Source organism: Ylistrum balloti, unplaced genomic scaffold, assembly GCF_031769215.1.
Source record: "Ylistrum balloti isolate Yb309-2 unplaced genomic scaffold, AGI_CSIRO_Ybal_v1 Utg369846, whole genome shotgun sequence".
Lineage (NCBI taxonomy): Eukaryota > Metazoa > Mollusca > Bivalvia > Pectinida > Pectinidae > Ylistrum > Ylistrum balloti.
This window is the reverse complement of record NW_026782001.1, coordinates 532,163-604,251: the sequence shown is the minus strand read 5'-3', so window position 1 is coordinate 604,251 and position 72,089 is coordinate 532,163. Positions and strand designations below refer to the sequence as shown.

The window sequence follows — 72,089 nt, the reverse complement described above, 5'->3', positions numbered from 1 at the left end:
TTGTTCCCCTAACAACGATAAGATGGCTGTGTTATTTCGTGGCGGCGAGCAATTTATAAACGCAATTTAGTTTTTGGTGGTTAAATTTATTTCCGTAGAACACATTTTAAAATAACACCAGGAATATTTTTTTCAATAAAAACCAGGCGTTAAAAAATAAGCTGACCTTGAGTGATTCGACTTTGGTTTTGAAGAATACCGTCAGCTTTGCCATAGATAGGGCAAGTATTTATCTAGTTGAAATCTTCCTGTCTTCAGTTGTAATTTCCTGTCTTACATCGTGAATCATATTTGCACTATTTGGAAATTGTTTTCTTTGTAGACAACACTATAACAATCCTGAGATATAATTACCATCTTGAATTAAATAAGTGTTACATGGCTTCTACTGAGTTTACTTTTGAGAGACCTCCCTATCAATATTTTTTGTGTATATTAAACCCTCGATTTAACGATTTTGAATTTGAATTAAAAGTTTGCTGGTATTTATTCATTTATTTATTTTCTTTCCTGTAATGATGTCTTCAACTCGTTCCGCCGTAACGCAATATTTCACTGTTAAAAATATTTATCAACAAGAAAATTATATCCATTTTATCATATACCTATTTCCATACGGAACTTTATACAGCATATGGTTTTATAGGAAATGACAAAGCTAAAAATTCATTCACCAATGAAACGAGAGCAAAATATTAACAAAAATTACAAGGATCATAAGACCTGTGTATTGTAATTATTCTTCTATTGAATAATTTTAAAATATATGATGAGCACGAGCTCTATTAATATATATAACACATAGTCCACCCATACAACAAACTTCCTTGGTAATTGTGATCTTCTCCTGTCTCTCCAAAATGGACAATTTCACATACCATTTGGTAAAATTCGTCCGTGAGAACAGTGTTATCTTGTGAAGTATATTCCAGACTAATACAAGAATAGTTCTGTTCCAAAGATAATTTAAAACCGTTTTGTCATTTCAAGCATTCATCTGTCTGTACGAATTCCGAAATATATAAAAGCAGACGACAATCTAGGGAAATTAAAGTGGAAAGCGCGCTTCTTCACGGATATCCGGTAAGAACAGTTGAACGTTATTATCGAACACGATAGGTCAATTATTCCCGCTAAATCTGTCAATACAGCGCGGAAAATTAATTAGAAAATGTAATATCATGCAGACTGTAATTTGGTAACCACACATAATGACAAATAATTATGATCGAGATTACATCTCGCATTAATATCTTGAGGATAATATGTAACTTGCGTCAAATTCAGTTCCGTTATTAAGCCGACGTCGACTAAAGCAAGCATTCTCACTGCAGACCAGCAGTTACCTTAACAACGTGAACCGTACTGTCATGAATTTTTATATAGCTAACCATATACAAATACTGTTTTGTTTGGTTTTTTTTTCAATCAACTGTAAATAACTCACTGAAGAGAGCGAGTTTTAATCAGTCTTTCAGTTTTTGAAATGATAATAGCTAGTGTTTTTGTGTAGTCGACTGACGATGTGGGAGGGACAAAGATCGTATCGGCACATCAAAGACCGACTAACTTGATATATCACCTCATTGTCGGCAACAAAAGAAGATATTCACACCAACAGATACACGCTGATTAGTTCGAGGATAACCACAGCAATTTATTGCATGTTGTATATCCAATCAAAACCTTCCGATACGATAAGAAAAAAGTGTAACGACTTACAAACTTCATGTCAACAACCGAGACCTACACACAATCCTCATCACTACTGTACAGACCTACACACAATCCTCATCACTACTGTACAGACCTACACACAATCCTCATCACTACTGTACAGACCTACACACAATCCTCATCTGTACAGACCTACACACAATCCTCACAGACCTACACACAATCCTCATCACTACTGTACATACACACAATCCTCATCACTACTGGACCTACACACAATCCTATCACTTTTTTATCAGTAACACACAATGACACTCACACAATCTGTACAGACCTACACACACCTCACAGCTGTAGCCAGGCTTTCATCACTACTGACTACACACAATCCTCATCACTACTGTACAGACCTACACACAATCCTCATCACTACTGTACAGACCTACACACAATCCTCATTCCAACTGTACAGACCTACACACAATCCTCATTCCAACTGTACAGACCTACACACAATCCTCATTCCAACTGTACAGACCTACACACAATCCTCATCACTACTGTACAGACCTACACACAATCCTCATCACTACTGTACAGACCTACACACAATCCTCATCACTACTGTACAGACCTACACACAATCCTCATTCCAACTGTACAGACCTACACACCAATGTACAGACCTACACACAATCCTCATTCGAACTGTACAGACCTACACACAATCCTCATCACTACTGTACAGACCTACACACAATCCTCATTCCAACTGTACAGACCTACACACAATCCTCCTCATATATATAACACACAATCCTCATTCCAACTGTACAGACCTACACACAATCCTCATCACTACTGTACAGACCTACACACAATCCTCATTCCAACTGTACAGACCTACACACAATCCTCATTCCAACTGTACAGACCTACACACAATCCTCATCACTACTATGCAGACCTACACACAATCACTACTCTACAGACCTACACACAATCCTCATTCCAACTGTACAGACCTACACACAATCCTCATCACTACTGTACAGACCTACACACAATCCTCATTCCAACTGTACAGACCTACACACAATCCTCATCACTACTGTACAGGCCTACACACAATCCCCATCACTACTGTACAGACCTACACACAATCCTCATCACTTCTGTACAGACCTACACACAATCACTACTCTACAGACCTACACACAATCCTCATCACTTGTGTACAAACCTACACACAATCCTCATCACTACTGTACAGTCCTACACACAATTCTCATCACTTCTGTACAGACCTACACACAATCGTCATCACTACTGTGCAGACCTACACACAATCCTCATCACTACTGTACAGACCTACACACAATCCTCATTCCAACTGTACAGACCTACACATAATCCTCATTCCAACTGTACAGACCTACACACAATCCTCATTCCAACTGTACAGACCTACACACAATCCTCATTCCAACTGTACAGACCTACACACAATCCTCATTCCAACTGTACAGACCTACACGCAATCCTCATCACTACTGTACAGTCCTACACACAATCCTCATCACTACTGTACAGACCTACACACAATCCTCATCACTACTGTACAGACCTACACACAATCACTACTCTACAGACCTACACACAATCCTCATCACTACTGTACATTGGAATTAACTTTTTTATCAGTAAATGACACTCTCTGTTAAAACACAGCTGAGCCAGGCTTTAATTGACTCTGACAAGTAAACTATAACACCTTTCCTAATGAATATACCATGGCTGAGAAGATACCTGTTGAGATGTATATATAAAGAGGATTATGTGAGGTGGGTGTGTACAATTTTATCCAATGACAAGCAAAACTAATCTGGTTAAATAAGATAACAGTTCACATTTGGATCTAATGTGAAATTAAAACAACAGCTTGTTACACGTGATCTTCTTGTCCACGTGTTAGAGTTTTGTTAGGAGAACAACTCCATCATTTCTATTGATACATTCATGTAGTTAAACATTATCTTGAATAAGTATTGTTAAATCAAGACCTATAGTGTGTACTAGTACATGTCGGAGACGGATATCACATCACCCAATGTATATTAGCCATGCTTGCCATCAATATATATGACGTCATATTCTGCACTCACCCATGTATATTAGCCATGCTTGCCATCAATATATGTGACGTCATATCCTGCACTTACCCATGTATATCAGGAATGCTTGCCATCAATACATATATAACGTCATATCCTCTACTCACCCATGTATATCAGCCATGCTTGCTGTCAACATATGTGACGCCTTATCCCGCATTCTCTCATGTATATTAGCCATGCTTGCCATCAATATATGTGACGTCATATTCTGCACTTACCCATGTATTTTAGCCATGCTTGCCATCAATATGTGTGACGTCATATCCTGTACTCACCCATGTATATTAGCCATGCTTACCATCACTATATATGATGTCATATCCTGCACTCACCCATGTATATCAGCCATGCTTGCCATCAATATATATTACGTCATATCCTGTACTCACCCATGTATATTAACCATGCTTGCCGTCAATATGTGTGACGTCATTTCCTAAACTCACTCATATATATCAGCCGTGCTTGCCATCGATATATGTGACGTCATAGTTGTTCTTTGTCTCTGTCGGGTAATCTGATAGAGTCACATTCCTACTGAAGCTCCAATTTTGTTGTCATGTCGGTATGTGCATTTTGTTCTGCTACCACATGTGTGTAAATGTTCTGACGTGAGCAAATCAGAAGAAAATGTAAACGACAAAAGTGTAAAAAAAATTAATATGTTCAATTAACGGTGTAATACAGCTAGTATTCAATTAGTACACACCATGTCTATCACTACAATTATTACAATTTTAAACCAGTGAACTTTTGATGATACGTTTTATTGTTAACTGATGTAATCCTCCTGAGCAGTGTAAAGTCACCAGAAACACCTTACGTACAATTTTCATTATCAACACTATATTCACACAGAAGTTTTCATTCTCAAACGCAATCATTTTTAGAATATACAGGCTTTGATCCCAAATTCGTCAGAAGGGCAAAGACCAAAACCCAATCACGTGATAGGATTGCAAATTCAATCCTGACGATCTGATTACTATTATTTGATTCGGTTATCATACTGAGAATGCATAGTGACCGCAGCAATATTAGTGTATAAACTAACTGGTTCACACCTTTTCTACTGAAATTCCCAGGCAGGGGGGAGGCGTTACATGTTGTGATGCTTATTAAACGTGAAGATATGAGATGGGTGTGTACATTTTAATTCAATGACAAGCAAAATTAATCAGGCGTACTGAGATGACATTTCACATTTGTATCTAATGTGTAATTAAAACAATGGCTTGTTATACGTGATCTTCCTGACCGCGTGTTAGAGTTTTGTTAGGAGAACAACTCCATCATTTCTATTGATACATTCATGTAGTTAAACATTATCTTGAATAAGTATTGTTAAATCAAGACCTATAGTGTGTACTAGTACATGTCGGAGACAGATATCACATCACACCATGTATATTAGCTATGCTTGTCATCAATATACATGACGTCATATTCTGCACTCACCCATATATATTAGCCACGCTTGCCATCAATATATGTGACGTCATATCCTGCACTTACCCATGTATATCAGGAATGCTTGCCATCAATATATATAACGTCATATCCACTACTCATCCATGTATATCAGCCATGCTTACTGTCAACATAGGTGACGCCTAATCCCGCATTCTCTCATGTATATTAGCCATGCTTGCCATCAATATATGTGACGTCATATCCTGTTCTCACCCATAGATATGAGCCATGCTTGCCATTAGTATATGTGACGTCATATCCTGTACTCACCCATGTATATTAACCATGCTTGCCATCAATATATGTGACGTCATATCCTGTTCTCACCCATATATATTAACCATGCTTGCCATTAATATATGTGACGTCATATCCTGTTCTCACCCATAGATATGAGCCATGCTTGCCATTAGTATATGTGACGTCATATCCTGTACTCACCCATGTATATTAACCATGCTTGCCATCAGTATATGTGACGTCATATCCTGTTCCCACCCATATATATTAACCATGCTTGCTATCAATATATGAACTATGAAACAAGTATGTAGGTAACATTATTACAGTTCTGTTTTTATTGATAACTTGCAATGATAATTCAACATTTAATATTCTAAGTCAGATTTGCTCTGCTCTGTAATTGGCAAATTCTCATTTGTCGAAAGGTGTTGTCTGTGCACCTTTTTACAGGTTAAAAGAAGTAGATATCACTTATTGGCAATCAAATTTTTCAAATACCGTTATAACACCTTATATAGAATCATCATTTTCATTTATTACTGGAATATTTTACCGATTTTTCACGGGTTAGGTCATTGTATTTATATTCCAAATGAAACAATGGACATTTGAAATGGACAATCTTAGTTAAAACACACATAAGTTGTGCTTTGTCTCTGTTGAGTAAACTGATAGAGTCACATCTGTACTGCTGAAGTTGCCATCTTGTTGTCATGTCGCTGTGTGCCTTTTGTTGTGCTACCACATGTGTGTAAAGTTCTGATGTATGGTCATGTAAATGTTCTGACGTGAACACATCTGAAAAATGTAAACGACAAAAGTGTAAAAAAATGTAGTATGTTCAATTAACGGTAATACAGCTAGTATTTAATCAGTACACACCATGTCTATCACTACAATTATTACAATTTTAAACCAGTGAACTTTTGATGATACGTTTTATTGTTAACTGATGTAATCCTCCTTAGCAGTGTAAAGTCACCAGAAACACCTTTCGTACAATTTTCATTATCAACACTATCTTCACACAGAAGTTTTTATTCTCAAACGCAATCATTTTTAGAATATACAGGCTTTGACCCAAATTCGTCAGAAGGGCAAATATCAAACCCAAATCACGCTATAGGATTGTAAATTCAATCCTGACGATCTGATTACTATTATTCGATTCGGTTATCATACTGAGAATGCATAGTGACCGCAGCAATATTAGTGTATAAACTAACTGGTTCATACCTTTTCTACTGAAATTCCCAGGCAGGGGGGAGGCGTTACCTGTTGTGACGTTTATAAAACGTGAAGATGTGAGATGGGTGTGTACATTTTAATCCAATGACAAGCAAAATTAATCTGGTTAAGTAGGATGTGAAATTAAAACAGCATGTTACACGTGACCTTACTGACCACGTGTTAGAGTTTTGTTTGTAGAACAACTCGATCATTTCAATTGTTACATGTAGTTTGATATACTAAATACTAAATATCTATATTTAGAGATATTGTTTTAAACCCCGAGGTTCGGTGGTAAGAACTTCCTACAGACTAAAGTGTATCCATACTTGGATTGAATTTAGAGATTGGCATGACAGGTCACAAAGTCCCTCAGTTTCACGTTTAGATATATCGCCCTACCAATTGTGATTACATGTCGCAAACGATTCGATGTTCAAGGGTCTGTTCCAAATCCCATGATTTATTTTGCAAGATGTCGTCAATTGACAGGGTTTCGAAAGATACGTGTTGATCAAAAATGGGCAAATGTTATGGTCGTCATGGTGATATCAGTAAGAAATATTACTTTTTGTGATATGAAGCCGAACGTGATTGTTGCTCGTTAGTTTGCTTGTTGGTTCCGTTGCTGTACATCCTGGTCTCCTTTGAGAATGTATAATTACTTACTTGAATTGACAAAGATTTAACTCTGTGTCGTCGATGAAGCTTACTTTTCCGGAACACCTTGATCTTATTAACGGTTGTACTTTTCAGAAGTTTTCATGTCAATCTTTTAATCTTATTTTGCCCTAGTTTTTGTTTAATTAGAGTTCGGATTATGCTCATTTCTTAGTATTTTCTTGTTTTGTTTTTTAAACAACCAGAATTGAGTATATCTACCAGGTTCGGAACGTCGGTCACTTTACATCAGTCGTCACCCCTAAAGAAGAGCTCTCTACCAAACTTAATGGTGTTAAGTGATAATCCCGTGCGATGCCTGACATGTACTATCACCATATAAGGTATAAGGAGATGTAGGCTGATAAAGATTAAACTGCCATTTAATGTTCATTATAACTAGTTCATTTTAAAACACTATTTTCCTTGTACGGTATCAATTTAGAAGTGTTTGAAGCTCGTATACCTGGTAGGTCTGTTCTTGTTAGCCATGATCTCACTGAAGAATGTGACACTACATATTCGATTAACTACTATTTACATGGCGAGTGTCTAATATCTGGATTGAATTAATTCTATCTAAGGTTTTATGCTCAGAAGACATTTTTAAAATTTTCAACCTCTTGACATTGTCTCGTTAACAGACCAGACATCGCTTGCAAATGGTTAATGCTATGAATCAAACAATTCAAAGAATGAAAATTTACGATATTGTCAAATGTCTGAAGTGTTTATGATTTTACTGTAAATAGCGAAGAAAGATCCCCTAATCCTAGACGCTTCACGTGACATGATGACGTTAATACGCCATGGATGTGACGTCAGACAGGGTTGGTGCCAGGAGGATCCAATTTATCAGGAATCTCAGAAAAATCCAAAGCAGTAATTAATACCTGTCGTGGTTTTATGAAAACGTAATTTGTTTTCGCGTTTAACATCCGACAAAATAATTATGCAAGACTTTCAAGTAGTGCATTAAACTCCAACATGAGCTTTTGGAATCACAGCATTTTATTAGATAAAATTACACTTTGGTTTTATTTTCAACAACTTTATAAAAGAACAAGTCAAATATTTTGAACACCGGGAATTAATCTCGAAGCAGTACACGCAGCAGTAAGGGTGAACCATAATTGTTAATATTACTGGTCATCAACGTAATTAGACGACACACGAAGGCAGTCAGGTTATTTGAAAACGTTACAAAATATATACATGTAACTTGTAGATTTTAAATACAGTTTATACCATCCTATCATATCAGTATAGATTATAGACCTTCGATAAGTTCCTTAAATAATATTACTTAATGTAGAGAGTATTGACAATTAACTCTGGCTATTAAAGGTGTAAACAAATATCGGAGCTACAATGAGGAAATGGTTCTTTTCATTGTTATCAATTTTAAAATGGGTGTTATCACGACGTTTTAGACTGTCTGATGTCGTATTCATTGTAAGGGTCTCTGGAAACGAACCTGATGGCAATGTATATCTTTGTGCAGATACAGGCAAGTTTTTGTCTGACTGAAATACAAGTGTGGTTTAAATAAGTTCCAAAGTCTTATTGCCAAAACTGCTGGGCTCAACGTATTGTCAGCGGACAGAAAAGTAATATAAAATATTTAAAAACCCTAATGTAATGAAAACGCCTTCGTTTTGATGGCGTTAACAATTATCTAAATAAGATCAAAACTGCCTGAAATATATAATATCTAATCTGAGGTGAAATTGGAGCTACATGTTTACCAGCAAATCTGATGTAAACATAATCCCACACACAGAATAACCAGCAAATCTAATGTAAACATAATCCCACACACAGAATAAACAGCAAATCTGATGTAAACATAATCCCACACACAGAATAAACAGCAAATCTGATGTAAACATAATCCCACACACAGAATAACCAGCAAATCTGATGTAAACATAATCCCACACACAGAATAAACAGCAAATCTGATGTAAACATAATCCCACACACAGAATAAACAGCAAATCTGATGTAAACATAATCCCACACACAGAATAACCAGCAAATCTGATGTAAACATAATCCCACACACAGAATAAACAAATCTGCAAATCTGATGTAAACATAATCCCACACACAGAATAACCATCTAATCTGATGTAAACATAATCCCACACACAGAATAAACAGCAAATCTGATGTAAACATAATCCCACAGACAGAATAAACAGCAAATCTGATGTAAACATAATCCCACAGACAGAATAAACAGCAAATCTGATGTAAACATAATCCCACACACAGAATAAACAGCAAATCTGATGTAAACATAATCCCACACACAGAATAAAGAGCAAATCTGATGTAAACATAATCCCACACACAGAATAAAGAGCAAATCTGATGTAAACATAATCCCACACACAGAATAAACAGCAAATCTGATGTAAACATAATCCCACACACAGAATAAACAAATCTGAAACACACAGAATAAACAGCAAATCATGTAAACATAATCCCACACACAGAATAAACAGCAAATCTGATGTAAACATAATCCCACACACAGAATAAACAGCAAATCTGATGTAAACATAATCCCACACACAGAATAACCAGCAAATCTGATGTAAACATAATCCCACACACAGAATAAACAGCAAATCTGATGTAAACATAATCCTACACACAGAATAACCAGCAAATCTGATGTAAACATAATCCCACACACAGAATAAAGAGCAAATCTGATGTAAACATAATCCCACACACAGAATAAAGAGCAAATCTGATGTAAACATAATCCACACACAGAATAAACAGCAAATCTGATGTAAACATAATCCCACACACAGAATAAACAGCAAATCTGATGTAAACATAATCCCACACACAGAATAAACAGCAAATCTGATGTAAACATAATCCCACACACAGAATAAACATCAAATCTGATGTAAACATAATCCCACACACAGAATAAACAGCAAATCTGATGTAAACATAATCCCACACACAGAATAAACAGCAAATCTGATGTAAACATAATCCCACACACAGAATAAACAGCAAATCTGATGTAAACATAATCCCACACACAGAATAAACAGCAAATCTGATGTAAACATAATCCCACAGACAGAATAAACAGCAAATCTGATGTAAACACAATCCCACAGACAGAATAAACAGCAAATCTGATGTAAACATAATCCCACACACAGAATAAACAGTAAATCTGATGTAAACATAATCCCACACACAGAATAAACAGCAAATCTGATGTAAACATAACATAATCCCACACACAGAATAAACAGCAAATCTGATGTAAACATAATCCCACACACAGAATAAACAGCAAATCTGATGTAAACATAATCCCACACACAGAATAAACAGCAAATCTGATGTAAACATAATCCCACACACAGAATAAACAGCAAATCTGATGTAAACATAATCCCACACACAGAATAAACAGACAGAATAAACAGCAAATCTGATGTAAACATAATCCCACACACAGAATAAACAGCAAATCTGATGTAAACATAATCCCACACACCGAATAAACAGCAAATCTGATGTAAACATAATCCCACACACACAGAATAAACACACAGAATAAACAGCAAATCTGATGTAAACATAATCCCACACACAGAATAAACAGCAAATCTGATGTAAACATAATCCCACACACAGAATAAACAGCAAATCTGATGTAAACATAATCCCACACACAGAATAATCCCACACACAGAATAAACAGCAAATCTGATGTAAACATAATCCCACACACAGAATAAACAGTCAATCTGATGTAAACATAATCACACACATGTAATAATCCCACACACAGAATAAACAGCAAATCTGATGTAAACATAACACACACAGAATAAACAGCAAATCCATACACACACAGAATAAACAGCAAATCTGATGTAAACATAATCCCACACACAGAATAAACAGCAAATCTGATGTAAACATAATCCCACACACAGAATAAACAGCAAATCTGATGTAAACATAATCCCACACACAGAATAAACAGCAAATCTGATGTAAACATAATCCCACACACAGAATAAACAGCAAATCTGATGTAAACATAATCCCACACACAGAATAAACAGCAAATCTGATGTAAACATAATCCCACACACAGAATAAACAGCAAATCTGATGTAAACATAATCCCACACACAGAATAAACAGCAAATCTGATGTAAACATAATCCCACACACAGAATAATAATCCCACACACAGAATAACCAGCAAATCTGATGTAAACACAATCCCACAGACAGAATAAACAGCAAATCTGATGTAAACATAATCCCACACACAGAATAAACAGCAAATCTGATGTAAACATAATCCCACACACAGAATAAACAGCAAATCTGATGTAAACATAATCCCACACACAGAATAAACAGCAAATCTGATGTAAACACAATCACACACAGAATAATCTGATGTAAACATAATCCCACACACAGAATAAACAGCAAATCTGATGTAAACATACTACCCACACACAGAATAAACAGAAAATAAACAGCAAATCTGATGTAAACATAATCCCACACACAGAATAAACAGCAAATCTGATGTAAACATAATCCCACACACAGAATAAACAGCAAATCTGATGTAAACATAACATAATCCCACACACAGAATAAACAGCAAATCTGATGTAAACATAATCCCACACACAGAATAAACAGCAAATCTGATGTAAACATAATCCCACACACAGAATAAACAGCAAATCTGATGTAAACATAATCCCACACACAGAATAAACAGTAAATCTGATGTAATTGTCTAACGTAATTGATATAAACAGAAGTGACACAAATAAGGACTAGAAATAAATCGATATGATGGCAACAGACCCAATGGTGGCAACATGATTAGACAACGTTTATTTCAGGTGCAGGACCACTGTATTGTATACTACAACTAAAATTTCGTATATGGTGATATTTCCTAAAATTTCCACTGAAGTGAGACAAGGTTCTATCCTTTTGGTCATACTTTTTCTGTGATATTTCCTAAAAATTCCACTGAAGTGAGACAAGGTTCTATCCTTTTGGTCATGCTTTTCTGTGATATTTCCTAAAAATTCCCACTGAAGTGAGGCAAGGTTCTATCCTTTTGGTCATGCTTTTCTGTGATATTTCCTAAAACTTCCACTGAAGTGAGACAAGGTTCTATCCTTTTGGTCATGCTTTTTCTGTGATATTTCCTAAAAATTCCGCTGAAGTGAGACAAGGTTCTATCCTTTTGGTCATGCTTTTCTGTGATATTTCCTAAAAATTCCACTGAAGTGAGACAAGGTTCTATCCTGTTGGTCATGCTTTTTTGTGATATTTCCTAAAAATTCCCACTGAAGTGAGACAAGGTTCTATCCTTTTGGTCATACTTTTTCTGTGATATTTCCTAAAACTTCCACTGAAGTGAGACAAGGTTCTATCCTTTTGGTCATGCTTTTTTGTGATATTTCCTAAAAATTCCCACTGAAGTGAGACAAGGTTCTACCCTTTTGGTCATACTTTTTCTGTGATATTTCCTAAAACTTCCACTGAAATGAGACAAGGTTCTATCCTTTTGGTCATACTTTTTCTGTGATATTTCCTAAAAATTCCCACTGAAGTGAGACAAGGTTCTATCCTGTTGGTCATGCTTTTCTGTGATATTTCCTAAAACTTCCACTGAAGTGAGACAAGGTTCTATCCTTTTGGTCATACTTTTTCTGTGATATTTCCTAAAACTTCCACTGAAGTGAGACAAGGTTCTATCCTTTTGGTCATACTTTTTCTGTGATATTTCCTAAAAATTCCGCTGAAGTGAGACAAGGTTCTATCCTTTTGGTCATACTTTTCTGTGATATTTTCTAAAATGTACACTTCAATTAGATCATGCTCTGATATTTTTCCCTTCTAAAACAACCGAAAAGTATCCTTACCTACCTACTGTACGTATCCGGTAAAGATGAAGAGAATTTTTCTATTGACAAGATATAATTTACAAATTTGTGTGAATATTCTAGCGTACTGTGATATTTCAGGATTAATTTTTCGTGTTATAGAACCATCACAAAAAGAGCTGAATTTTCTCTAATGCTAAGTGTACACTCTTTTTTGTGTTGTGGCTGAATGTCATAAAAACTCATTAATGATAATTCTTATTCATGAAATCATTGAATTTCGACTCTTTTCTTTGATAAACTCCTACACCTCCACATAAACCAATCACCATTTGAAACGAGGATTAAACCAAATATATCTTACAATGATATCTTGTCACGTGTGTCTATTCTATAATACAAGATTAAATCATTCTGAAGTTGTTATTCTCTGTATTGATATTGGAATACAGTTCCTTTACAGATGACGTGTGACTGTTATTTATAGGGCTCTAAAGCGTCAAAGTGATCTTGAAGACTTGAAACTAAGTTACATATATACTTGTATTAATTAATTAAACCCGTATGCTGGTCTATAGCTAGGGACCGTCCAAAGAGGCTGTTAAATTATTCATGTTCAACTTGTCCTTGACCATAGCGCTTTGCTTTCGACGACCTTAATCTGTGAGTATTATACATTAGTTTTGGTCAGTATTGAATGAATGAAAAAACAGCAATGGGCAGTCATTGGCCACGCTGACGTTCTTAAATGCCGGAATTGTTTTCTTCGCAAGATTAATCACCTCCAAAATAGAAGAGTTCTGTACGACAAATGGAATGGCGCCACGCTAGGGAATAAAATGGATGTTGACGAGTGGGGAGTGAGTGCAATCACAAGTCATTTGTCAGCGAGCCTTGACAACATACGTGCAGGACCCTAGCTCTCTACAACGCTCTATCAAAAGGTAGGTCAATAGGTCACTTCTTCTCGTTAAATCTCGTCACGTGATTACGTCATTTCATTGTGCGCATTTTACGCACGAATTTAATAGTGCCGCATATTTCTCCCATTATCCGACATTTCGCCCTCGTTATTGGGTGTGTTCCCGTAATTTACGCAGAACTGTCGGATGGTTATAGTAAACGATTATGTGCTGGATGGACAGATTCCATTCTTTATCCAATGCCATGAGGCTGACCTTCTTTCCTTTGATCAGTTTGGTGCCAGTAAAGTACAGTGACAACTTGACCGAATTAAGGCAAGGAAACAAATAATATTCGCCCACACGAGAAAACACATTCCAAACATCACCTCTTATGATATATAGCAACCAATCATAATCTATAGATATAAGTAAACAGACAGTCGTGTAGGAAAATGATGTGACACAACTGTGGAGAGTCGACGTCACGGTACCACCATCATACATCGTGTGTATAGAATGTCAACCTCTGGCATTAGCACGTGATATACGGGCGGCGATCATACAACAATAAATATGTAGGTCTCTGGATACCTGTAAGAATATCTCCATGCCCTTTGGTTGCCCACTCATATCAATGCTCATCTTTCTTAGTATGTGTGTGAAACACTATAAGTATTTCACTTCTACAGCACCAATCTTAGGCTGTATAACTCTTTTAGCACGTACTTAAGATTTGTAATGTCCAAAATCTTAAACAATTGTTCTTTTTTTCAAAGGTGCAGAAAGCCGATGAGGTTATGTAAAGAACAGAGCTAAATGAGGCACTCTAGACAGGATAACGCAGACAGGAAGAGCAATAAAATGGGACAGGAAAGTGGCAACCTGAATTCGGCAAGGACTTTCATATCGTTTACTTTATATGCCTAATACGAATCTCTTACACTGGATGTATCCTGCTGTTCTTCAAGCGTGTTATATATTTGTATAATTCATGCAATCTGCGTTCAATCTTAATGTAATATACACAATAACACAATTACATAGATGTTACAGAATACGCGATTTACCATACTCATTGTAATCTCAAGTGATATTAAAGTCAAAATAGCTTGTCAAACAGATCAGGGAAGAGGTTCAGAATTATTCACTATAGCTTTTCTGTCTATTAAAAACACGCTAAGATATCAATGAATCTGCACTTATTTGACATTCAAGTGTCACGAACCAATATTAGTGTTTTTGTTGTTAAGATATATGTACAATGTCCTTTACCGAATTCACTGAGTGCTTGGTTTAGTTTACGAAAATGCATTTCAATAAATATAATGTGACATAAGAAACAATTTACATTGTGAGTTGTTGACAGCGGTTTTCACTGTGAACTAGTATCTCGCCCTATCATTACACTGTTGACAGCGGTTTACACTGTGAACTAGTATCTCGCCCTATCATTACACTGTTGACAACGGTTTACACTGTGAACTAGTATCTCGCCCTATCATTACACTGTTGACAACGGTTTACACTGTGAACTAGTATCTCGCCCTATGATTACACTTTTGACAACGGTTTACACTGTGACCTAGTGACCTGTGATTACACTATTGACAACGGTTTACACTGTGAACTAGTATCTCGCCCTATCATTACACTGTTGACAACGGTTTACACTGTGAACTAGTATCTCGCCCTATGATTACACGGTTGACAACGGTTTACACTGTGAACTAGTGACCTGTGATTACACTATTGACAACGGTTTACACTGTGAACTAGTATCTCGCCCTATCATTACACTGTTGACGGCGGTTTACACTGTGAACTAGTATCTCGCCCTATCATTACACTGTTGACAACGGTTTACACTGTGAACTAGTATCTCGCCCTATGATTACACTTTTGACAACGGTTTACACTGTGAACTAGTGACCTGTGATTACACTATTGACAACGGTTTACACTGTGAACTAGTATCTCGCCCTATCATTACACTGTTGACAACGGTTTAAACTGTGAACTAGTATCTCGCCCTATCATTACACGGTTGACAACGGTTTACACTGTGAACTAGTGACCTGTGATTACACTATTGACAACGGTTTACACTGTGAACTAGTGACCTGTGATTACACTATTGACAACGGTTTACACTGTGAACTAGTATCTCGCCCTATGATTACACGGTTGACAACGGTTTACACTGTGAACTAGTGACCTGTGATTACACTATTGACAACGGTTTACACTGTGAACTAGTATCTCGCCCTATCATTACACGATTGACAACGGTTTACACTGTGAACTAGTGACCTGTGATTACACTATTGACAACGGTTTACACTGTGAACTAGTATCTCGCCCTATCATTACACGATTGACAACGGTTTACACTGTGAACCAGTGGCCTGTGATTACACTATTGACAACGGGTTACCTTTACTTTCATCAATTTAGGAGTATGATTTCCAAGGCGAAGATGTAGTTGTTACACAAAACAAACTGATTTTCCTTTTTCAAACCCAACAAAGTGTCAGCAAACTCTGAATCCAATTTTCCAATGAGAACAGGGTTAGAAATCACAAAGCCACCGTGTATACCTGGAGTAACTAGTGAATAGCACCAGTCAACGGAAGTTATGTACCGTGGGGTCAAATAATGGATGGAATTGCACAGCACGCATGTTACCTACTTCTAGGATTTGATACTAATTCTAAGGGCATAAAGAGTTAAAACCGACAAGGCGACTGGGGAAAATCAAAATTGATTGACAAAATGTCAAAATCTAAATGGGAAGATGAGCTAGCAGTGTTACTCAGTACAGAACCTTTCTTAGGAACATTATAAGTTTACCTACGAATCGATTTTAACTTAACTGGATGTTTTTGTAGCATTCCGAGGGACAACCACGGAAGTGCATCGAAAAATCCAAAAGGTTCCTGGAGCCTTTGATGTGACATCGTGCCGCGAGCTATGGTTACACGACAGGGTTCACTATTTCATCACAAACCTATCAAAACAATTGTGGAAAACTGTCAAATAATATTATTATTTCTCGTACATCAACAAGTTTTATATGCTATTTGACGCACAGTGTATAAAAGAGCCTATGGTGATCACTTAAGAAAAATCGACAGCCGGTCAATTAAAGGTCCGAATGAAGTTTTGTTTCTTGGTGCACGAGGACCGGAAGTAGGTACATTGCTGTGCTTTCCCAATTTATAATTATAAGCATGATTGCCTGGTTCCTCTTCAAACCTTAGATATATTAAAAACTATTAACAACTTGCAGTAATAACCTCATACAGTAAATATAAAATTATAGGTTGACGATGTACAATATGTAATATATGGACCTAAGTGAAATAAGACATGGATGAAACTATATGCACTTTGCTTCCCATTTTAATCAATAAAAAGAAAAGAGGAAACGATTTCCAAATAGACATGTAAAACATTACCGAGAAATCAATAAATCAGATGTTTTGGAAACGTAAGCGACTCTCGTTTCTAAGACAAATCCAAGTGATGTGACATTTTCTAAGAACTATGATGATGACAGAAACAGTTGTATTGCCTATCACTAAACAATACGAATCTTTTTTATCAGTTTATCAGCAAAATCATCGTGTATCAGTGGCGTAGCCAGGATCTACAGTTGGGGGGGGGGGGGAGAATCTGGCAACGCCGGCGAAGCCGTGCGTCGCTAGGGGTCTGGGGGCCTCCCCCAGAAAATTTGGAAAATTTTGGCTACTTTTCCTGCATTTTGAGCGTATTTTGAAGGAAAATAATGACACAATAATACTGGGATAAGTCGATATAATGAGCTGAGTGTAGTTTGTGTGGTGTTATTTTCGACAGAATGCAAGTAGAATCGATAAAACCACTGAAATATAGATATGAAAAATACAGATGCAGAAAACTGAAAAAATGGGACCCCACAGTTGTCCCCCCGTGCCTACGCCAGTGTCGTTTATAAACAATGTCGTCCTTTAAACATAGAGACTTAACGCTCATTTATTGTCTCCAACATTTAATTTCTTATAATCACAGTGGATTGTACAAAGACATATTTCAGTATGAATCACAGTGGATTGTACACAGACACACGTTTCAGGAAGAATCATGGTGGATTGTACAAAGACACTCAATTCAGTTAAAATCACAGTGGATTGTACAAAGACACACATTTCAGTCAGAATCACATAGAATTGTACAAAGACACCCAATTCAGTCAGAATCACAAAGGATTGTACAAAGACATTCAATTCAGTTAAAATCACAGTGGATTGTACAAAGACACACATTCCATGAAGAATCATAATGGATTGTACAAAGACATCCAATTCAGTTAAAATCACAGTGGATTGTACAAAGACACACATTTCATGAAGAATCACAGTGGATTGTACAAAGACACACATTTCAGGAAGAATCATAGTGGATTGTACAAAGACACACCTTGCAATAAGATTTCATAAATACATACAGTAAACAGCAAATTATGGGTAGAGAACTTTCAAGTGCATTGAAGCTAAGGGTCCTAAAGTGTAGAAATCCAGAACAGGAAGTAGGACGAATAAAAATGGACCTACACCACTTCCTGTTGTTACATTTTCTCGGTAAAACGTGTACTTTCGTGCCGTATTGATGTGACATCAGCTTGGGTTATTTCACTATCGAATTGGACCTATTACCAAAACCAGTGGTTTTGTTAAGAATATCCTCATAAACCAATATGTATATTAAATTGAAACTTATCGCGATAAATTTGACCAGTCAGACGATTTTTTTGAAGTTTAGATTAATCAGTGTAGCTGGAGTTGTGATTTTACTCCTTCTACATATAAACAATCACGACTGATCAATATTTACCAAATTGTTTGTCGATTTACATTTTTAAAATTGTTTCCGTTTGCTTTGTCTTTTAAATTCAGTTTGTAATTTAATTTATTTTCGGCATATTCAGCTTTCCTTTCAAGTGACATAAGGTGTGATAAAATATATGAGTGTGGACATTTCTACGTTGTGATTACGCAATCCTTTCGTCGTACGACAAATAAAGTATATGTTCAAAGATGAATTCGTTTATAGTGGAAAGATAGTGAGGTACAATTTCAGCATGATAACATTGACTCAGCAAAGTGTTGGTTGTATGTAAAACCCTTCTCTGTCGACATATTAGTGTGTCTTTTATTTTAGTTACATGTCAAGTAAATTAATTCCGATGGTTTGTCCTGAGATAAAATACGGGACCATAATGATGACGCCTGTAAGCTCGATGCTTACGTGTTCTCGGACAATCACGCGAGATCAGAGATGACCTATCGATGACATAGGCGCGACAGAATGACGGCTCATCTCGTGCGAACAAGCACGTGATAGATCATCCTGGCAAAACGACAGTTTGATTTTAATCATTTTCATATTCATCATACTCGTCTAGACATAAGTAGCGTTAAAGAGGAAAGTAAATGTTGACAGGATTCATCGACGGTTCAGATCTGTTTAAAGGGAGACAAATCTAACTTCGAACACGAACAAACTTGGGATCCGTTTCCAAAAACACTGAAATCTTTCTTTTTGGCAATTATATATATTTGAGGTAATGAAAATACATTTTCCGATTTGTTACCTGATTCCGTGTCAGATTTTCTTTTTAATTATTTTGTTTACGTTTTAAAACATCTTACAAAATAGTTGTAATATTCATGTGTTATATAACTGCCAGCTGATAACTGCCCAATATTCCATTTTATGACGAACACAGTGAACAAAACTTTCAAATATCTAACAACTGACAAGTGTGTTCAATTAGATCACCAATTCACGGGATATATCACAACGATTTTAGTTGCACACATTTTCCTTTAGAACTGACAACTCGCTATACATCCTGGTTTTATCTGATCATTTCAAATAGGATCCAATCACTGACTGTTATTGTTTACTTAAAGTACAAACTACAGTGGACAAAACTACGTATAGAGCAGTGATACAGTTTCGAGACCTGAAGGGTCAGTCTGCTAGAAAGTATAAAGGGTAATTGACACTCATTCACATAGAAATCTTCCCATTCTACTGCTATCAAGCGCAGGGTGAAGGAATTTTAGCGAGGCAGAGAGACTGTAGAGGTGAATCTCAGTCAGGACGGCTATCAACCTGTTCTAGTCCGGATTGATTGACCAAAACGAGTAATTGTAGCAGAGCAACAGGTCTTACGATGTCCCGTGACAAATGGAGGAGGAGGAGGAGAAGGAGGAGGGCCGTTATGGGTGGAAATCAAGATGTCGAGTCCGATTATTAGGATATCAATGGCTGCAAAATAGAAGGACTCAAAATTGATAGACGTCCAATTGAATTTACTATTAACAATAAGGATCTACTGTCACTGATACACATATTACAATGTTACGTGTTAGATAAAGACGCGACAAATTCTTGGCAATGCACCACAGCATAGTCTCCTTATCTGTGTAATACAGGTAGGACGTAAGAATGCTAACTGCTGTATTCCCTTCGCAAGCTCAAAGGAATCTTAATCATTTCTTGCTTTTATTGATTTTTTATAGGGATGGGGGAGGGGGAGGGGGGGGCTTTTCCTGCTTAAAGGCTCTTCACACCACTGCATTTTTCCCTTTGAGTTGAGAACTTCTGAACAGAAAAGGACAGCACGGGCTCTTTCTCAGACCCTTGACTTATCAAAGTCATTGCTATGGCACAGTTTGCTTCCTGTTTATAGCAGTTAAACCGTTGTTAGTGTAATGTAACCACGTGATACCTGTATGTCATGTAACCATGTTCAAATTTTGACATTTCAGTGTGATTGCGCTATAGATAAGTCAATATCGTCATTATCCGTTGACACCGTCTCCATATAACCAATGCTGTTGCGAGGACAGGATACCCAAATCAAAGTAAACAACATGGACTGTTCTGTCCCAAAATGTGTATTTAGTTAATGTTGATGGATTGATAATAATATTTTGTACGTCTATGGCTCTATGAGCCTAATATTCGGAAAACAACCCATAGGAACCCACAATCGTATCATAAATCATACTAATATTTCATAAGCATTTTCGATAATACAAATATATATAATCTCTTACAGTTGACATCTTCTACGTCTTGATCGGATTTGTTTAGGTGATGGATACTCTCTTCACAGATTAGTATGCTGCTCTATTAGCCAATCGAAAGAAAGGTTACAAACGACATCATTTTTATATATAATCAGTTGATTAGTCAAACGAATTTTTCAAAAAAAAATATGATATATCGCAACATGATAATCGGCTAATTATAACATGCAATATTGATGTGGTGAGTCTGCGTCACGGAAGTCAAGTGTGAGGCTTACTGAACCAATTGTCTTTCAGGAGAAAGAGGAGACGGGAGTGAAACTGAGCGTTTTCTTTCCTCATCATGTGACTGATATAAACCAATCAGAATTACTTATAATAATTGTGTGAACTGAATGACTCAAGCGTCATGCTACCTTTAATCTTAGTCTTATTGTATTATTCCAACTAATTCGATACATGATACGATTTATGTAAAATTGGTACACGTCTGGGAGCAGCTCACGACCAATTAAAGCCGACTTCGATATGACAGGGGACAAGTATAAAGATATTAAAAGAATAAAACTAAAGCATACAGAGAAAACTAAAAAAATTCATGTTATCTTTTTGGACAAATCTTGATATGTACTTTTGCTTTTCTTTTGAGGATATAAAACGAAATCAGTTTTACGATGAGATCTTGTAACCCCCAACCTTTACTTACAATCTGCATTACACACTCATATCTGGGCCCTTACTCCGTGGTATTGCTCAATAAACATTCCAGTAGTGTTCATGTCATGATGCGGGCATGTACAACTAGGTCCATCACTGGATTCACACAAACATATTAAAACTCCTGGTTGTGTATAAAGAATCTTTACATAATAGAAAATTCACTCATTTTAGGGGATCCGCAACCTTCGTAACTGGGGCATTTAAGGGGACCAGTAATCTTTGAGATTCATACTAGGACATTTTAAAGGAACAGTATCCATAAAGATTCATAGCTCGGACATTGTAGGGGAACAGTATATATAGAGATTCATAGCTGGGACATTATAGGGGAACAGTGTCCATAAAGATTCATAGCTAGGACATTGTAGGGGAACAGTATATATAGAGATTCATAGCTGGGACATTATAGGGGAACAGTGTCCATAAAGATTCATAGCTGGGACATTGTAGGGGAACAGTATATATAGAGATTCATACTAGGACATTGTAGGGGAACAGTATATATAGAGATTCATAGCTCGGACATTATAGGGGAACAGTGTCCATAAAGATTCATAGCTCGGACATTGTAGGGGAACAGTATATATAGAGATTCATACTAGGACATTGTAGGGGAACAATGTCATACAGATTCATAGCTGGGACATTGTAGGTGAACAGTATCCATAAAGATTCATAGCTCGGACATTGTAGGGGAACAGTATCCATAAAGATTCATAGCTGGGACATTGTAGGTGAACAGTATCCATAAAGATTCATAGCTCGGACATTGTAGGGGAACAGTATCCATAAAGATTCATAGCTCGGACATTGTAGGGGAACAGTATCCATAAAGATTCATAGCTCGGACATTGTAGGGGAACAGTATATATAGAGATTCATACTAGGACATTGTAGGGGAACAATGTCATACAGATTCATAGCTGGGACATTATAGGGGAACAGTGTCCATAAAGATTTTAAACATTATAGAGGAACAGTTTCCATAGAGATTCATAGCTGGGACATAGGACACCTAAACAATTTTAAAGGGTCAACTATCTCCTTTAATACCGGTAAAGCACGGAAAACATCGCATCCACATGCTGATAGTGGGGTTATCTGTTCCATTGTCTTTACCATGTTTGTTTGGGGGTTGACAGAGTTATACAGCGATGATGTCTACGAATGCTAAGTCAATGACGGATGCATTTATAGTGTCATCACAATGAAATATCATATTCTGGAGTCGATAGCCTGACACCATTGGGTCACATTATACTTAAAATGGACTAATGAGGCAGTGTCAAGAGAGACATTTGAAAGAAATACAAAGATCTCAAGTTAAGTCTTGGACAAGATAAATAATGCCATCTTGGTCTCTTAGTGGAAACAAACAGTTTTACAACAAAGGAATACATCATAAGTAACAATCACATTGTCGCACGTAAAGGCTACTGATACTACTTGCTGTTCTCGATTCAATACCATACATTCTGAGAAAAGAAAATATATTTTGAAAATATTGTAAAATAATAACTTCCTCGCTTTCACTTGTAATCGTAATATAACATATCCGGCGATGTCGATGGTTCGGATGTCGTTATGGAAATCATTATTTAAAATACAAATATTTGTGTTTGCATCCGAAAGATATTACGTGTAATCAATCCCTGAATTTACCTAGCTTTGGCTTTCAAATAATTTTTATTATGTCCAGTTAATTTCAATTTTTCGAATGCGTCATTCTGGAATCAAATTCACAGACGAAATTATAACAAGTACGATGGTAGACAACACATACGATTTCTAACTACACAAGGCATTGCATTCTCAGGATACGATGATGTTTTACGTCGATATACCTGTTCAAACCTTTTATCGACGTTTTACTTCCTTCACCGCTACAATGTTTAATGATTCGTTGCATTTAAAACTTATTACTATTATTGTTTAATGAGTATATGTAAGACATTTAAAATTCTTAAATCTGATGGGATATTAAAACGCGTTATTCTATACATCAGTTGTTTCATTCAGACTTGTAGACACCATTGCTGTATATGAAGAACACGGTCAATATATATTTATAAAATCTTGACAGTTATTTAAACAAAGTTATGAAACTTGGGTGATAAAGTCAGAGACAAACAGTATGAGACGCTCGTCGACTGCACACATCGGTCATATTTATAATACGAGAACCGCTGTGTTTTTATATATACACATATATCCATTAATGTATATAAATAAATACCTGTTATGTTATGATGATTTCATCGAGCGGAGGTCATGACCTGGTCATGTTGACAATTATTGGTACTTAACAAACAAAACAAAAAAAGTCACAAAAACGGACCGAACGCATGTTTCTAAATTTACTGACGACTGGTGTGGTCTGTGTCATTAAAACGCTCATACCTGTATTGATTTAATGTCATGTTCAACATTGTCTCTTTTAACCTGTATGAGAATAAAGCCGACCTTATATCATACAATATGTATTGTTTGTTACAAAGTATGAGGATATATATGTGGTCATATGCATGCACGCGCACGTTGATTTGTTTGACAGACAAACCCGGAAATCAGACAAAGTGCCTTTTTTGTTTTACAACAATTTGTGATAAATGTTTTAGTTTTTCTTAATCATCGCATACCACTTGTATTGTCAATGTTTGATATCCGTGTGGTTCTATGCTGGCATGAGTAAAGGCAGCTGAAGTTGATAAATCCCTTGAGTATAGGAGACTGGTGCGGACGTCAATGTGTGTTATGGGTTACTTTGGCCTTGTGCTTCTGATGCTGTGGACTGTTGGAACTGAGGCACAGTATAATCCTAATCATGGTAAGCGAAAGGGTCCTTGGAACCAAACGTAACACACAAAAACTGAAGGCAAACATATCATATTGCATTTATTTGTACAATGTAAATATTGAAATACAATGACTGATTGCAAAATTTTGTGTTGTCGGAAAATCGAACAAAAATTTATCTCATTTTTTTTTCCGTTTTTTGCTAATGTTTATACTATCATTATTTTTTTTTTTTTTTTACTTTTTTTTTGGTGAAAAAGAGAAGCGGATTCTCATAAAGTTTTCCTGTCTTCCTGTTCGTTCGTTTTCCCTTAGTTTTCAGTGAACTATTGTGTCTGTTTCACTCTAACACTGTATCTAAGTTTCATCTGTACTATCGTGTCATACACTTTCTTGTTTTAAATTCCTCTGTACTCTCGCGTCTTCAATTCCTCTATACACTAGCGTCTTAAATTCCTCTGTACTCTCGCGTCTTCAATTCCTCTATACAATAGCGTCTTAAATTCCTCTATACACTAGCGTCTTAAATTCCTCTGTAATCTCGCGTCTTAAATTCCTCTGTACTCTCGCGTCTTCAATTCCTCTATACAATAGCGTCTTAAATTCCTCTGTACTCTCGCGTCTTCAATTCCTCTATACAATAGCGTCTTAAATTCCTCTGTACTCTCGCGTCTTCAATTCCTCTATACAATAGCGTCTTAAATTCCTCTGTACTCTCTCGACTTCAATTCCTCTATACAATAGCGTCTTAAATTCCTCTGTACTCTCGCGTCTTCAATTCCTCTATACAATAGCGTCTTAAATTCCTCTGTACTCTCTCGTCTTCAATTCCTCTATACAATAGCGTCTTAAATTCCTCTGTACTCTCGCGTCTTCAATTCCTCTATACAATAGCGTCTTAAATTCCTCTGTACTCTCGCGTCTTCAATTCCTCTATACAATAGCGTCTTAAATTCCTCTGTACTCTCGCGTCTTCAATTCCTCTATACAATAGCGTCTTAAATTCCTCTGTACTCTCGCGTCTTCAATTCCTCTATACAATAGCGTCTTAAATTCCTCTGTACTCTCGCGTCTTCAATTCCTCTGTACTCTCGCGTTTTAAATTTATCTGTACTCTCACGTCTTAAATTCCTCTGTACTCTAGCGTTTTAAATTCCTCTGTACCCTAGCGTTTTAAATTCCTCTGTAATCTCGCGTCTTAAATTCCTCTGTACTCTCGCGTCTCAAATTCCTCTGTAATCTCGCGTCTTAAATTCCTCTATGCTCTCGCGTCTAAATTTCCTCTGTACTTTCGTGTCTTAGTTTCGACTACACTATCACAAGTTTCTTCTGTACTGTCGTGTCTTAGTTTCATCATTGTTATAGCGTCTAAGTTTCATTTTTGTTACCGTGTCGTCCTTTCCACTATAGTACTGTGTATTCTAGCTATGACTGTGATACATGTACTGTGTATTCTAGCTATGAGTGATACATGTACTGTGTATTCTAGCTATCAGTGTGATACATGTACTGTGTATTCTAGCTATGACTGTGATACATGTACTGTGTATTCTAGCTATCACCGTGATATATGTACTGTGTATTCCAGCTATGACTGTGATACATGTACTGTGTATTCTAGCTATCACTGTGTTACATATTGTGTATTCTAGCTATGACTGTGATATATGTACTGTGTATTCAAGCTATCACGGTGATACGCGTACTGTGTATTCTAGATATGACTGTGATACCTGCACTGTGTCTTCTAGCTATGACTGTGATACATGTACTGTGTATTCTAGCTATCACTGTGATACACGTACTGTATATTCTAGATATGACTGTGATACACGTACTGTGTATTCTAGATATGACTGTGATACATATACTGTGTATTCTATCTATCACTGTGATACATGTACTGTGTATTCTAGCTATCACTATGATACTTGTACTGTGTATTCTAGCTATCACTGTGATACATGTACTGTGTATTCTAGCTATGACTGTGATACATGTACTGTGTATTCTAGCTATCACTGTATTACATATTGTGTATTCAAAACTGTGATACATGTACTATGTATTCTAGCTGTGACTGTGATACATGTACTGTGTATTCTAGCTATCACTGTGATACACGTACTATGTCTTCTAGCTATGACTGTGATACATGTACTGTGTATTCTAGCTATGACTGTGATACATGTACTGTGTATTCTAGCTATCACAGTATTACATATTGTGTATTCAAAACTGTGATACATGTACTGTGTCTTCTAGCTATCACTACTGTGTATTCTAGCTATCACTGTGATATATGTACTGTGTATTCTAGCTATGACTGTGATACATGTACTGTGTATTCTAGCTATCACTGTGATATATGTACTGTGTATTCTAGCTATGACTGTGATACATGTACTGTGTATTCTAGCTATGACTGTGATACATGTACTGTGTATACATGTACTGTGTATTCTAGCTATGACTGTGATACATGTACTGTGTATTCTAGCTATGACTGTGATACATGTACTGTGTATTCTATCTATCACTGTGATATATGTACTGTGTATTCTAGCTATGACTGTGATACATGTACTGTGTATTCTAGCTATGACTGTGATACATGTACTGTGTATTCTATCTATCACTGTGATATATGTACTGTGTATTCTAGCTATGACTGTGATACATGTACTGTGTATTCTAGCTATGACTGTGATACACGTACTGTGTATTCTATCTATCACTGTGATATATGTACTCTGTATTCTAGATATGACTGTGATACATGTATTGTGTATTCTAGCTATGACTGTGATACATGTACTGTGTATTCTAGCTATGACTGTGATACATGTACTGTGTATTCTAGCTATCACTGTGATACATGTACTGTGTATTCTAGCTATCACTGTACATGTACTGTGTATTCTAGCTATGACTGTGATACATGTACTGTGTATTCTAGCTATCACTGTGATACATGTACTGTGTATTCTATCTATCACTGTGATATATGTACTGTGTATTCTAGCTATGACTGTGATACATGTACTGTGTATTCTAGCTATGACTGTGATACACGTACTGTGTATTCTATCTATCACTGTGATATATGTACTGTGTATTCTAGCTATGACTGTGATACATGTATTGTGTATTCTAGCTATGACTGTGATACATGTACTGTGTATTCTAGCTATGACTGTGATACACGTACTGTGTATTCTATCTATCACTGTGATATATGTACTCTGTATTCTAGCTATGACTGTGATACATGTATTGTGTATTCTAGCTATGACTGTGATACATGTACTGTGTATTCTAGCTATGACTGTGATACATGTACTGTGTATTCTAGCTATCACTGTGATACATGTACTGTATTCTAGCTATCACTGTGATACATGTACTGTGTATTCTAGCTATGACTGTGATACTTGTACTGTGTATTCTAGCTATCACTGTGATACATGTACTGTGTATTCTAGCTATGACTGTGATACATGTACTGTGTATTCTAGCTATGACTGTGATACATGTACTGTGTATTCTAGCTATGACTGTGATACACGTACTGTGTATTCTAGCTATGACTGTGATACACGTACTGTGTATTCTAGCTATGACTGTGATACATGTACTGTGTATTCTAGCTATCACTGTGATACATGTACTGTGTATTCTAGCTATCACTGTGATACATGTACTGTGTATTCTAGCTATCACTGTACATGTACTGTGTATTCTAGCTATCAATGTGATACGTGTACTGTGTATTCTAGCTATCACTGTGATATATGTACTGTATTCTAATCACTGTGATACATGTACTATGTATTCTAGCTATGACTGTGATACATGTACTGTGTATTCTAGCTATCACTGTGATACACGTACTGTGTATTCTTGATATGACTGTGATACATGTACTGTGTATTCTAGCTATACACTGTGTATACATGTACTGTGTACATTACTAGCTATCACTATACATGTGTGTATTCTAGATATGACTGTGATAAACGTACTGTGTATTCTAGCTATCATTGTGATACACGTACTGTGTATTCTATCTATCACTGTGATATATGTACTTTGTATTCTAGCTATGACTGTGATACATGTACTGTGTATTCTAGCTATCACTGTGATACATGTACTGTGTATTCTAGCTATGTGACATGTGATATTCTAGCTATGTACTGTGTATTCTAGCTATCACTGTGATACATGTACTGTGTATTCTATCTATCACTGTGATATATGTACTGTGTATTCTAGCTATGACTGTGATACTGTACTGTGTATTCTAGCTATGACTGTGATACATGTACTGTGTATTCTAGCTATGACTGTGATACACGTACTGTGTATTCTAGCTATGACTGTGATACATGTACTGTGTATTCTATCTATCACTGTGATATATGTACTGTGTATTCTAGCTATGACTGTGATACATGTACTGTGTATTCTAGCTATGACTGTGATACATGTACTGTGTATTCTAGCTATGACTGTGATACATGTACTGTGTATTCTAGCTATCACTGTGATACATGTACTGTGTATTCTAGCTATGACTGTGATACATGTACTGTGTATTCTAGCTATGACTGTGATACATGTACTGTGTATTCTAGCTATGACTGTGATACATGTACTGTGTATTCTAGCTATGACTGTGATACATGTACTGTGTACTGTGATCTATCTATATATGTACTGTGATACATGTACTGTGTATTCTAGCTATGACTGTGATACATGTACTGTGTATTCTATCTATCACTGTGATCACTATACTGTGTATTCTAGCTATGACTGTGATACATGTACTGTGTATTCTAGCTATGACTGTGATACATGTACTGTGTATTCTAGCTATGACTGTGATACATGTACTGTGTATTCTAGGTATGACTGTGATACATGTACTGTGTATTCTAGGTATGACTGTGATACATGTACTGTGTATTCTAGCTATGACTGTGATACATGTACTGTGTATTCTAGCTATGACTGTGATACATGTACTGTGTATTCTAGCTATGTCTGTGATACATGTACTGTGTATTCTAGCTATGACTGTGATACATGTACTGTGTATTCTAGCTATAAGTGTGATACATGTACTGTGTATTCTAGCTGATACATGTACTGTGTATTCTACATGCTATGTACTGTGATACATGTACTGTGTATTCTAGCTATGTGTGATACATGTATTGTGTATTCTAGCTATCACTGTGATACACGTACTGTGTATTCTATCTATCACAGTGATACATGTACTGTGTATTCTAGCTATCACTGTGATATATGTACTGTGTATTCTAACTATGACTGTGATACAAGTACTTTGTATTCTATCTATCACTGTGATACATGTACTGTGTATTCTAGCTATGACTGTGATACATGTACTTTGTATTCTAGCTATGACTGTGATACATGTATTGTGTATTCTAGCTATCACTGTGTATTGTGTATTCTAGCTATCACTGTGATACACTGTGTGTATACTATCACAGTGATACATGTGTGTATTCTAGATATGACTGTGATACATGTACTGTGTATTCTAGCTATGACTGTGATACATGTATTGTGTATTCTAGATATGACTGTGATACATGTACTGTGTATTCTAGCTATCACTGTGATACATGTACTGTGTATTCTAGCTATGACAGTGATACATGTACTGTGTATTCTAGCTGTGACTGTGATACATGTACTGTGTATTTTAGCTATGACTGTGATACATGTACTGTGTATTCTAGCTATCACTGTGATACACGTACTGTGTATTCTAGCTATCACTGTGATACATGTACTGTGTATTCTAGCTATCACTGTGATACATGTACTGTGTATTCTAGCTATGACTGTGATACATGTACTGTGTATTCTAGCTATGACTGTGATACATGTACTGTGTATTCTAGCTATGACTGTGATACATGTACTGTGTATTCTAGCTATGACTGTGATACATGTACTGTGTATTCTAGCTATGACTGTGATACATGTACTGTGTATTCTAGCTATGACTGTGATACATGTACTGTGTATTCTAGCTATCACTGTGATACATGTACTGTGTATTCTAGCTATCACTGTGTTACATGTGATACATGTACTGTGTATTCTAGCTATCACTGTGATACATGTACTGTGTGTTCTAGCTATCACTGTGATACACGTGATACTGTGTATTCTATATGACTATCACTGTGATATATGTACTGTGTATTCTAGCTATGACTGTGATACATGTACTGTGTATTCTAGCTATGACTGTGATACATGTACTGTGTATTCTAGCTATGACTGTGATACATGTACTGTGTATTCTAGCTATGACTGTGATACATGTACTGTGTATACACTGTATACATGTGTGTATTCTAGCTATCTAGCTATGACTGTGATACATGTACTGTGTATTCTAGCTATCACTGTGATACATGTACTGTGTATTCTAGCTATCACTGTACATGTACTGTGTATTCTAGCTATCAATGTGATACGTGTACTGTGTATTCTAGCTATGACTGTGATATATGTACTTTGTATTCTAGCTATGACTGTGATACATGTACTGTGTATTCTAGCTATCACTGTGATACATGTACTGTACTGTGTATTCTAGCTATCACTGTGTACATTTCTAGCTATGACTGTGATACATGTACTGTGTATTCTAGCTATAACTGTGATACCTGCACTGTGTCTTCTAGCTATGACTGTGATACATGTACTGTGTATTCTAGCTATCACTGTGATACACGTACTGTATATTCTAGATATGACTGTGATACATGTACTGTGTATTCCAGATATGACTGTGATACATGTACTGTGTATTCTAGCTATCACTGTGATACATGTACTGTGTATTCTAGCTATCACTGTGATACATGTACTGTGTATTCTAGATGTGACTGTGATACATGTACTGTGTATTCTAGCTATCACTGTGATACATGTACTTTGTATTCTACTTTGTATTCTAGCTATGACTGTGATACATGTATTGTGTATTCTAGCTATCACTGTGATACATGTGATACACTGTGATACATGTATGACTGTGTATTCTAGCTATGACTGTGATACATGTACTGTGTATTCTAGCTATGACTGTGATACATGTACTGTGTATTCTAGCTATCACCGTGATACATGTACTGTGTATTCTAGCTATGACTGTGATACATGTACTGTGTATTCTAGCTATCACTGTGATACATGTACTACTGTGTATTACTGTGTATTCTAGCTATCACTGTGTATATGTGATACATGTACTGTGTATTCATGTAGTTTATTCTAGATATGACTGTGATACATGTACTGTGTATTCTAGCTATGACTGTGATACATGTACTGTGTATTCTAGCTATCACTGTGATACATGTACTGTGTATTCTAGCTATGACTGTGATACATGTACTGTGTATTCTAGCTATCACTGTGATACATGTACTGTGTATTCTAGCTATGACTGTGATACATGTACTGTGTATTCTAGCTATGACTGTGATACATGTACTGTGTATTCTAGCTATGACTGTGATACATGTACTGTGTATTCTAGCTATCACTGTGATACATGTACTGTGTATTCTAGCTATCACTGTGATACATGTACTGTGTATTCTAGCTATCACTGTGATACATGTACTGTGTATTCTAGCTATGACTGTGATACATGTACTGTGTATTCTAGCTATCACTGTGATACATGTACTGTGTATTCTAGCTATCACTGTGATACATGTACTGTGTATTCTATCTATCACTGTGATATATGTACTGTGTATTCTAGATATGACTGTGATACATGTACTGTGTATTCTAGCTATCACTGTGATACATGTACTGTGTACATGTACTGTGTATTCTAGCTATCATTGTGATACACGTACTGTGTATTCTAGCTATGACTGTGATACATGTACTGTGTATTATAGCTATCACTATGATACTTGTACTGTGTATTCTAGCTGTGACTGTGATACATGTACTGTGTCTTCTAGCTATCACTGTGAAACATGTACTGTGTATTCTAGCTATGAGTGTGATACTTGTACTGTGTATTCTAGCTATGACTGTGATACATGTACTGTGTATTCTAGCTATGACTGTGATACATGTACTGTGTATTCTAGCTATGACTGTGATACATGTACTGTGTATTCTAGCTATGACTGTGATACATGTACTGTGTATTCTAGCTATCAATGTGATACGTGTACTGTGTATTCTAGCTATGACTGTGATATATGTACTTTGTATTCTAGCTATGACTGTGATACATGTACTGTGTATTCTAGCTATCACTGTACATGTACTGTATATTCTAGCTATAAGTGTGATACATGTACTGTGTATTCTAGCTATCATTGTGATACACGTACTGTGTATTCTAGCTATGACTGTGATACATGTACTGTGTATTCTAGCTATCACTGTGATACATGTACTGTGTATTCTAGCTATGACTGTGATACATGTACTGTGTATTCTAGCTATCACTGTGATACATGTACTGTGTATTCTAGCTATCACTGTGATACATGTACTTTGTATTCTAGCTATGACTGTGATACATGTACTGTGTATTCTAGCTATCACTGTGATACACGTACTGTGTATTCTATCTATCACAGTGATACATGTACTGTGTATTCTAGCTATCACTGTGACTGTATTCTAGCTATCACTGTGATATATGTACTGTGTATTCTAGCTATCACTGTGATACACGTACTGTGTCTTCTAGCTATCACTGTGATACATGTACTGTGTATTCTAGATATGACTGTGATACATGTACTGTGTATTCTAGCTATCACTGTGTATTCACTGTGATACATGTACTTTGTATTCTATCTATCACTGTGATACCTGTGTACTGTGTATTCTAGATATGACTGTGATGACATGTACTGTGTATTCTAGCTATGACTGTGATACATGTACTGTGTATTCTAGCTATGACTGTGATACATGTACTGTGTATTCTAGCTATCACTGTGATACATGTACTGTGTATTCTAGCTATCACTGTGATACATGTACTGTGTATTCTAGCTATGACTGTGATACATGTACTGTGTATTCTAGCTATGACTGTGATACATGTACTGTGTATTCTAGATATGACTGTGATACATGTACTGTGTATTCTAGCTATGACAGTGATACATGTACTGTGTATTCTAGATATGACTGTGATACATGTATTGTGTATTCTAGCTATCACTGTGATACACGTACTGTGTATTCTATCTATCACAGTGATACATGTACTGTGTATTCTAGCTATGACTGTGATACATGTACTGTTTATTCTAGATATGACTGTGATAAACGTACTGTGTATTCTAGCTATCATTGTGATACACGTACTGTGTATTCTATCTATCACAGTGATACATGTACTGTGTATTCTATCTATCACTGTGATACATGTACTGTTTATTCTAGATATGACTGTGATAAACGTATTGTGTATTCTAACTATGACTGTGATACATGTACTGTGTATTCTAGCTATCACTGTGATACATGTACTGTGTATTCTAGCTATGACTGTGATACATGTACTGTGTATTCTAGCTATGACTGTGATACATGTACTGTGTATTCTAGCTATGACTGTGATACATGTACTGTGTATTCTAGCTATGACTGTGATACATGTACTGTGTATTCTAGCTATGACTGTGATACATGTACTGTGTATTTTAGCTATGACTGTGATACATGTACTGTGTATTCTAGCTATGACTGTGATACATGTACTGTGTATTCTAGCTATGAGTGTGATACTTGTACTGTGTATTCTAGCTATCACTGTGATACATGTACTGTGTATTCTAGCTATCACTGTGATATATGTACTGTGTATTCTAGCTATGACTGTGATACATGTACTGTGTATTCTATCTATCACTGTGATACATGTACTGTGTATTCTATCTATCACTGTGATATATGTACTGTGTATTCTAGATATGACTGTGATACATGTACTGTGTATTCTAGCTATCACTGTGATACATGTACTTTGTATTCTATCTATCACTGTGATATATGTACTGTGTATTCTAGATATGACTGTGATACATGTACTGTGTATTCTAGCTATGACTGTGATACATGTACTGTGTATTCTAGCTATCACTGTGATACATGTACTGTGTATTCTAGATATGACTGTGATACATGTACTGTGTATTCTAGCTATGACTGTGATACATGTACTGTGTATTCTAGCTATGACTGTGATACATGTACTGTGTATTCTAGCTATGACTGTGATACATGTACTGTGTATTCTAGCTATGACTGTGATACATGTACTGTGTATTCTAGCTATCACTGTGATACACGTACTGTGTATTCTAGCTATGACTGTGATACATGTACTGTGTATTCTAGCTATCACTGTGATACATGTACTGTGTATTCTAGCTATGACTGTGATACACGTACTGTGTATTCTATCTATCACTGTGATATATGTACTGTGTATTCTAGCTATGACTGAGATACATGTACTGTGTATTCTAGCTATGACTGTGATACATGTACTGTGTATTCTAGCTATCACTGTACATGTACTGTATATTCTAGCTATAAGTGTGATACATGTACTGTGTATTCTAGCTATCATTGTGATACACGTACTGTGTATTCTAGCTATGACTGTCATACACGTACTGTGTATTCTAGCTATGACTGTGATACATGTACTGTGTATTCTAGCTATCAATGTAATACATGTTCTATGTATTCTAGATATGACTGTGATACATGTACTGTGTATTCTAGCTATCAATGTGATACATGTACTATGTATTCTAGATATGACTGTGATACATGTACTGTGTTTTCTAGCTATAAGTGTGATACATGTACTGTGTCTTCTAGCTATCACTGTGATACACGTACTATGTATTCTATGTATCACAGTGATACATGTACTGTGTCTTCTAGCTATCACTACTGTGTATTCTAGCTATCACTGTGATATATGTACTGTGTATTCTAGCTATCACTGTGATACATGTACTGTGTATTCTAGATATGACTGTGATACATGTACTGTGTATTCTAGCTATCACTGTGATACATGTACTGTGTATTCTAGCTATGACAGTGATACATGTACTGTGTATTCTAGCTATGACTGTGATACATGTACTGTGTATTCTAGCTATGACTGTGATACATGTACTGTGTATTCTAGCTATGACTGTGATACATGTACTGTGTATTCTAGCTATCACTGTGATACATGTACTGTGTATTCTAGCTATCACTGTGATATATGTACTGTGTATTCTAGCTATCACTGTGATACACGCACTGTGTATTCTAGCTATGAGTGTGATACTTGTACTGTGTATTCTAGCTATCACTGTGATACATGTACTGTGTATTCTAGCTATCACTGTGATACATGTACTGTGTATTCTAGCTATGACTGTGATACATGTACTGTGTATTCTAGCTATCACTGTGATACATGTACTGTGTATTCTAGCTATGAGTGTGATACTTGTACTGTGTATTCTAGCTATGACTGTGATACATGTACTGTGTATTCTAGCTATCACTGTGATACATATTGTATATTCAAGACCACCCGTGCCGTTATATAAACCAACAACCTGCCTGGTGTGTTGTAGTTATTGCAGTGGCACATATAGTTTCTTTTTTTATAGTTTTGTCACCAGTCACGGTGTTTTCTCATGTATTTTTTTCCTCTTGTGATGCACAAACCTTCTCTCTGATATTGTCTGTCTCTTTATTCAGTTTTTAGGGGGCGAGGGAGCGGGGAAATATATGGTAAAACAGCTCTGTTTGTATTTGCACTTTATATTCCAGCACACCACCAATGTTCCAGGCTGAGCCCCTTACCGTGCTGTCCCCACGGGTTTCCTCTACCCCGGGTCCGCTGTCCTATGGCTCGTTGTCCCATGGGTTTCTCCTGCCACACCCACGTGTTAAACAGATGGGGTGTCTGCTGTCGGACTACACTCGTCATTAACCAGATGCAGACTCGGAATACAGGTAAACGGATTAGACAGGTGCCAAGTACAATGTTGAGTCAAAGTTAAGGCCAAGTTCAAGAAAATCCGTCATCAAAAAAGCAGTATAGCAAAAGTATATTGAAAACAAGAACATATCTAGTTTTGGTGAATATTTTGGTCAATAACATTTCTCATGAAAACTCAAAACGTTTTCAGTATTCTTTTCTGAGTATTCAAAAATCATAGATCACCTAGATCGCTTTGACGGACGGTATAAACTTGGTCAAGACATGTTTACTCGAATATAACATGACGTCATAATTATCAGATGATGTTAAAGTCAATTTACCTTGTTTCCAGGCGTTGCCCGCCCAATGCCCCGAAACGTGCAGACGTGTACAGCACAGAGTAATCGCCCCTGCTGTCAGTTCGGTCAACCGTTGCCAAGGATCGACTGCCAGACACAGCGTTGTCCGAATGGCTACACTTGCTTTACACACGCGGCTGGCCAATGGGCAGTCTGTTGTGCAATGTCCCAGCAACAAACCTCAAGGACAGGTACATGGCACAACACTATGCGATAGATAAAGATGTATATCAAAAGGTTGGGGGTGGGATGGGGTGGGGTGGGGGTTAGTTATATATAACTTTTGCTTTATCTAAAAGTATCTTTTTAAATAATAGATATATTATTCTGACTTTAAATTTAACAGGTAGGTTTTTATCAATAGTACGTAAGATTGGTATTACCATAGATTCATTCTACATGATTACGTACGAGTGATTCCTGGCTTTACGTCAAATAAAGTTGTCTGATCAGGCTAAATTCTGCAGGTCAGCACGATACAGTCAAATAAACACTTAAAGTTGTAACAGATAAACGTTAACAAATTGTTTGTGATAAGGAACCACGGTATCATCAAAGGTAAAATATAATACATAGTTAGAGAACCAAATTGTCATCGTCGACATGAATTAACACTTGTGTCATGGAGTATGAAAACAGAAACAGTTTAAAGTGATATGTGATTTCGTTAATTCGGATCGGGTTCACGACCCATACATACTCTTGATCTATATCAAGAAACCTTAGGTATTTCCTGTTCCTATTTCCCAGTTGTAATGGTTGCCGGACCACTTGGTATTGGTCAATCCGGTCCCGGGGCCCGTCCCGGTCAAGCGCCAGTCGCCCCGTCCATCCCACAGGAGCCACAAATTATTGAAATAACGACATGTTCTAACGACAGTCCGACCCCATGTTGCCCCTCTGCCACGCCCATTCCGGGGTCTGATTGTCGGTTTGGGTCATGTCCAGCTGGATCCACGTGTAACGTACACGTAACGGACGCATGGGCAGTCTGCTGTCCAGCCCCTGGACGTAAGTACATGCATACCATAAATTAATGAACAGGGAAAATGTTGAATATGAGTTGGGATACAATGGATTTGGATGTTGTGGGAACGAAATACTTCCGGAACTTACAATCTACAAAATCTACAAAATGCCATCGTTCCGATAAATTGCTGGCTACATGATTAGCTTTATTGGCATATTATCGCGGGATTGCCATGATTATTATACGAAATTTAGTTGTTTGAATCAAACAATATTTATCTATCAGTATTGAAAAGTCGATTATTTGAAGATTCAATCTTTGCCATTGCTGTTTTCCCGGTCACCACCCTGTAAATTCGTGTATAATATTGCAAGGTCCAACAGAGCCTAGACCAGCTTGTAGTCGGAGGAGCAACGTCGCGTGTTGTGAGGCGGGACAGCCCCTCGCTGGAATCCAGTGTCGTGTGCAGGCCTGTCCCCCCGGGTACACATGTAACTCTCATATCAACAACCGCTGGGCCGTGTGCTGTCAGGACACTAACACCGGTAATTTTCACACACTTTTTAAAAGTTGCATTAACATTCTATGTTGTGTTCCATTATACATCATGATATATAACGGGATACATTCTATTTATCTGTCACCCAAATTATATTCATACCAACTGTATACTACCATTCAGTAACAGTTCATAGGATAAGTCTATGTAACACCACACCACACATAAATTTAGCTTTCCTTTCTCGTTTACTTCTATTTACGTGCTTCATACTGGTAACGTTTGACGTTTATAAATGTAACATCATTGATTTTTGGGGTAGGTTGGGAGGGCGGGGGGAGTAGGAGGTTATTTCCGCTCATTTCGTGGATACCCTTAATAAACGTATGTCCACGAACTGTTTAAATTGGTATAATAATATTCTTAGAGATATTTGTAGTCATGAAAAGAAGAGTTCACGAAATAGTTTTTTTTTTTTAAGAAACAACGAAAACTGAGCCCTACGAAAATCCATGATTTTACAGCACTATGTACTGTTGCCGTCTAGTTACGGTCTTTGTGACGTCCAAAGAAAGACAACTCTTGTTGATTATGTCTTCCTTCTTTTTCCAACAGCTGCTACGACACAGACTTGCAGTGTGAATAATGCCAACGCTTGCTGTCCCCGAGGGGAGATGGTTCCCGGGACCCAGTGTCGGACACGCCCATGTCTCAATAACCAGTACTGTCACTCCAACCCCCAAGGCCTTTGGGCTGTCTGTTGTCAGGACACAAACGGCTCCCCAATAGGTAATACTTAAGACGTTAAGTATGACACATGAGATAGTACATGTAGCTATATCAAATTAAATGAAGCGTATGAAAAAAGTCGTGTGTCCATTCACACGTGACATGTACATTATTGTCATAAATTAACGTGTGCTCTATATATATACTGTATATATATAATTTACGTATGTCGTGCGGTATCGACTTCCACAGTGTCAAAATAAGACAATCCACGAATATTACTAGTTCCACTAAGTAAAATACGAAGAGAAAGAAATATTTCTGAAATATATCTAAAGACAAAAGTTAGTATGAAGTTTTCTATATATCTTGTTAAAAGATACATCACAAGAACGATAACTCCAACATGTCTCAATTTCCCTGCAGGAGTACAACCACCAGCTCTGGTCCCTGTCCCATCGTGCACCGTCAACAGCCCAACTCCTTGTTGTAGTCGGGGTGAGCCCCTCAACAGAGCTCAATGTCAGACGAGAGGTTGTCCTGTGGGGTACACGTGTACTGAAAGCACGGTGGCCGGATGGACAGCCTGTTGTCCAACCGAGCAGACACCGGGTGCGTATATGTTGTTTCTTGGAGTGCACTATTGATGGCGAAGTGCCACCTTCCCGTAAGATTCACTGTGTTAAAACCCCTTCCATGATAAGGTATTGTGGAGTCGGGGACCTGAACCCGGCACCATAGACCAATCCTATGAACAGTCTTGCAGTAATTACAATTTAATATATTTTGGTTTTTTATTTATTTGTAACTTAGAGTTATCGTATCGAATAACATTCATGTGCATTATACATTATACATAAACGGTTTCAGCCCCAGTTCCTGTGACAACGACCAACACGTGTTCCAGACAGAGCCCTCGCCCTTGTTGTAGAAGGGGTAATCCGCTTCAGCAGTGCCAGTTTAAGAAATGTCCATCCGGGTTCGAGTGCCACACCCACATCACAAATGCATGGTCAGTTTGCTGTGCCGAAATCGTAAATGCAGTTCCTCAGGTCGCTGTCAGGCCAGCGTCACGTGAGTGTTGTCAGTCCTTTTTACATTAACCTCGTTATCAGGCTTTATCGAAAGGTTTCAGCTCTCAGTCTCGACAGATTCACGTATCGAACTGCACTTCTATATTGACAACCGAATACATTTTTTCACACCAACTGTTATTTTAAGAATGAATTACCGGAAAAGCGTTTTTTTACATAAAAAACGTTATTGTCGGTAGGCATAATGTTTCATCCCAATTTCAATATGGCCACTTTCTGCCTGAAACTTCCGATACAGGTTGCAAGATACAAACAGACTTCTATGCCATAACACATTTTTTTTTATAAAACCTCAAAGTCTGCCTTACAAACAGACTATATCAACATTCATAAAACCCCCTCCCACTCCAAATCCTTACCACATCCATAACACGTTTTTTAAAATCCTCAACGCTAGAGACGGAATTATGATGTTTCAAAAGGCAGTGAAACCATTACGTTTGCACAATGGTTACCTTCCTTTTAATGCCTTCTCCCCTACAAGCGAAAGCAAGAAATACATCCATTTCTTTGTCTTTAATTCCTAAATTTCAATATGATGGGAAGAACAGTCCATCAACCCCGGAAATTTTGGAAATGTCTTACATCCTTGTTACTACCAAATAGTGCTGTTTTCCAGCAAATGAAACACCACAACTAATAGTCTGTGTTTAGTCTCAATTATCTACTCTGCGTGTTTAAGCCAGTTGATGTGTGATTTGTCTATATTCCATTCGTCGTATAGTGTTTATCGATGACTTTAACCTTCGCCTTTGTCCTCTACAAGACCTACATCTCCGTTATACAAATAGCATTGTGTATCTGTTTCACAGCTGGCCAATGCAGTCCTCAGAGTGTTCAGCCATGCTGTGCAATAGGACGCCCAGTACCGGGCATAGACTGTCGCACACAGAGCTGTCCATTTGGCTACACATGTTCTACAAACCCAATGGGACTGTGGGCTGTCTGTTGTACTCAGCTCACGTCGTAAGGACTGGATAGGTAATAAAATATTATATAGTACGATCCCTGATAGTATTTTTTTTTCTTTATTTAAAGAATACACAAATCAAACTAGAGTTTCAACAGAAGAGCGAAATGGACAACCTTTCGGCTCAGAAATTTTTGTATTTAAATTGTCGTGATGGTAATGTGTGTTCACCATACATCACTATACTAAGAAAGGTTTTAATTGGTCGCAATACAAATATTTAAATGATAATTTTTGCAACTTTATCTATCCATTCGAAATACAGCCTCGTCACAAACGAATCCTCCGAGTGGATTATTTCTTATATGGGTGTTGATTGATGCCCGGATGTTCGGAATGTTAAAATCCAGATGTTCTTTTGTAATTATCAAAGATATCGATTAAGTTATTTTACTTTTATTTCAGAGCAACGTAGACGGAACGGTTCAGGAAACTTAACATGTTTTGGACATTTATAACATTAATATCAAATAAACTATAAATTTTAATATAATGTCTTGTTTGTATTTTCCTAGTAACGACCAATATTGTCATATTTTAATTTCTTTCATTAAATATGCGTGCCTTTTTATAAATGGCACATAATCATTATGATTGTAGACTACACACTAACACAGTAGTGTCAAGACAAAGCCAGTGATATTAGTAAATCTTGTGTTACCAATACGACATCAACATCGTCCTACCTTTGTGTATAGTAACCAGTACACTGAATCCAATGCTCCCCTTTACGATACATATTTATCTGCATTAACGCTCGTGGTTGGTAAGTAATAACATTGATTTAGAAGATCATTCAGACATAAATTTCCCATTTAAAGACGTAGTTTTGAGTGGAAATTAGTGATAAATTAACCTTTTAGAGTTCGTCATCATGGTTATCACAGGTCAGAAATTATAGGAAGTTTTGTTCTTGTTTACACAATATTCCCCCAAAAATGTTAGAGTTGTTTCCCTTCGTTCCCGCCACCCGCTCGTGATGCAGCAGCTGAAGCAGACGTGTGCACCCCTTTCATGAACACCATGGTGACAATATGGCTCGCTATCAGCTAACATCACAGACAGGCACCGGCGATCGATCGCTCCACTGAGGAGACAAGCGAAAGCCTCGGTTCCCTGGAACGCACGTGCATTAGAATATATGGAGTAACGGAACTTTCAAGTCTTAGTTTCATGTCTGTGTCAAGTGTTCTGCAGTTTTCTTAGAAATGGAATTACTATCGTGGATAAATTGATTGCTATTTCAGCTGGCGGGAAGTATGTGCCTGGCTTGGCTCGACAGTCGAGCATTGGTGTGTTTGTACCAATGTCTGAAGATTGCGTTATCCTGGTGAGGGAAACAACTAATGATCGGAGATTTACTCAAATGTGTGTTGTTGTGTCTGTGATTTACGTACAACGCGAGAGCTATGGCGTCGGGTTCGTCAACTAGTATAATGTCGTCTGCTCATTTGGCGCCAAATCTACTGGATTTCCAGGCATGACAGTGGAGATCCAGCAGTGGCGTGAAGGTAAGAAGTCACCCGGTGTCAGAAACTTCGTGTTGAAAAAATTAGACGTCTTCCACTTCTTCATGTATAATGCCGCGATCCGTACTCAATGTGTGAACCATATGATTTAAGTTATCAATTGCGTTATATTAATGAAACGCAAACGACATCATGGACTGGTTGGTCACATTTTAGGTGTCATAGGTTAACGTTACACGTATAGTTAATGCCAAACTTACGGTAGAAGTGTAAATAGTGACAGGTTATGGTACGTGTCTAGCAAGTGGCAAGTTTACAGTACCTGTATAGCTTGTGGCAAGATTACGGTACAAGTGCAAATAGTGACAAATTAACGGTACAGCAGGTGCTAAACGCAGTTAACAATACATGTTTAGCTTGTGACAAGTTTACTGTACATCTGTAGATAGTGGCAATTTCACGAAACAGGTGTAGATAATGGCAAGGTAACAGTACCTATGTAGACACTGGAAAGTTTATGATACACGTGTAGGTAATAGGTAAGTTAACAGTACAAGTGTAGATAGTGCCAAGTTTACGGTGCTATGGTTAGTGGCATGTTTACAGTACAGGTGTTGATAGTGGCAAGTATACGGTGCTCTAGTTAGTGGCATGTTTACAGTACATGTGTTCATAGTGGCAAGTTTACGGTGCTCTGGTTAGTGGCATGTTTACAGTACAGGTGTTCATAGTGGCAAGTTTACAGTGCTATGGTTAGTGGCATGTTTACAGTACAGGTGTTGATATTGGCAAGTTTACGGTGCTCTAGTTAGTGGCATGTTTACAGTACAGGTGTTCATAGTGGCAAGTTTACGATGCTCTGGTTAGTGGCATGTTTACAGTACAGGTGTTCATAGTGGCAAGTTTACAGTGCTCTGTTTAGTGGCATGTTTACAGTACAGGTGTTCATAGTGGCAAGTTTACGGTGCTCTAGTTAGTGGCATGTTTACAGTACAGGTGTTCATAGTGGCAAGTTTACGATGCTCTGGTTAGTGGCATGTTTACAGTACAGGTGTTCATAGTGGCAAGTTTACAGTGCTCTGTTTAGTGGCATGTTTACAGTACAGGTGTTCATAGTGGCAAGTTTACGGTGCTCTGGTTAGTGGCATGTTTACAGTACAGGTGTTCATAGTGCCAAGTTTACGGTGCTCTGGTTAGTGGCATGTTTACAGTACAGGTGTAGATAGTGGCAAGTTTACGGTGCTCTGGTTAGTGGCATGTTTACAGTACAGGTGTAGATAGTGCCAAGTTTACGGTGCTCTGGTTAGTTACATGTTTACAGTACAGGTGTAGATAGTGGCAAGTTTACGGTGCTCTGGTTAGTGGCATGTTTACAGTACAGGTGTAGATAGTGGCAAGTTTACGGTGCTCTGGTTAGTGGCATGTTTACAGTACAGGTGTAGATAGTGGCAAGTTTACGGTGCTCTGGTTAGTGACACGTTTACAGTACAGGTGTTCATAGTGCCAAGTTTACGGTGCTCTGGTTAGTGACATGTTTACAGTACAGGTGTAGATAGTGGCAAGTTTACGGTGCTCTGGTTAGTGGCATGTTTACAGTACAGGTGTAGATAGTGGCAAGTATACGGTGCTCTGGTTAGTGACATGTTTACAGTACAGGTGTAGATAGTGCCAAGTTTACAGTGCTCTAGTTAGTGGCATGTTTACAGTACAGGTGTAGATAGTGGCAAGTTTACGGTGCTCTGGTTAGTGACATGTTTACAGTACAGGTGTAGATAGTGGCAAGTTTACGGTGCTCTGGTTAGTGGCATGTTTACAGTACAGGTGTAGATAGTGGCAAGTATACGGTGCTCTGGTTAGTGACATGTTTACAGTACAGGTGTAGATAGTGCCAAGTTTACAGTGCTCTAGTTAGTGGCATCTTTACAGTACAGGTGTAGATAGTGCCAAGTTTACAGTGCTCTAGTTAGTGGCATGTTTACAGTACAGGTGTAGATAGTGGCAAGTTTACGGTGCTCTGGTTAGTGGCATGTTTACAGTACAGGTATTCATAGTGGCAAGTTTACGGTGCTCTGGTTAGTGGCATGTTTACAGTACAGGTGTAGATAGTGGAAATTGTACGGTGCTCTAGTTAGTGGCATGGTTACAGTACAGGTGCTGATAGGGACAGGTTTAGGGTAAAACTGTTCTTGTAGCTAGAAACATGTTTACGGTACCTACCTTCATGTAGCAGGTCAACTTTATCTGACACCTGTAAATGGTTTAACCAGACATACATAAGGTTGACCAAGTATATGAATGAAGTTTTATCTGACATATAAAGGTTGTTTAACCTCACACGTGTGGCTAGGTTAACTTGACACATGATAGTAGATTGACATAACATAAGTAGGTAGGTTTACCTGACGAATGTAGGTAGGTTGATATAACATATGTAGGTAAGTTTACCTTACGAATGTAGGGAGGTGTACCTGACACATGTAGGGAGATGTACCTTACACATGTAGGGGGTTTACCTACCACATGTAGGAAGGTTTACCTCACACATGTAAGGAGGTATACCTGACACATATAGGGAGGTGTACCTTACACATGTAGGGAAGTTTACATGACACATGTAGGGAGGTATACCTGACACATATAGGGAGATGTAGGGAGGTGTACCTTACTCATACAGGGAGGTTTACCTGACGCATGTAGGGGGGTGTACCTTACACATATAGGGAGGTTTACCTGACACAGGTAGGGAGGTGAACCTGACACTTCTTGGGGGGTTTACCTGACACATGTAGGGAGGTGTACCTTACACCTGTAGGGAAGTTTACCTAACACAAGTAGGGAGGTATACCTTTCACATGTAAGGAAGTGTACCTTACATATTAGGGATGTTTACCTTACACATGTAGGGAGATTTACCTTACACATGTAGGGGGTTTTCCTATTAACATGTAGGGAGGTTAACCTTACACATGCAGGGAGGTTTACCTGCCACATAAAGGGAGGTTTACCTTACACATGTAGGGGGTTTACCTGACACATGTAGGGAGGTGTACCTTACACATGTAGTGGGGTTTATCTACCAAATGTAGGGAGGTGTACCTGACACATGTAGGGAGGTGTACCTTACACATGTAGAGGGGTTAACCTACCACATGTAGGGAGGTTTACCTTACACATGTAGGGGGTTTACCTGACACATGTAGGGAGGTGTACCTTACACATGTAGGGAGGTTTACCTGACACATGTAGGGAGGTGTACACGACACATGTTGGGAGGTATACCTTTCACATGTAGGGGGATTGACCTGACACATGTAGGAAGGTATACCTTACACATATAGGGGGTTTACCTACCACATGTAGGGAGGTTTACCTTACACATGTAAGGAGGTGTACCTTACATATTAGGGATGTTTACCTTACACATGTAGGGAGATTTACCTTACACATGTAGGGGGGTTTACCTTACACATGTAGGGAGGTTTACCTTACACATGTAGGGGGGTTTACCTTACACATGTAGGGAGGTGTACCTTACACATGTAGTGAGGTTTATCTTTCACATGTAGGGAAGTGTACCTTACACATGTAGGGAGGTTTACCTGACACATGAAGGGAGGTGTACCTTACACATATAGGGAGGTTTACCTTACACATGTAGGGAGGTATACCTGACACATATAGGAAGGTTTACCTTACACATGTAGGGAGGTTTACCTTACACATATAGGGGGTTTTCCTATTAACATGTAGGGAGGTTAACCTTACACATGCAGGGAGGTGTACCTTACACATGTAGTGAGGTTTATCTTTCACATGTAGGGAAGTGTACCTTACACATGTAGGGAGGTTTACCTGACACGTGAAGGGAGGTGTACCTTACACATGTAGGCAGGTTTCCATTGCACATGTAAGGAGGTTTACCTTACACATGTAGGGAGGTGTAACTTACACATGTATGAAGGTTTACCTTTCACATGTAGGGAGGTTTACCTTACACATGTAGGGAGGTGTACCTTACACATATAGGGGGTTTTCCTATTAACATGTAGGGAGGTTAACCTTACACATGCAGGGAGGTTTACCTGCCACATAAAGGGAGGTTTACCTTACACATGTAGGGGGTTTACCTGACACATGTAGGGAGGTGTACCTTACACATGTAGTGGGGTTTATCTACCAAGTGTAGGGAGGTTTACATGACACACGTAGGGAGGTGTACCTTACACATTAGGGAGGTTTACCTTACACATGTAGGGGGTTTACCTGACACATGTAGGGAGGTGTACCTTACACATGTAGGGAGGTTTACCTAACACATGTAGGGAGGTGTACCTGACACATGTTGGGAGGTATACCTTTCACATGTAGGGGGATTGACCTGACACATGTAGGAAGGTATACCTTACACATATAGGGGGTTTACCTACCACATGTAGGGAGGTTTACCTTACACATGTACGGAGGTTTACCTTACACATGTACGGAGGTATACCTGACACATATAGGGGGTTTTCCTATTAACATGTAGGGAGGTTAACCTTACACATGCAGGGAGGTTTACCTGCCACATAAAGGGAGGTTTACCTTACACATGTAGGGGGTTTACCTGACACATGTAGGGAGGTGTACCTTACACATGTAGTGGGGTTTATCTACCAAGTGTAGGGAGGTTTACATGACACACGTAGGGAGGTGTACCTTACACATTAGGGAGGTTTACCTTACACATGTAGGGGGGTTTACCTGACACATGTAGGGAGGTGTACCTTACACATGTAGGGGGGTTTACCTGACACATGTAGGGAGGTGTACCTGACACATGTTGGGAGGTATACCTTTCACATGTAGGGGGATTGACCTGACACATGTAGGAAGGTATACCTTACACATATAGGGGGTTTACCTACCACATGTAGGGAGGTTTACCTTACACATGTACGGAGGTTTACCTTACACATGTACGGAGGTATACCTGACACATGTAGGGAGGTGTACCTTACACCTGTAGGGAAGTTTACATGACACTTGTAGGGAGGTGTACCTGACGCATGTAGGGCGGCTTATCTGACACATGTAGGGAGGTGTACCTGACACATATAGGAAGGTGTACCTAACACATGTAGGGAGGTATACCTTTCACGTGTAAGGAGGTGTACCTTACATATTAGGGATGTTTACCTTACACAAGTAGGGAGATTTACCATACACATGTAGGGGGGTTTACCTTACACTTGTAGGGAGGTATACCTGATACATATATTGAGGTGTACCTTACACATGTAGGGAGTTTTATCTAACACATTTAGGGAGGTTTACCTAACACATGTAGGGAGATTTACCTTACACATGTAGGGAGGTGTACCTTACACATATAGTGAGGTTTACCTTACATTTGTAGGGAGGTTCACCTTACACATGCAGGGAGGTTTACCTGACACATAAAGGGAGGTGTACCTTACACATGTAGGGAGGTGTACCTTACACATGTAGGGAGGTGTACCTTACACATGTAGTGAGGTTTATCTTTCACATGTAGGGGGTTTTCCCATTAACATGTAGGGAGGTTTACCTTACACTTGTAGGGAGGTTCACCTTACACATGCAGGGAGGTTTACCTGACACATAAAGGGAGGTGTACCTTACACATGTAGGGAGGTGTACCTTACACATGCAGGGAGGTTTACCTGACACATAAAGGGAGGTGTACCTTACATATGTAGGGAGATATAACTTACACATGTTAGAAGTACCTTTCACATGTAGGGAGGTTCACCTTACACATGTAGGGGGTTTTCCCATTAACATGTAGGGAGGTTTACCTTACACATGTAGGGAGGTTTACCTGACACATAAAGGGAGGTGTACCTTACATATGTAGGGAGATGTAACTTACACATGTAAGGAGGTTTGCCTTTCACATGTAGGGAGGTTTACCTTACACATGTAGGGAGGTGTACCTTACCCATAAAGGGAGGTGTACCTTACACATGTAGGGAGGTGTACCTTACACATGTAGGGAAGTGTACCTGACACATCAAAGTAGGTGTATTTTACACCTGAAGCTAGGTTTACTTAGCACCTCTAAGAAAAATTATCTGATGAGCGTATGGTGTTATAAATATAAAGCTAATCTAGGGTCAGGGTCACCGTCCTTTTTTTAATGAAAGCCATTGTTTGCGCTTAATTTTTTTTTAGGAATTTTGATTAAATTTTGACTGAGTTTTAATTTCCAGGGTCATGGTCAAGGTCGCTGTACTATATTTAGAAAATAATTGTCAGCACTCTAGCCTTATCATTTTCTTTTGATTTCGATTACATCAAAAATTATAATGACCATTATTTCTGGGACGAATTTCAGGGCTCTATGTCCAAGGTCAATGTCCCTCTTACTATTTATAGAAATTCTTTGTCATTGATCTAGCGTCTTCTTTTCTTTGGGGATACCAGACAATTTTGAAAAACTTTCTCGCAGAAGTTCGAATTTCAGGGTTCTGCGGTCAAGATAAAAGCCATTCTTTAACATTTCTAGAGAAACCTTGTCAGCGCACAAGTGGCTTTATTTTTGAGAGATTTCGATCTTACATCACAATTTTATAATAATCATTATGTCTGGAACAAGTTTGAATTTCAGAGCTCTCGGGCCAAGGTCAATGTCATTCTTACTAATATAAAGGCAATTGTTTCTATTTTTGGAAAGTCATTGTCAGCACAGTTACAGCAACATCTCTAACAGGACTTTGATTATACGTTTACTTCATTTTTCAATAAAGGACCATAATATCACAGACTGAGTTTGAGTTACAGGGTAGAAGGGTCAAGGTCATTATTATTTTTTTTAAGAAAATCCTTGCTGGCACACTGCTGGATTCATTCTTCGAGGGATTTTTATCAAACTTCAGTCAACAAGTTATCTTTTATTGTGCTTATGAAAAGTGGATCCTTATCGTTGGTGATGCCTTGTTTGCTCAGTATTTTGAAACTCATGTTATTTCTTTTTGTAAATAATGCGCTTAGCATTGTATTACTCAAACTCAGTGTTTTATTTCCAAAATTGAATTATACGCATTCTGAAGTTTCATAATATTTATTGTAAGACTGGTTAACTTCAATGTTCTGATTTATCCAGTATCTAAAACTTGTGCTTTATATCATAAAGCATGTTATTTCTATGCTAAATCAAACGATTTATATTCTAAATATGTTGCTTTCACATCTGGCTTTTTCAGATGTGACTAAAGAACTGATATCCGTTTATTTGTTACGTAAACTTTAACTGTGATTTATATTCTTAATCTTGTAACTATCGGGCGACATTATTTGAAAAATCGATAATCTTATGTAATCGCAAAACTTAGTGACGACGACAGTAACAATTTTTGTGGCTTCTAAAGTAACCTATTAATGTTGTTCATTGTCATTTACTGCTCATGATAATGCGTGTAAATACATGTTCATATTTTGAGTAAAAAAAAACTCCATAATCCGGACACCTTTGTTACCGGTGAAAATAGTACAGATTACAATTTTCCCGAACTGTCAAGTTAATCTATCTGGATTTTTTTCTCCCTTGGTCATTATTATTACTTTTTTTTTTTTTTTGTGAACGTCTCAAGTTTTAGTCTGGTACAATACACGTAAATATTCTCTCTTCATGATGAAATGATAAATGTTTATGTTTCTACTCAGATGTGGATGGTTTTGAGCTCTATTTCACAACCTTTGCGTAGCAAGCTTTTATTATAAGGCAATAATTTGTCCTTCATGCTGATTAGTCAAAACACCTCTCATAGGTCTGAATATATAGCGCTGTCACACCGAAACAGATAGAATCCGTGCGCGCGAGGTGAATATAACTGTCCAAATGCACCTAATTTCTTGGATTTCTTTTGTAATGCTGTCCTGAGATATGTTACTAATCTTAGCCCCTATTTATTGTATAGGAATAAAGTATGTATCTCCTTCAACTTAGCTTCAGATGCTGACGTTTATTGATATCTTACATACTTGTACATTCGAGTGCTACATGCGGATGAGTATTTTATGCCAGGCACGTTTCTAATTACCGCCATTTTGTTTGTTTTCACTGATTTTAATATATTGCCAGAACATTCTATTATTTATATTAAAGTCCGTATGTGGGAAGCAATCTGCTTCAGTTCCCGCTGAGTGTAGAGATTGTGGTGTTGTTCTCGTGTCTAGTAGTCCTTATGCCGTGACAAACACCGCCATATCGACAAAATCATCAGAATTCAATATCAGATTGATCGTTCCATTAAAAACATCGACGCTTGGCTCAGGCAGTTAAGATTGGTACACAAACGGTGACATCAGAAGTAGATCTACTGATAAAGGTTGCCTAGTTATAAATTCCAACACAAAGTATGCCGACTAAACCGTTTGTGTATGCCACGATCCTTGTAAGACAGTAGAACGATCACATACACATGTACATCGTTGGCTATTATAGATTTTTTCTAGTGTGTACAAACCTGTTTAATATCAAATGGTTTATGCCAAAGGCTTTTAAAAAATATATTTGTGTTAGAATGTTAATATAAAAAAACAACTACACTTATCACGGATATCCATCAATAAACAGCGAAAAATGGGTTCGATATTGCCCTCACCTTTCTAGACTGCTTTCGTCAGATGGTGGGCTTTTCAAATATGAAAATGGCGCTAAAGTTATTTTGGTTTATCATTTTTGAAACCGGTTACTGCTGTTTCTCGAGAACAGAAGGAATATAAAACTTCAAAACCTATTCAGTCCAGTCTCACGTGATGCTGGTCACATTTTAAAATCCATGAAATTTCAAGATCGCCGCCAGCAGCCATTTTTTATTGTACTATTCGAAGTAAATTGTTTCTGCTCTAAGACCTGCTATATAGATTTTCTTGAAAAAAAAAGCTTTTACATAGAAACGCAATCTCGTTGGTCTTCATAGCGAAATCGTACCGCAGATGTGAATATTTTACCATAAAAAGGGTAAAAACAGAAAATGAAAAACAAATTTACATACACAAAATAATTAAACGTTTGCTTGTTAATTACACGATTAAACGGGACCCCCGTCAACTTTAATGTTTTCATTTGTGTTTTTTTAATCGGCCATACACGTTCATTATTGCAGAATTTACGTATAGAATTGGTGATTGTTGATTTTTATATTGGCAGGCTCCCGTGCCCCGCCTCCTCCATATTTAGAGGCACTTGCATATCCTCTGACGTCACTAACTGAGCCAGAAAACAAAGAGGACGTGGAAGAAAACATCGAACTTCAAAAGTGTCCAGAAATTCAAGATGGTGGAACGTCTTTATACCCAACCGCATTATTATCAAAAACGTCCCGTTCTAACAGTGTGTGTTCAGGATGTAGTGCAGTGCGGTCAAACTCACCACTCACTTGTCACGTGATCAGTGACCATCCACTCTCGTGCAGAGGCTCGTGCGAGTCTTGCGTACAAGAGAGTTCAGATGAAGTGACGTCATTTATGTCGAAAAAACAGTGTCTTAGTCATAATTCCATAGCATCTAACAAACTAACAGGATCTCCTGGGTCTATAAAGACGTGTCGGTCCTACTCTCCACAGCCTGGCCCCAGCGGTTACAACGGGAGCAAGGGCAAGGGGAGGGCCAGCTCAACCGTCAAATTTATCAACGGGGCGGGGAACTACAAAACAGGTGCTACCAGCGATAGTTCAGATAATATTTACTCAACCAACTGTACAGTAAGTATCAAACTCAAACGACGATACTATATATTTTATAGCATGCTGATTAAATCTTGCTGATCTCCTATATGATAAAGTTTGACGTTTATCTGTCACGCCAATCTAGCGGATAAACAGGGGTAGGGAGTAAAGATGTACGTTTACGAATCCCAAGTCGTAGATACAATAGACAGAACAAATCGATCGAGTCTTCGCCTCACTTTACTCACAAATCACAAAGTAATAATGCATTTTTTGGAAATGGTTCAGGAAGTCTTTGTCTACAGCATAACACCGTCTTCATTTTCAATACCACATAATGTAACACACACCCTTCAGATATAAGTTAGTAGTTTGTAGTAAATATATATCTGATGTAGGTTACCGTCAGTAAGTTTGTAGTAAATGTATATATGATGTAGGTTACCGTCAGTAAGTTTGTAGTAAATGTACATCTGATGTAGGTTAATGTATATATGATGTAGGTTACCGTCAGTAAGTTTGTAGTAAATGTATATCTGATGTAGGTTACCGTCAGTAAGTTTGTAGTAAATCTACATCTGATGTAGGTTACCGTCAGTAAGTTTGTAGTAAATGTATATATGATGTAGGTTACCGTCAGTAAGTTTGTAGTAAATGTATATATGATGTAGGTTACCGTCAGTAAGTTTGTAGTAAATATATATCTGATGTAGGTTACCGTCAGTAAGTTTGCAGTAAATGTATATATGATGTAGGTTACCGTCAGTAAGTTTGTAGTAAATGTATATATGATGTAGGTTACCGTCAGTAAGTTTGTAGTAAATGTATATATGATGTAGGTTACCGTCAGTAAGTTTGTAGTAAATATATATCTGATGTAGGTTACCGTCAGTAAGTTTGTAGTAAATGTATATATGATGTAGGTTACCGTCAGTAAGTTTGTAGTAAATGTATATATGATGTAGGTTACCGTCAGTAAGTTTGTAGTAAATGTATATATGATGTAGGTTACCGTCAGTAAGTTTGTAGTAAATCTACATCTGATGTAGGTTACCGTCAGTAAGTTTGTAGTAAATGTATATATGATGTAGGTTACCGTTAGTAAGTTTGTAGTAAATGTACATCTGATGTAGGTTAGCGTCAGTAAGTTTGTAGTAAATCTACATCTGATGTAGGTTACCGTCAGTAAGTTTGTAGTAAATATATATCTGATGTAGGTTACCGTCAGTAAGTTTGTAGTAAATGTATATATGATGTAGGTTACCGTCAGTAAGTTTGTAGTAAATGTATATATGATGTAGGTTACCGTCAGTAAGTTTGTAGTAAATGTATATATGATGTAGGTTACCGTCAGTAAGTTTGTAGTAAATGTATATATGATGTAGGTTACCGTCAGTAAGTTTGTAGTAAATGTATATATGATGTAGGTTACCGTCAGTAAGTTTGTAGTAAATGTATATATGATGTAGGTTACCGTCGATAAGTTTGTAGTAAATTATATATGATGTAGGTTACCTATTTCGACACATATATGATGTAGGTTACCGTTTTATTTCATTATTTCGACACATACGATGAGGTGTTTTATCATTAGAATTACGTCATACTATTTTTATGTTCCGTCATAATCCGTGTATGATAATGTCGTAATAGTTATCAGAAATAGTTGTGTATATTCGTTACACTTGTATTGTATGTAGCCTACACACACAAATTGTACAGTGTATTCACGGTCGGTATGTCAATATCTTAAACTTTTGTCTATTGTTTTCACACTCAGTTTATTTATAAACGTGTGTAAATTTGTCATAGAAAATCAATTCTGAGATCCAATGGGACTATTGCTGAGTAGATTGTATCAAGATACATAACTCATCAGCGTTCTGTTGTTACAACCGATGTGTCGCAGTTTAGTCGCTCTTCTTTAGGTGTCATCGCAGTGAACATCCTATTAGTCACATATGTCATCAGTTAATGTGTCAGGTTAATTCTCTATTCCGTTATTCTGATGTCATCACTATACTGTACATGTTACAGTCTATATGTAGGGTAGATAGTATTTCTAGGACTGATGGGTGGGTCACATGACTGGTAGATAGTATTTCTAGGACTGATGGGTGGTTCACATGACTGGTAGATAGTATTTATAGGACTGATGGGTGGTTCACATGACTGGTAGATAGTATTTCTAGGACTGATGGGTGATTCACATGACTGGTAGATAGTATTTCTAGGACTGATGGGTGGTTCACATGACCGGTAGATAGTATTTATAGGACTGATGGGTGATTCACATGACTGGTAGATAGTATTTATAGGACTGATGGGTGGTTCACATGAATGGTAGATAGTATTTATAGGACTGATGGGTGGGTCACATGACTGGTAGATAGTATTTCTAGGACTGATGGGTGGTTCACATGACGGGTAGATAGTATTTCTAGGACTGATGGGTGGGTCACATGACTGGTAGATAGTATTTCTAGCACTGATGGGTGGGTCACATGACTGGTAGATAGTATTTCTAGCACTGATGGGTGGATCACATGACCGGTAGATAGTATTTCTAGCACTGATGGGTGGGTCACATGACTGGTAGATAGTATTTCTAGGACTGATGGGTGGGTCACATGACTGGTAGATAGTATTTATAGGACTGATGGGTGGGTCACATGACTGGTAGATAGTATTTATAGGACTGATGGGTGGTTCACATGACTGGTAGATAGTATTTCTAGGACTGATGGGTGATTCACATGACTGGTAGATAGTATTTCTAGGACTGATGGGTGGGTCACATGACCGGTAGATAGTATTTATAGGACTGATGGGTGGTTCACATGACTGGTAGATAGTATTTCTAGCACTGATGGGTGGGTCACATGACTGGTAGATAGTATTTCTAGGACTGATGGGTGGGTCACATGACTGGTAGATAGTATTTCTAGGACTGATGGGTGGGTCACATGACTGGTAGATAGTATTTCTAGGACTGATGGGTGGGTCACATGACTGGTAGATAGTATTTATAGGACTGATGGGTGGGTCACATGACTGGTAGATAGTATTTCTAGGACTGATGGGTGGGTCACATGACTGGTAGATAGTATTTCTAGCACTGATGGGTGGGTCACATGACTGGTAGATAGTATTTCTAGGACTGGACTGATGGGTGGGTCACATGACTGGTAGATAGTATTTCTAGGACTGATGGGTGATTCACATGACTGGTAGATAGTATTTCTAGGACTGATGGGTGGGTCACATGAATGGTAGATAGTATTTCTAGAACTGATGGGTGGGTCACATGACTTGTAGATAGTATTTCTAGGACTGATGGGTGGATCACATGACTGGTAGATAGTATTTATAGGACTGATGGGTGGGTCACATGACTGGTAGATAGTATTTATAGGACTGATGGATGGTTCACATGACACATAAACCAATGTTTTTATTGTCATGTGTCAACATTGTTTTGAATAATCTTAAGTGAAGCCATTATTTTCCTGACCCGTTTCTATTTAAATGGTTTTACGTGATATTGATTGTACTGAATACACGTCAATAGATGAATAAAAACAAATCGCTTTTCACGACAAAAATACAAAAAATGATAGTCAGGTAGTTTCAACAGTATCTATGAATATTTGATGGAATCGACCGTTTGAATTGTAGAGTGATCGTCTGTTGGGATTTATCATAATGGCTGCCGATGATTCACATTTCAGCACGTGATTGTTCTTCTATCTCACTCCGTTGTCACGTGTGGTGTGTTAGGGCCATATATTTCATTACTGCCTTGAAGTTCTACTTCCTCAAAGTGACATCTTACGTCTTGTGATTTGTGAGACTTTCGTGTTAAAGAGATAGTGTTACGAAGAACAAACTCTACATTTCAAACAGCTTGCCGTACATTGCAAAAAATTCTGGAATAGTGAAACAAGAATTCAGATGGGTAATCCACGTCTCAAATGTATATATCCCCACAAATTCCAGACTTTAAGGCAGAGGACTTCTAAATTTTAAATGCAAAGACAATATTATTACTGCACGGTTCTTTATGTATAATTGCCAATTCTACTGACGGTGTAACATCACATTTCTTTATGTTGTATTCAATTCAATTACTGTGACACAAACAGCCAATTAAGTCTACAACTGAGGATATTTCTTTCGCCACTAAACTGACGAATAGTTCTGAACCTTTTAATATTTAATGACGTTTAAGGCAACCAAGTGAAGATATATCACTCGTTACTGCACAGATCAAATTGTATGTGCTTGACTTTTTTTTCTATTGTTTCAGATGTCAGCGCTTTTCTTGCTGAGAGTATTGCGCTAAACTATTGCACTATTCGTCTCATCTATTAAATGTCTGTGAACAACGATTAATACTGATTTGCTAAAATGTTTAATTTTGTTAAAAGTTGATTGTGTTACATGTACATCATGTATGTTTACAGTATCCAGTTTCAGTTTCTGTCAGATTATCATTTCGTTCATCTTCAGTTGGCAACTAATATAGGTCCCCCCCCCCCCCCCCCCCATTTGCAATCTGCACCTAACGTGCCACTAGCCTGTTGTCAACCAAATTCAAATGACTTAAACTTGAGATCTGAAATATATATATGATTTTTTCAAAAATCCGCTTTTCACTTCTGTTTAGTGATTGATCAAATAAATTTCACATCGATATGGATTTTAGAGGAATCTCTGTTGCGGATCCAATAAAAGATTTTTTCGAGAAAAGTTGGTCAAGTCACATGTAAAAAAAAAGAAGCAAAACAGCGACTAAAATGAATAGTTAAGTTCAACCGTATAACACCCCCCCCCCCTTCCCCCCGTTTTCCAAATGCATGATCTGTCAGTTGATTTTTTTATCTTTCTGGGCTTGGTGATATCCAAGAAGAGTTAGATTGTCGTATTTACGCGGTGAGATTAAAGTGGTGTTATAGACAGGAATATCATTGTTTATCCGTGTCTAGTAATGGTGTCGTTTTACCTTGTGCCACTGCAGCATTTATCGACTGGGCCTCCTGAGAGCTAGAAACTCTAATAGTCCAATATCACACTGTCAGTAACACATTATTACACAGGGGTGACGATTTGAAACCGAGAGCAATGATATGGGTAAGGATTAATCACGAAGACCCGGATGACATCGATTTTACGGCATAGTTATACAAGGAATACCCCGGTGACTGTCTAGATAACATGAACCGTCACCGCCCCTTAGTCCACGGTCCCCTGCCTCTTGCCCCCGTCAAATAAAATTTAGAAAACTTGTGCCATTCTACATTCCCCCTTCCCTTCAATGTCCCCTTTAAAGACGATTGTGACGTGACGACGTGCTACCGATGATTATGGTTCTCGGCGGCTAGAAACCATTTAGGAAAGTGTCGAGCGCTTGTCTTATGCTTCAGGGGGTTCGGGACAAATGGCGACAGCAACGTTAATGTAATTATAACACAGCAGTCATATTTATAGGTTTAATGTTTATCGTAGAATGAAGAAAAGAAAATCAATAACCACCAATAAACAGGTGCGCTCTCAGACCTCATTCTGTTTATATAATAATATACAATTGACTAGTGATAATATGGCGACCTTCCCTAAGGATGAATTTAAACCAGTTTCAAGCGTTTTCCTCTCCTTTCCGCTAAAAATATGTAGAATATTCTTCAAATATAATACCTTGAAAATGCCCCTCCATCCCAAAGAAGACGACGGTCATGTTTATACGGCGTTAAATATAATTTACGAACTATCAAAATGAGCTCTGAATCGTGTTCACTAAAACACCTAAATATTCCATTTATTTCTAGTAAGATATTCTTAACCCAGAGAACATACCTCTTTCTGTGACTTTATTTTGTTATGACAAGCGTTATGAACTTTCTAACTTCGAATGACTGTTCACCATACTGAACATACAACAACGATGGCCGAACCTGGAGGAAGTCAGAAACCTAGGAAACGTAAATTTAAGCTATGAATTACAAAGGTGTGGTAGAATAGAGACCATAACGATAACATGTCATAAGGAGTCTCATTTATGATCTGATGTTGTGAAGGTCTGACAAATAATCACTTCATCATACTATCATGACGAAGTTGTCGAGGAGATGTCGTTGCCTTGATACTGTCTGCATTTCCTATCTGATTTTCTTTATACTTCACAAACGTGTTTACCACCATCACCTTTTGTGTGAGTTTGCGTTTCAATTTTCTGAAGTCCAAACCTATGTCACTGTGCAAATATGTAGTAAATACGTCACCGGTCTATAGGCATGTTTCGTTTCTTAACAGATTACCCATACGTGTTCACAAACATCACCACACTGTAACCTTCGATTAATCTACATCTGCACTTTGACTACCAGAATGTGATCCACTTGATATTTTTGAACATTGTTCACTTTATGGTACAAGGTATGTATCATCTTACTTTACGTTTCCCATGCGGTGTAGAACTTTATACTGTAGTGGGTGTATGTAAAATAGTGTTAGTGTGGCGCCAGTGATTACTGTACCGTAAGCTATCGAAGTTTTAAACAGTAACTTTACCTTTATTCTGTATATGATTGTGTTCTGCCTCTGTCACATAATAGAAATTGATCTAGGCACCTGTGTAAGAAAAACTTTATGGACAACTCTTCACTCACTAGTCGCCACCACGTGGTAGTGCGGACATTAAGGGTATCACGTTCTGGTAGTCAATGTAGCCAAACTAGGCAGGTTGAAGGTCACAGTACCCAAGTCTCACATGATGTAATTTGAAGGTCATAACAGAGGTAATGAAATGCAGCTGTGATTTCAAAATCAAAATAAATTATCTATTTTTATTAATACTATACATATATACTATTTGTTTTTGAAAAGCAAACAAGGTAATAATTTAGACATTTAGCACACATTTGTAATGGACAGACCAGTTCATGAAACAGCGAAATCATTATTCATCCCCCCCCCCCTTAAAAGTTCGTACAACTGTGGGGACGTGAGTCTGTGATGCCTTGTTGCTTTAATAAAAATTATCTTCAGAGCTCAGATTCATCACTAATTAATAGTTGAATTTTCACTATATAGCGTGTGCTTTCATCAAGGAACCACACAAGCTTTCATAAAAGTGACAAGGGATTTCTAGCATGGATTACGTTTGTCACGCTTAAATTCATGAGATCATTTGAAATATTTTGTTTGGTTCAAAATATTACACTTACACTCGACATCATTGTAAAATCAGGTGGTACTGAAAGAATTATTAGATGTACTGAATTCATTGTTTGACTCTCCTGTATCCAATTCTAAATTTGTATTGACAGGTGCTTTTCATTTGTGTGTCACACTGAAATGCATGTCTTCATTTGACGGGTGATTCAGATAAATGTAGCTTTCGGATCATCACAATGAGTAAACTGCCATATATCTATTGTGTAGCATACGCCTGCCAAATAACACAGGAATTCCCATCTTACACATATAACTGATGTTAAAACTAGTGGGATGTGGACAATCTTAAGATTTATTCTAAGATTTATCAGTCGGGGGTGGGGGGAGCTTAGAGTTTGATTAATGATAAGTTTTTAATGAGAATTTCTCAACATATAAATCTGTACATGCATATTTATCGTACAAGACTCCTATGTGTATATGCCATACACAACTGTGTACAAGACAAGGTGAAAGTTTAGGTCACCGTAATCAGAGCATTGCAACGAAAATTCTTGTCCTTAAAATGATCATTTATGAATGGAAAAGAAAATATTCTATTGGTATGAATATGTCAGAAATACAAATACATAGTTTTTTTTTTACAAAATACGTATTTTTATCATTCTGTTTTATAAAATGAAATTCTGAATTTTTCCGTTGAAACCTGAACACCACTTTTTCATTTTGATATACTTTTGATTCCCCTTAAACAGCGGTACTATTAACAAGCAATAGGCTCTCTCAAATTCTATGAGTGTAATTAATTTGAATTTCCTTGCATAAACATTGATAGGCGGGATGGACATGCCTTACAACTATATATCACTGACTTAATGCTGTCATTTCATCACAGCAGATTGCATGTTTTACATGCTCTAATAGTTGATAATTAATGATAAATAGTAATTTATGATAGTCAAATCACTACGAACACAATGGTCAAGACTTTGAAAAGGAATCACGCCAACAGCAGCCACTGTTCATGATGGCCCTTCAATATCACGGAATGCTATGTTTACCTCCTGTTGGCATTGTACGCGTTGCTATGCATTCCTGTTGTGTCGGCTGACCTGTGAACTAAGAAAACGACAAACACATAATATACAGTTCGGTAATGAAGACCTTTACATACGTATGGAAATTCCGCAAAGACGACCACTTAGCAATGGAGATTACCGTTGTGGCCAATTTCCATGTCTCTCCACGACTAGACATGCCATACTTCAGCCTACAGACAAGGAGATTTCACACCCTAATCTGTAGTGGTATTCATCTTCTTCGTATGTTTAATTTTGTCACATATTTACATATATTCATATCCGGCCTTTGTTGGTTCCAAGTTGACTCCTCACGGATTTGGCTGCCTGATTACCATGTAAAGATTTCCAGAATTCTGGTCTTCTCAAACAAGTACAACATTGAATAGTTTAACAAGGCTTTCACAGTATTATATATATGTAGCATATATCGTTTATTAGTATGAATGTTGCGAGTTTTTTCCTTTGTTACATGACATGACTAAACTTCAATACCTCGTCATTATGAACATTCCCATGACCAGTAAAGAAATAACTAATGCCTAGTCACATGTTGATTTATAACACCATGAACCGCCTTTTGCATTAATGATACTGTATACTGTCCTATTTGAGGACTTTATTTGAGAGATATCATTGTCTAACCTTTGATCCCTTTTGGATGATAAAAATACATATATGAGAGAGAGTTTACTGATGTAAAGCATAACAATGTAAACATGATTAGATTTAGACATTAGGTTCAGATCATTACATATAGAGTGGAGTTGAAAGGACATTATATTTAACACGTGTTAGACACTGTTATGTAATTATTTTCTCTGTCCTTCTCACATTGCACGTATTCTAGATTTTTAGACTCTACGAATGTAGCGATGTGCCATCTGATTAAACGATTGTGTTTATATCTTAGAAATCCTATCAAATTGTGTGCCGAACACGTGTCCAATGCTACCTAATTAAGGATAAAACACGCCTGTCTAGTCTTGATTCATTGTGACTAATTACTTTTCCTCGCTAGGTGGCACTTCGATACCGTAAACAGTATCTTCCAATAACAATATCCCTATATAAACTTTACTGATCTTATCCTCATCAACCCTGACCAATCACAAGGGATTGAGCATGCGCTTAAACTGTAACTATTGGTTACCAAGCGGAATCCGGCACTGATTAAATATAGGCTTGAATTAATGGCTTCAATGCGTTTTAAAAACCGCTCGTATATTACGGAAATATATATATAGAGGTTTTCACATCAGGACGTCATTCTACGTGTAAATAAGTCATTAAAAGGATTTTGTTACATAATTTGTTTATTTGATCCAAACTACTGTATCAAAATCAGTGTTACTTGCATGAGATGATCGCCTATGGTAAACTGGTGTTTGAAAATCGATAAAGGCGAAACCCGAAATAATGGGGTTGAAACACTCACTTGACCTGCATTCCTATGCCTCCGACATCAGTTATCTTTTTCAGTGAGTGCTGCAAAGCAAAATATTCCCAGTTCTCTACACGATTTCGTGGAGGATTTATCTACAGATACGTCTAAAAGTGACACATATAGTTGTTGGGGCATCGGAGCGTGTCCATTGGGGAGAGTTGAAATGATACCTGGCTCACCAATATAAGAACCAGAGGCACGCTCCCGATTGGATTGACTGAGGTTAGAATTGTACCTACTGCCACAACTGCCAAATCGTAAGAGGACACTATATTTGGGATATTATCTTTTCTATCCTTTCTCGACGGTTCTAGTGTTTTCCTTGGCACTCTTTCATATTTTGTATTATGTTTCGCCCAATAAAGAAGGTTTGTGATTTTGTTCTTCCGCCGAAAGTCTCCAGTACTATGGTGTTATAAATCATCCATGTGTGTAACATTTGTGTATTTATGTAGGGGAGATAATTGTGAATTTTAGTGTCCTTATTTGACTTCTTTGTTGAACTCTTCGTCATCTACGATCACCATTTCTCAGAATAATTTGAATTTCATCAGAAGATCTTAATTCACAACAATGGTCGAGTAACAGCTGGCTCAGTATAGTGTAACAGAGTGGGTTGATATGGCCATTGACAGCTTTGTAGCATCAACAGAATGAAACGTATAACACACATTTAACTAACCACGTGTACGGCGGGAGTCTGACCACTAAATACGTTGATATAACGTTAAACGATATAGATAAGACCAAATTAACGCCGCTGTATGGACAGACTTGTCTGGTGTCGGCTTCAGTTCAGCACTCCCAACAGGAGAATAACCTTAACATATCGCAGCCTCTCAAAACATCCATCACCTGCTTTAACATTACATTTTTCCATCAGTAGTCATGTTTTAAAACGACATTAAACGGTGAAAATACAAGTTTAAAAGACTGGTTAAAATACAACAAAAATCCTTCCTATAATAGTACTGCACACAAACTAAACATGATACTGCTTTGAAAATCAAGGTCCCGGCAGACACCTTTACATCAACAGCTTATCTGGATATATAACGAAACCCAACCGCCATTTTTAAGCAATTTCAAAATACAAGGATTTAGTAGGCTAGTAGTTTCCATTCAGGATTGTTTATAAAGGGACTATGGAGAATTGAAGTAAAATGAGATAGGTTTGTTAAATTGGGTTTCAGGATAAATATGACTACAAGACCCGTCCTTGCTCGGAAATAATATCTTAATAAGCACACAAACTCTATGTTATAGAAGTAAATCACGAGAAAGCAGACGCAGTGTCGTCAGTAATTACACTCCGTTCTCATTACCACAGTCACCACTAATGTCTCCAGGGGAATATTTCTATTTTTTCTATTAGAATGTCACAGCAGTTAAACAATCAGTTTAGCGTCGACCAGTAGCAGCTGAGTTAACGAGTCGTCAGGCCATTCCAATGGTAACAAACCCAATTGCCATTCCTTTTGCGATATTGCTTCATATCTTCGCGAGAGTCATTGGTGGGTACTCTTCAAGACTGTTCACGAGAAAAACAAAATTATAATTATAAGAAATAGCATGTTGAACATTTGATTTTCTGTCAGAATTTGCGTTACGGTTTTGGCCGTAAGCATCATTGGAGAGCCATAGAAGGACGGAAATGCTGGGTTGCTGGATGGCGCAGTGAAAACGCACTTGTATATCACCTAGGCATTTGTTCATAATTTGGCGATGCTTTCTTGGTTTTTAGTTTTTAGATACAATCTTTAACATTCTAGTTTGCCTTTATTGTTTCAGTACATCCACGAATGCCTCATTGAAACTGTTTATTGAATACAAGCAGTATCCACCATTCATTGCTATATTATGACAATTATATCGTTATAAGACAAAATACGTTATAAAGGTAGATATCGTAGTTACTGAAAAAACTGTTTAACGGGGACATGACGCTTACTCAAAGCAAGAAAACGATAAAACATTTTTGACGGTCCAAAATTATGTTAAATTAAGCAAACGTTTTAGCTAAGATTCTTGCTTCCAGTCTTTAAATATGTAAGTTATGGTATGGTATGATAAACTTTAGCAATATAGGGAAACTACCTATAAACATTTGATGACGTGATGACTCGCCACATGTATATAATATGCTAATTGTTAAACTTTTTTCAATTATCCATTCCATACAAGTAAAGTGTTTCCAGCTTCGAAAATTAATTTGCTTTTATATGTGTTTGGGAAAGGAATAAATATAAGCTTTAAGTTTGTTTTTCCATCCTATAGTATCATATGTATATGTTATATTGTTAAATATTGAATAAGATATTGTTTACACTAACTAACACTCGCGTGTCAGAGAACGGTGTATACCGTTTATATCATGCTCAGTTATAGAACATACTATAAGTCAGTGACAGTATAGGATTGGAAGGAAATGTTTATCTATCAACAAACGGTTTGGGAATGGAACTGTTATTGTTTACAAACCAATCATGAGTTCAGTTCTGGAACAGTTGTTGTACTTGGGACACAAATAAGTGAATTGTAACCAAGAACGTGTTTCGCTAAACTGTACATGACAAACCAAAGGCGAAATTAAATTTGGGATTTCGGTATACATCTAGATGAAAGAATGACAGAATTATTACAACGGCAAAAACTAACATGTAACCATGTACATCTCATGAAATTACAATCTTGTCACCAGTATTGCATTTTTTATGGTGAATTACCCGTATGGCTGCCTTTATTTAGCAGAAAAAGTTGGCTGCTATGAAAATCAAACAAGCAAGCAATCGATATTGATAACAACATGTTTATTGCAGTTCTCACCGCCTGCTAATCGGGAAAACAGCCACATGGAGTGTTTTAGCGTGTAAATTCTGAACAAAGGAAGTAGTTTATCAATGAAAAGATTTGTTCAAACTAAGCGATAGTTGATTTATTTGAATGTTGAATTAAAGTTAAAGAGCGTGTTATGTTACATAAAGTTTTATGACCATTTTATCTTTGCAGACGTCACTTAATGAAACGGAAGAAGAACCCAATAACAGTGCAGCCGACCGGGGAACTCTCTACTGCGCATGCGGGATACTGATCTCCATCATTACACTCGTCCTACTGCTTGTTAACTTTGCATAATCAATGACGTCATAATTAAATGATTGCACAGCTTGAATCAAAATATATCGAACGAAAGGATTCTTCTACCGGAAGTTTATTTTTTTATTTTTGTACAGAATACAAAACTAAAATTATTATATGTCATTTTCTCTTGAATATTTTTCTAAGTCGGTTTCTACCTTTCTTTTGGGACTTTTTAGGTGTTATCAAAATTTCGGAGCGAAGTGGAAGTCACCATTCATCATTCTATGTTCCGGATTTTCATTGGATGTATGCTTTTGTATATATCTTACGTGATTTCATCGTGTTGTTTCTGTTAGATACATTCTGTGACGTTAATCACCTACTCTGACCAATGTCATTTTTCGCATTTTATTATAAATAAATTTTAGAAAGATAATACCATCTATGAAACAAAGAATCAAGAAGAGAGCCATTATGTAATGTATTGACAAGGTGTACTGATAGTCATATTCCGAGGATGACGTCGCCTGGTGGAGTCGATATATTTACTATTAATTTGACCTGCTAGTAATCACTGTGATATTAGTAGTTTATAGTGAAAGGTCATGTACACATGTCTACCAAGCAAATCAGTCTTGTTTTTCTTTTATGTACGTAATTTAATTGTCTTAAATGTGTCACATGTAACACGATTTTATTGTTTATAAATGTAATTATTGTCAACAAAGTCAGTGATTCCTTATTTTGATGTACTTATCATGATTCAAGAGTTAGGCGTGGAAAACACATCCAGAACTCAGGATTAAACATTATTTTGAAAACATAAAACGGATTTATTACATAGCAACTGACAAATATCCCCTGTGCCATTTCGTTAAGTAGGAGACAATTTGTATATGAATTAAAGAATAAGAAGATCGCAATTTGCATTGAAGATAGATTTACCGTAAAGGTTGCACTTATCGAGGGGATTTATTTTCGCTATATCGACGACAGGGCAAAACCGCGAATTCATTATGCTGTGGAAATATGTGATTTCAAACTTTCTGCCACGAAAATCCGTTTTGCATCATAATTCTGTTTAATTGCGAAAACTTGAAAAAAAACTGCACAAAAAATCGTCTTATGTAATGATATATTCGAGTAAATAAAAATAATTACAGGATATGCCACATCCTTTACTCTGATTCCTTAATTTATTTTTCAACAAACCCTAATCAAGTTTTTCCCAGCATTTAAATGAACTTCACCACTGTTCATTACCATAAGTAATAGATGTATCGTTTGTTTTGTTTGTCGCGACATTATATGCAATTTACTTAACGCTTAAGAGTTAGTATGGCTTCTCTGTAGTCGCCTTGAAATATTTACTTGTAGATTTGAAGACACAGCGAAAATTAATTATCATCGCCATAGCTTTGCAATATCGGTTCTCTTTGCCCTGAAAAAGACAAACGTATAGTCCAAATAATTAATTTTAGGAAAAATAGTGAACAATTAGCTTTTGTTATGTGTGAAAAGATAAAACTGTGCATCGGTTTGCAACATTGCTGCACACTCTTCATGTGTTCACACAGTTTTTTAAACAACGGTGTTAATGCCAATATAATTAATGGAGACAGTTAAAAACACATAACCTGAATAAACATTCCCATCACAATCACCTCGTCAGTAATTACCTAATACTAGGGGATTTTTCTCGTGTATCATCTGATGCTGAGCCTTGTCCAGGCTTTATGGTCTTATGTATGTTATCTTTTACCTTGTACTCTTCACACTTGTTCCAGAGATCTAACTGCTTCCACCGGATCGGCACCTCGTGTCACTAGATTAGGCCTTCCAAAACACCATTCCCATGAACTTTCATGTCAACATTGTCTTTTTTTAAATAACAACAATCTGTTTCCATTTCCAAATTGTCACAGCCAACAGCATGGGCCTCGCGTAGAGTGTATTCAAATTACAAACTCACCGAGTTGTTACCGCTACGCTAAAAAGCTAAACACACATTAAAAGTTGTTCATCATACTCATCTCATTTCCTACACATCAAAAAGGTTAAAATTAAATGACTGATTGAAGTATATTAGTATTATTATAATGGAATCGAGTTTTGGAACTATATTTTTGTTGCTTGGTGACGAATCATATGAGTTTACGATAACAATGTTACAAAGTGAAAACTACATCGTTATATACGGTAAAATGTAAAATCCCGAAGGTAATGTAAAAACAGGATTATTTGTGAATTTTGCTGCTTACAAGTCCTGATCAGGGAAAGTTAGCCTCGTGCAAATGGTACATGAACTACGCTGTTCCTTCATATACACGATCATCACTTCCCTTCATCAGTACAAGTAAACAAGAAATAAACAACCAGTCCTTGGCCATGCAAGGAGTAAACCACTAACTTTTTACGCCTTCAAATTCAAAATCAAAATTTAAATGTTAAATCAGATACGATATATCATACATCATAAAATTATTCTTTTTTTTATTTTTTGCTGGTGTGAAATAGGGTAATGATTCTGGACACTTGCAATCACTTGATAAAAATGACGTATAACAGCGCATTGCGTCGTCAATTAAAAAGCAGGGGACTGTAACAATGCACTTGGGAAATTTATATAAAAGTGTAGTAGCTGCCACTCAGCGGTAATATTTGTCGGTATTTTTGACAGTTTGTCCTTCTCTAATTTGCAAAAATGTGGGTGTAAAGTTTTGCCCAAATGCAATATCAACTTCAAAATTGCGTCAACTGTACATAAGGTTAACATAATGAATCTTAATGCACCCCGAATCTTTTCACTCGGATCTTAAATTATCATCGAGGGGTTTCTTAACATTGTTTATTTTTTACCCAATAAAATTGCAGACAAAGATGTGGCGCGTGGTTAAAAACAAATAACATGGCACAAGTTAATAACGTAGAACCAGCTACTGTTGCCAAATTGAAGTTTTCTACCATAATGAGAGGGAGCATAGAGAAATTAAACATCCGCCGAATGGCAAAACAAATGCTGCAAGTATTGTTTTATAGTTGTCCTCATTGACTTTTCATTAGTTTGATATAAATTTTACCCGCCCTTGAAAATTGAAATTCCTTCAATGTTTTTTAATATCATAATTCACGGGTGGATGAATCTTTACATTACCCTAATCAAGTCAATAATCATATAAATAATGAGATGTAAACACCGTATATATACATATTCCCTTGTCATCACCACACGATAAAAGAAAAGTGTTTCGGAGTTTAACAGATGGCTCTACTGTATCTCATTCTTAATTATCATTGGAAGGTGCTGATGACTTGTATCTTTTTTTTACAATCTTAAAAACAATCATTAGTTAATTAATATCACCGGATAGTTTAATAAAGTACCCATTTGAAGGGTACCCGGAATACTGCTCTCTATTTTGACAGTAAATTGAATCCATTTGAGCAAATTGTTATATTACTACAGTGTCTGCCCACGCTACGGAGTCACCCTATTCTAAACGAACGCCAACCTAAACAGACATGTTAAGCGAATATCTGTCATATACCGTGATTTCTCCTCGTTCATTGGTTGAAATAGATTTCTTTTGTCTCACATAGAGAAACTTAAAAATGTCGAGATGCCTGAGGAGTTTTCTGTTTATATGAAAGTCGTTCACCTCATTAATCACGTTTGTCATTTGTACTTTTTTTTTAATATTTTCCCTTAACATGTTCGATATTGAACAACATGTTGTGACAATATCTAAGGTCTAGGTCATTGATTTAAGATACCTGAACAATTGTCTGTTATTCATTAACATCAAATTATTATGGAATCGTGTTGTTTACAATCAGCGATGTCATTTGGTAACTTTACTATTAGATTTACAAGAGTTTAGATCAGCACGTGAACCTAAGTGTTCACCTCTTGAATTTGGACGCAATAATCAATATACCTAGATCGAAATTGCGTTTCCGGTAAATAACTCTTTACAATTATTTTTGTATTAGACTTTACAAAAATATTTGATTCAAGGTTTAAACTTAGTGAATAATTTTGAGCGTATTTTAATACAATACATTCGTTTTAACGTTCATACTAATATATGTTGTCTGGAAATATTATAATATAGTCAATATCATCTCCAGATTCTGAAAGTCATATTCGTACCCTTTTTATTTTTATTGTCTGACCAATACCTCTGTTTTAAAATTTTAAATAAGTCAATTGTTCCGAGTGTGTTAATATCTTCCACTTTATTAACAACACACACTAATCCATAAGATGTCATCTCCCGAGGACCTTCTCCACACATTCCCCTACTACTGATATACATTAATCACACCGATAACCAATGTTGTATCCAGGAGTTCCGTGTGCTAGCAGTGTATGACAGGTTTTAACTGTTGTTATTAATACCGGTGGCCTCTAACGTAAGCTTATTTATATAATTATAGATTAAATCCGATGATTATTCGGTAAGTGCAAATCAGTTAGAAATGAAAAAGAAAATAGTATACAGTATAGACTGCAAAAAATATACACATATTGGGTTAGATACAGCAGAGCCAGGCAATGAATGAAGCTGCTTCATACAACTCGTCAGGAATGTCGAGGGCCTGAATTGTTGAAACCTAGGAGGCGACCGAGGACCCAAATTAGTCGAATTAAATGTCAAAAAGGAGATGGAAGGTGTACTAACTCCTAATTCCACTAATCTTATTATCTTGAGTATCAATGCATCCTTAGTATTTTGCTTGGCACATGTACCGATATTGAAATGGCCACACGTACCTGTGGACACGTCATGATCTGGTACAAGTTAGATTACATTTATATCATGGTCATCGTAAATCAGACCTTCCATGTGACATTTCCGAACCGACCTTAAGTTGATTAATTGCTCAGTCTATGTTTGTACCATATATATGGAAGTGAATGGTAACTTGTAACCCGTTTTCTTTCCTATAAATGTACTTCATTTTCCGTAGAAATCATCTGATGTTGCAAATTTATTGAATTATCGGGTAAATATTTCTCAATACTTGTATATTTTTTTTACTTTAAATTCGGCCATTCCCAAGATACCTTCTTAATTTCAGCAACGTTGTTCCCAAGCGTTACCGACGAGTCCTACAAAGATGAGACCGCTCCAAGGTACAGCTTGTTATTCTCAAATTGTATCGAAAGATGTTATATACTTGTGTCTTGTATGCATCACTTTCATCCCTGATTTAGTGATAAATAAAATATAAGAGAAAGACTCATTAAACGCCATGTTACAACTGTTTCGCGAGTCGTGACCAATTAAAACACATACAACTTTTCCTGATTACTTTAATGTTTCAGATTTGATCTATAATGTACAATACAACTCTTGGAAGCATTGATTTACCTGGATGCTTACATCGATATTATGGAAGTTATATAATGACGGCAGGCTCTCAGTGCAGATATGTCTTTGTTAGTGTTTCAGCACCATTATATAAACAAAATCTGCTGTGAAAGTAAACAGATACCACTGATATCATGGAAATATATATATGCTGAAATATGTCAAGAACGAGTAAGGATTTTATGTTCATGGCAGACCTATATTTTCACCAGATATAACAAGTATGACGCCATATTTTTTTCTGCAAAGATTAGAAATAAGATTACCTATTCATAGATAACTAATGGGAGTTTTTAAAACATGATAATTGATTTTAAAACAAATGATAAAAACAGAAAGATACAACGGACTGTATACGTATGCCCACTGGAAGCCCTCTATCATTAATATGTCAACATTACTCTCTATATATAACACTCTATCATTAATATGTCAACATTACTGTCTATATATAGCACTCTATCATTAATATGTTAACATTACTGTCTATATATAACAATTTAGTGTGCTATTCAAACCACTTCATCATGAAAGATTTCCTATGACGTATATATCTATGAAATAATTTGTATAAAAGCCGGTAAGAAATCTGATGTAGTGAAAACTAGTTTTAACAATGGGAAGCTGACTGGTTTTCGTCGGACAATAGCACAACTCCCCCCACTTTCAAAATTAATGCATCGGCATTGCGTACTTCATTTTTACTTATCGTAGTAAGAGTACATACAATATGACCTAAAAATCTCGTCGATTTCATCGAGTTTACGTTACACATCAGAGCACATAAACTTTACCTGTCATTTGTCTGATAAAGATGACAATGCAACCAACGAAACATCACAAACAAAGGTTCAAAATTGGTTATTAAAATGTGTACGTACTGTATATAATATATATTCATTGGCCCTTTTATATGCATTACATCATATATCAGACTCCGAGTATGTCTATCAGCAAATATACACTGCATTGGTGACAGCTATCTTGGACATATACAAATATATGCAAACATTCTGCATTTCCAAATTAAGAAGAGAAATTGCTTTCATAATTTTATATCAACATTTTTCGAGCCACTTACCTCCCTTAATGTACTGGAAATTTATAGCTGATTTGATCACTAGCCGGCTACCTCTCTTAATGTACTGGGAATGTATAACTGATTTGATTCTAAATTGACTACCTCCCTAA

The 72,089-nt window shown here is 37.0% G+C and overlaps 2 protein-coding genes across 2 annotated transcripts; both read left to right on the top strand.

Annotated features, from left to right (window-relative positions):
• Positions 1–24,851: 24,851 nt before the first annotated feature.
• LOC132545409 (progranulin-like) lies at positions 24,852–41,575 on the top strand. Its single transcript, XM_060209100.1, has 9 exons — positions 24,852–24,924; positions 36,801–37,022; positions 37,307–37,504; positions 38,064–38,324; positions 38,667–38,828; positions 39,398–39,571; positions 39,938–40,123; positions 40,382–40,585; positions 41,418–41,575. Exons 1-9 carry the CDS (start codon positions 24,852–24,854, stop codon positions 41,573–41,575), a joined length of 1,638 nt encoding a protein of 545 aa, XP_060065083.1.
• A 1,480-nt stretch (positions 41,576–43,055) lies between these two features.
• LOC132545385 (uncharacterized) lies at positions 43,056–65,574 on the top strand. Its single transcript, XM_060209067.1, has 3 exons — positions 43,056–43,086; positions 52,220–52,773; positions 65,449–65,574. The coding sequence occupies exons 1-3, from the start codon at positions 43,056–43,058 to the stop codon at positions 65,572–65,574; spliced, it is 711 nt and encodes a 236-aa protein (XP_060065050.1).
• Positions 65,575–72,089: the final 6,515 nt, after the last annotated feature.

Excerpts from the sequence above, each read along its gene's own strand:
- LOC132545409 (XM_060209100.1), top strand. The coding sequence starts at position 24,852 with ATGGGTTACTTTGGCCTTGTGCTTCTGATGCTGTGGACTGTTGGAACT. Across the intron at positions 39,572-39,937 it reads CACAAACGGCTCCCCAATAG|GAGTACAACCACCAGCTCTG; the intron begins GTAATACTTAAG and ends ATTTCCCTGCAG. Across the intron at positions 40,124-40,381 it reads TCCAACCGAGCAGACACCGG|CCCCAGTTCCTGTGACAACG; the intron begins GTGCGTATATGT and ends AAACGGTTTCAG.
- LOC132545385 (XM_060209067.1), top strand. The coding sequence starts at position 43,056 with ATGACAGTGGAGATCCAGCAGTGGCGTGAAG. Across the intron at positions 43,087-52,219 it reads GATCCAGCAGTGGCGTGAAG|GCTCCCGTGCCCCGCCTCCT; the intron begins GTAAGAAGTCAC and ends TTATATTGGCAG. Across the intron at positions 52,774-65,448 it reads TTTACTCAACCAACTGTACA|ACGTCACTTAATGAAACGGA; the intron begins GTAAGTATCAAA and ends TTATCTTTGCAG.